Source organism: Pinus tabuliformis, chromosome 4_1 (assembly GCF_031772625.1).
Source record: "Pinus tabuliformis cultivar Carrire ecotype Pingquan chromosome 4_1, CPIR1, whole genome shotgun sequence".
In the NCBI taxonomy this organism is placed as follows: Eukaryota; Viridiplantae; Streptophyta; class Pinopsida; order Pinales; family Pinaceae; genus Pinus; species Pinus tabuliformis.
The window spans coordinates 473,695,412-473,767,500 of NC_142303.1; positions in this window are offsets into that span (position 1 = coordinate 473,695,412).

Consider the following 72,089-nt stretch of genomic DNA (forward strand, 5'->3'; position numbering starts at 1 on the left):
TGAACCAGGTGCATGCATGGCTGCACATCCCCATGCATGGATGGCTAAAGAACTATTTTTAAGTTGGATTTTTCACTTTGTTGCATTGATACCAGGTGGTGTCTCACCTAATAACAGACACCTATTGATATTAGATGGCCATGTGAGCCACATGGTTGTAAAAACAATTAAGGAAGCAAACAATTTAGGCATCGACGTGTTGAAATTGCCCACTCATACCACTCACAGACTGCAACCCCTTGATGTTAGTGTGTTTTGCCCTTTCAAGACATATTTCAGGTCAGAGGGCGCTGCATGGATGGCAAAGAATCCAGGGGTTGAGGTTAAAAGGTTCGAGCTAGCAAAGCTTGCAAGTAAAGCTTTTAAAAGGGCTTTGACACCATCAAATATCAAGGCTAGCTTTTGGAGGACAGGAATCTGGTCACTGAACTATGATGCTCTTATGCATGATACTGGTTGTAGCCAAGCATTTCATGCGGATGGCCAGGAAGAAGGGAATGCCCAAACAGGTGTTGAAGTGCAAGAAGTAGATGACCAAGATGATGTTGTTGCAGCTGATAATATGATTTCCCTATCTCAAGGACACTTATATGCTGAAGATGATGAAGCTGTATGTGAAACACAATATAACCATGAACAAATTCGCAGTAACATGGAGATCGTTCCACCAACTCAAGAACATGAAACTCCTGTTACTGATATTGTTAATGACATTGTTGAACATGCAGTTAACAATAACCAATTGACATTGCCAAGCCAGGTAACCCCACCTTCATGGCTAGCAGAAGCAATGATTAATATGAATGCACATAGTGTCTCAGCAACCAATGAAGAAAGCATGAACATTCCCTCACAATCAGCAGAATTGAACGGTGAAATTGTTCATTTTTTTGTGGACAATAGATCAATGGAAGAAGATGAAGCACATAATGAGGCATCAAATGAAGATAATGATATAGTTCAATCAGTTCCATCAGATACTGAAAGGGAAGTACCAAGCAATGACATGCAGGTGGGAGGCGTGGAGAAGACACTTGTCCGGTTCCTAAAGCTACTAGTAGAGAGAGTATCAATGAAAAAAGCAAGGTGCACCAGGTAGTCTTTGTTTGGGCCAAAGCTCACAATTACTCACCTCAGAGGACTATATAAACCTATTAGTTGAGTCTGAAAAAAGAAATTTGAAATGCAAGAATTAAAACAGAAAAAGAAGGATCTAGTCAAGGAGAAGAAGGCTGCAAGGATTGGTGTAGTGCAATGTCGCGCAGATGAAAGGATTGAAAGAGATAAATCAAGGCAAGTTAAGGACCAACAAAAACAAGTGGCAAGATAGGAAAAGGAAAAAACAAAGGCACAACAAATGCTTGAAAAGGAATAAGGTATGATCAATATGGTTGACAATGATACAAGAATAGCTGATGAAACTAGGATTATTTCAAACTCATTGGACTCCATTGCAGATAATACACCATTATTCCAAGATCTCATAAACATTCAAGTGCCTCACTATCAAACTGAGGGTTTACCCGCTTGCCTTATTCCTACCAGAGTTGGTGTCAATTCTATGTATGCTCATTACACACCTCCACTTAATGCAGGGGTTAGTAGTGCAAATGTGAGGTATGGGTACTCAATACATCCATGGTTGGAAGCTGCAAATTGGAGTCAATCATATGGCAACAATCAACCATTTCCTAATCAACCCTTGACAAGTAGGACAACCTACTTGGCTCAAGAAGGTAACTCGGGGAGTTTTGGCACTCAAGATTCTCAAGGCCATAAAGAATAGGGGTGTCATATGTTTTTTGTTGTAACCACATTATGGTGTGGATTTTGGATGGATTGTATCTTTTTCTTGTCACAAAAACATTTTGGCTTACAACCTAGGTTGTTTTATTTCATAATGTGTGCGACATTGTAGCCAAAATCCATTTTAGAAGGAACATCTATAGTCTATTATAATGTAGAAATCTTACAAGATTCTTAGTGTCATAAAGAATAGGGGTGTCATATGTTTTTGGTTTTAACCACATTATGATGTGGATTTTGGATGGATTGTGTCTTTTTCTTGTCACAGAAACATTTTGGCTTACAACCTAGGTTGTTTTTTTGCTTTGAAACGCTAACAACATTATGGTTCTATGCATTCACTACATTGTAAATCCAACAACAACTTGGTTGGTTGTAAAGAACTTTTATTTGCGAGCTAAGCACAAATGTTTATAAAAAATTAATTATTAACATTGAAAGACTATTTATTACAGTGGAAGAAATGCTTTAACCTAGGTTGTTTTATTTCTTTGAGGAAGGACATGGCATAATGAATTCACCATCTAGAGCTAAGAGAATGATAGGGAGGATATGTGGATGTGGTCCTTCATACACATGGATAGTGTGATGGTCCATTGCAACGACATCAAGGGAAACTGAAAGGGAAGCTAGGGGTGACAATGCCTGAGAGTAGGACGGTGCCTGAAATGCTTCGGATCTAGCAATTCTTTTAGATGATGGGGAAGTAATCATCAACAAGAAGAAACCATCCAGTTAGGTTCCATGTCTCATATCTTGCTAGGTCCCTTACTATAATTTGACCTCTGCCCTGACAAAAGACAGATTAAAGAGGACCTACTGAACTTCTTGGGATCTATCAATTTTTTCAAATGATGAGGAAAGATGAAACAATCATCCACATCCACACAATCTGAAAATCACTAATCGACATATTTACTAAGTTCATTCACATCCAAAAGCCTATCTCCAAGTCGATGGTGTGGAAGAAAAGTAAATGTTAGCAACCCTCAATTGAAAGTAGCTAATTTAGAAACTAAAAGCCATGCACAAAAGTCACCTTTATGTTAATTTTAGATTTGACATCTATAAGATTCCTTCTATACTTTAATAATGCAACAATTTTGTAAGGAACGATGATAAGTATAGGAAGGATATATTATGAAAGAGTTAATATTCCCGAAGAGTAGCTAGAACATGTTGTGTTATATGAAAAATACAAATCAGAATGTCAATGTAATGTTTTGCAGTGAGATGAGATGCAAACATGCAATGCTCAAATAAGAAAGAAAAAAAGAGAAACCAATGAAGTTTGCCATGCAATGGATGCAAACATAATAGTTAGACCTGAAACCAATGGCTCAAAAAACAAACCAACCTATGAAATATTTAAGAGAGATGATATTAGCCCACAAAAGATGCTACAATGATAACTTAGATACTTATTCCCCTTTTGGAATTGTTATGTCAATTCATATTATGTCTTGGGGCTACTTTTTCCACTGCAAAGATGAACAATATTTCACAAAATAAATCACTTAATACTTCACCATTAGCTTCAAAATGATGCTCCCAAGACTGATAAGTGAATTCTTATGGCTATTAAACCTTATCAAATTGATTTCTTCCTACTGAAACAAGTACACCAGATCTCGAAAAGCATATTTCAGATATTAGAAAACATATACCAGACCTTAGAAAAAGACTTGTAAAGTCACCAACATAAAAACATATGACTTTATTAGCCTCTTATGGTCAATGTGCAATGGTCTTAGGCTTATTATTATTGTCTTATGGTATTTATTAAGTCACAGTAGCAATATGCTTCAGATCTAATTATTCATTGCAGTCAAGAAGGATGATAGAAAGCAGGCCACTGTAAGCAGTATTTCAACTTTGAAAGAATAACCTAGATCTAAGTAAGCTTACCTACAACATCTAGAGCTAAGAGAATGAGAGGGAGGATATGTGGATGTGATCCTTCATACACATGGATAGTGCCATGGTCCATTGCAACAACATCAAGGGAAACTGAAAAGGAAGCTAGGGGTGACGATGCCTGAGAATAGGGTGATGCCTGAAATGCTTCAGATCTAGCAGTTCTTTTAGATGATGAGGAAGTAACCATCAACAAGAAGAAACCATCCAGTTAGGTTCCATGTGTCATATCCTGCTAGGCCCCTTACTATAATTTGACCTCTGCCCCGACAAAAGACATATTAAGGAGGACAAATACCTACTAAACTGCTTGGGATCTATCAATTTTTTCAAATGATGAGGAAAGCTAAAGCAATCATCCACATCCACACAATCTCAAAATCATTAATCGACATGCTTACTAAGTTCATTCACATCCACAAGGCTCAAGCTTATCTCCAAGACGATGGTGTGGAAGGAAAAGTAAATGTTAGCAACCCTCAACTGAAAGTAGCTAATTTAGAAACTAAAAGCCATGCACAAAAGTCACCTTTATGTTAATTTTTGATATGACTTTTATAAGATTCCTTCTCTACTTTAATAATGCAACAATTTTGTAAGGAATGATGATAAGTATAGGAAGGATATATTATGCAAGAGTTAATATTCCTGAAGAGTAACTAGAACATGTTGTGTTATATGAAAAATACAAATCAGAATGTCAATGTAATGTTTTACAATGAGATGAGATGCAAACATGCAATGCTCGAATAAGAAAGACAAAAAGAGAAACCAATGAAGTCTAACACCCAATGGATGAAAACATAATAGTTAGACCTGAAACCGATGGCTCAAAAAATACACCAACCTCTGAAATATTTAAGAGAGATGATATCAGTCCACAAAAGATGCTACAATGATAACTTAGATACTTATTCCCCTTTTGATATTTGTTATGTACATTCATATTATGTCTTGGGGTTTCTTTTTCCACTGCAAAAATGAACAATATTTCACAAAATAAATCACTTAATACTTCACCATTAGCTTCAAAATGATGCTCACAAGACTGATAAGTGATTTCTTATGGATATTAAACCTTAGAAAATTGATTTCTTCCTACTGAAACAAGTACACCAGATCTCGAAAAGCATATTTCAGATATCAGAAAACATATACCAGACCTTAGAAAAACACTTGGAAAGTCACCAACAGAAAAACATATGACTTTATTAGCCTCTTATGGTCAATGTGCAATGGTCTTAGGCTTATTATTATTGTCTTATGGTATTTATTAAGTCATAGTAGCAATATGCTTCAGATCTAATTATTCATTGCAGTCAAGAAGGATGATAGAAAGCAGGCCACTGTAAGCAGTTTTTCAACTTTGAAAGAATAACCTAGATCTAAGTAAGCTTACCTACAAGCACATACTTCTGTAAAATATCTTAACTATCAAACACATCCATAAGGTGATAACCCTGACTCCATAAGGTGATAAGGTTGTAAGGTTGTATATAACTATAGATATAATTTAATCCTACACCATCTAGAAGTGTTATTAACCTATTTGTGACTAGAAGTGCAAGAATTCACATATCTGTATTCAAAAGAACCTGTAAATAGAAAAAGAGAATGAACAAAAACCTGAATGCTAACTGAGATATGTGAATTCACAATAAAGTGTTATCCACTCCATTGGATTTCAATCACTTAATTTCAAATCCTGAGAAAGAACGTCTTTCACCCTCATGATAAAAACTCCTTTATATCATAACAACATTCATTAAAAAACCAGTAGAAAATTAAGAATAACAACATTCATATAAAACCGGTAGAAAATTAACAATAACCATAGTAAACTTTCATTACGCTGATATTCATAAACGACATCTCCACGTAAGAACCCTAACTCCTTTATATTATAACAACATTCATATAAAAACCGGTAGAAAATTAAGAATAACAACATTCATATAAAAACTGGTAGAAAATTAACAATAACCACAGTAAACTTTCATTACATTGATATTAAAAAATGACAGCTCCACGTAAGAACCCTCCCAACTAGGGATGCTTTTTCGAAAAAAAAAATCCATCTTAAAGCACTGTAAGATGGAGGGTCTTTGCTTTAAATAGTATAAGAGAATGAACAAAAACCTGAATGCTAACCGAGATCAAAAATGGAAAAGAAACCCGCCTTGCTAAATGAACCATTATCGAGAGAACACTTCGAAAGATAAAGATTCGAACCTAAAGACCCCCAAAATAGAGATTGTTAAAATAAAACTCATTGGAGAGGTTTTGAGGTGAACAAAATAAAATTGAGGTAAACTTTATCTGTGTAAAATACTTGGAAACCATCATAACTCTAAAAGACTACTCAAATAGAGACCAATGCTCAGAGCATGAAATGTGGAAGGCAAATCAGGAAACAAATTAGTAAATTAGGAAACCTGCAAAACCCTAAACCCTCAAAACAAAACCCCTAACCTACAAAACCCAAAACCTGCCATCAAATCCAAGTGCAAAGCTAACAAAAATTCCAATAAGGTGTTTTCTGTTAAAAAACACATAAGAAATGGCTGGTAGGATTAAAATCCTACCGGAGAGAAGCCATGTCCAAGTCCAGAGCTCGCCACACCTTCACTTGACTTTCTTCGGAGCTCGCCACACCTGCAACAAGTTGGAAATTAGCAAATGGAGAACAAAAAACCAAAGAAAAACCACAAGAACCTGCAATTACCTGTAAATGCAACCTTCGACCTCGAATTGGCTGAAATTGGTAATGGCTCCTCCACAAACAACAAATAGCGCAAATTAAACAACCACCAAGGAAACCCTAAACCACTGGCAGTCCAGAATGACCAACAATTGCAGGCGGAAAACCACAAGAACAACAAAACCCTGTTCCAACCATGGATGCGTATCGGAAAAAAATGGCGAACATCAGCTCAACCATGGTGGAAAAAGTACGCAGGTACTGGAGCCGTCCTGTGCCATCGTCGGCAGAGGGCTTCGCCCAACAACCAGACCCGAATAGAAAAACAAGAGGCAAACCACACATCGTGGAAATGAGGCGGAAACAACACTGCGGAAGGTGCCCAAATGAGTTTTGAAACCTTGACATGCTGCCCAACACGTGGCAGTCCACGTCAGGCACATGTCGTACAATCCTACCTGCGGTTCACGCGGGTGTAGGCGAGGTGGAGGGGAGGGCACACAGGTAATGGCATCCCTCCCCTATTGCATGTTCATTTTCTTATTATAAGTTTATTAACATAATTGAAATTGAAATCGTGTGAGATTTTATTTATATATATTTTTTCTAGATTAAATAATTAAATACATATTCTATTTGGTGAACTAAAATGTGGAATAGCATTAATATAATTATGTTTTTAATTTTACTTTTAATTTTATTAAATTAAAATTTGTGGTTGTTAACTCTCATTTTAGAGTTAGAAATCATAAAATTCAATGTGCATAGAGCTTAAAAATGCAAGGTTATGATTATTATAATACTAACCATGGTATTAGTAATGATTACTATTTTTGAAAATGTGTTTCAAAATTGTATCTCTAAATAAATAATTAAGAAAAAATAAGTGAAAAATAAATAAATATATATTATCTTGTAAAAAAAGAAAAGTAAAGTAGATATTTTAAAGAAATAATAATAAAGAAAATACATATATAAGAATATAGAAAGTCTTAAGTTCAAATTTCACAATTCATGTGGTTCCTAATGTTTAAATTCATAGAGAGTGATATATATAATATTAATGATATTCTATAATTGTATATAAATATATAATATTAATGATATTGTGTAATTGTATAAATACGTGTAAAGTAGACAACACTAGACATAAATATATAATAGAAAATTTATTAAATGCAGTTGATAAATTATAGCTCAGTGAGACCAATATAGTCATGGGTCAGCTACTGAAAAGGATGCATATGCATTTTTCATGACTTTTCTTATTTATTTGATTAAATTGTGTGGTGAACTAGATAGGATTGCATAACTTAGCTTAGAGAAATACTTTTGTGGAGCATATAAATCATGCCTTGTTTAAATTCTATTGATACATATAAATCATACACTATGATTTTAGTTATGGTTTCTGTTAACTGTTATGATTATTGACTATAATGTCGATTCATGATATGATAGTACATGGTAAATGGACATAGTTATGATGAGGGGATAATGATGCACATGTGAATCTTATTTATATAGTTGTTACGATAATGATGATGTGTGTTTATGATGATTATGATAAGCATAGGGATTATGATATCATGTTGAAACGTGGTTAATTTATTATGTGATGATATGTCTTTGATTTTGAATGTTGATGTTATAACTTAGGAAGACATTATGATGTGAAGCATGTGGTAATTGTATGTAGATTTATGACATGCAAAATTTTGTCATAACAATGATGTTATGTTCTCAAGACTTGGCATGTGTATTATTTTATTATAACTAATGCATCGAATGTATGTTGAGATGTGGTGATTGATAGGAAATCCACAAATGGGCTGAAAGGGCCAGTTTATTTGATGATCTCGTAGGAGCCCAAACCTACGAGGGAGAATATGTAACACCATATGGGTTGGGGAAAAACTTGATCAACAATACATATGCCAGTGGTTGCTTTGTTTTGTATAGCTCTTGAGGGGTTGTGGGACCATCTTAAGGAGGCCAAGTGCCTGATATTGGATTGGGATGTCGAAGTCTGGTGGGGGTGTAAGGACTTCGATGCCTGGTGTTGTGCACCTTAGTAGGGGTGGAGGGAGTGGGCCAACCTTGCAAGATGCCTGAAGTGATTGAGTACTGGGACCATATGCCTGCCTTGGGCCATATGAGGTCTGAGCGAAGCACGAGCCTTGGGGCCAACCTTAGGCTAGGATACAGACTGATGAGGCTTATGCATGGTTCCGAAAGTGGGAAAAATGACAAAGATTCTTTGAGATTTCTTGGGTGTTGTGGAAACTTTCAATGTTTGCTGGTTATACTAATTCAACAAAGGGTATAGAGAAAACATGAAGTGATAAATAACTAAATAAATACAATGTTAAATGATTCAACTTAACTTCGGGACGAAGTTCCTTAAAGAGGGGGAGTATGTAATGTCTCATAATAATAATAATAAATAACAAATAATATAATATAATATTAAAATATAAGAAAATAAACTATAAATAATAAATAAAAGATAATAATAGTAAATAAATAATAAATAATGAAGAAAATATAATAATAATAAATAAATAAAATAGTAAATAACAATATTAGAGTTCTAAATAAATATAGATAAAAGTAAACTATAAAATAGTAAAAATAATTAAAGTTATCAAAAAAGTAAAAATGAATAAAATAAGAAAGAATTATATTAAGATAAATATTAAATTAATTAAAACTTAAAATAAAGAAATAAAAGTTACATGTTGACACATGGAATGTGTGCATGCGGTCCCCTTTCTATTATCTGGTCTATTTAATAGACGAAGAGGAAGATGAGATTCATCATTCCTTCCCCCATTCTCTGGGGAAAAAAGTGTGGCGAGACAAAGGATTCCCTGACAGTAGTACGTTGATTGAGGGCTCGGGGATGGCCAAATGTAGAAAGATTATGTGTAGTCGAGCCTACGGTTGGGTGGAGAGTCGTCCCTAAAACTTTGTTGCGATTAGCGAGATTCAAATAACATTCAACTCCAAAATTACAAGTAAGGAATATCATCGCTACAGGTAAGTTTTCTTTGCTCCTATTTCTGGAAAATTCTATGCCGATTAGTTGAATAGAGGTGTGTTGATTGTAAATCGCATAATTGATCTAATTAATTGCATGTTTTAATTTTGGGGTTGTCACAATTAGTTTATGATACATGATTGGATTAATTAATTCATTTATCTCGTGTATGTTTCTGTCTATGGAGATTTTCGTTAGGACAACATGGAGAAGCTGTGGGGAGCAATGGGAATGTCTCTAAAGCATCGAGGAGGAGTGGATGATCGAAAGCTATAAGGGGGACTTCATCAATCATTTCGATTAAGTAGCCTCTATCATAGTATTTGTTTCAATCAATCAAAGTTTAGAGAAAGGTAGCAATACCTGGTTGTTTGTTACTAGATTTCTCTAGAGTCTAGGGAGATCGCTCTTGTCCACAAGAGGGATAAGTCCACATAACAATATCTTACCTAGTCACCATGCTCGAGCTGTATCTTTCTTGAACAACTCTACTAAACACTTTTTTTGTTAGTGGCATGTCTTCCTCCAACAACATTTACCAACACTTTTGTTCTTGGAGCTATTCTCACCATAGGTTCTTCCCACTTTGATATGTACACGATTTTTTGCATATCTATCCCAAGCTGCAACATCGAAGAGCCTTTTCCATCTAGCTTGGCTTATTTCTGTAGCTCTGCATGTATGCCAAATTTTAACATAGTTACCGATCAAATAAGAAAATTACCTAGTACCCGTTTTTTTGAGGTAGCAAAAAATCACTCGATTTTGAAAAATGGTGATTTAGAATACACCCTCTTTTTGGAGCATATTTTTGGCACTTTAAATTTTTTTATGTATCAAGTATGGAACTTTTAAATGTTAGTGATTTTCATGTTGATTTTGAAAAGTGTTGATGCAACATCAACATATTTTTTAGAGGGCTTGTTTTTGACACTTTAAATTTTTTGATGTATCAAGTGTGAACATTTTTTTTATTGTTAGTGATTTTCATCTTGATTTTGAAAAGTGCTGATGAGCATCGACCCTTTTTGTTTAGAGGGATTATTTTTTACACTTTAAATTTTCTAATGTATTAAGTGTGGATATTTTTTTTTAAATGTCGGTGAATTTCATGTTGGTTATAAAACATAAAAAAACATGACAAAAAAAATATATATATATATATATATATATATATATATCATAAAAAAAAATGTAAAAAGAAAACCAAAATTAACTTGTAAAAATAAAAAAATTTGAATAAAAAATTAACGGAAAAAATATCAAAAAATAAATAAAAGAATGATTTTTTTTCATAAAGAAAAAAAATAATAATTTAAGGAAAAACAAATTAAACCAAAAAATAAAATCTAAAACCATTTTTTTTAAGTTAAAAATAAAAACATCATTAAAAAAAATTAATTACAAAAAGAATTAAAATAAAATAAAAGTTAAGAAAAATAAATAATATTTAAAACAAATAATTTAAATAAAAAAATTAAATTAAATTAAAATTTAGATATTTAAAAAAAATTAAAATCATAAAAATCTATTAAAAAAATCATTAAAAAATATTAAAAATTAAAAAAAAATTAAAGAAAATCCCGCCACCCCTCTCCACCACACCCCACTACCACCATCCCTCTCTCCACCTCCTCCTTGCCCCCCACGTCACCCTCCTCACTCCCTTTCCCCTCCTCCCTCTTCGGCTCACCCCTCCCCCCCTCCTTCGCTCCTCGCTCACCCCCTCCTTCCCCCGCCTCCTCGCCCATCCCCTCTCCTCCCCAGCCCACACCCCCTCCCTCACTCCGTGTCTAACCCTTCGCTCCCCTCCTTACCCTCCTCGTCTGTCTGAGCCCCCTGCCTGTGCCAATGGGCTGCAAGCCGGGGGCCCAGATGGGCGGGGGCTGGCTGCATGGAGTGGGGGGGGGAGGAAGGAGGTGGGCGGCAAGCCAGGGAGTGAAGGGTGTGGGGTGGATAGAGGGAGAGGGGGGATGGAGGGTGTGCGTGTGCCTTGAGGGAGGGTTGTGGGCAAAGCAAGGGGGGGTTGGGTAGGGTAGAAGAAGAAGGGGGAGGGAAGAGAGAGAGGGCAGCGGTCGAGCAGGGTGGAGGGAGGTGTGGTGGGTGGCAGGATTATTTTTTTATTTTTTATTTTTTTCTTAATTTTTTATTTTTTATTTTTAATTTTAATTTTTAAATTTTTATAAAGTTTACGATAGATTTTTTGATGTAAATCACATGGAATTTCATTTCTCAATGCGTTTCGAACCAACCAGTGTGGTTCATCGTCAGGACAAGTTGAATGAACAGATCTCGCTTTGCGTATTAAATAGATAAAGCAGAACATCCAACGGGTAAATCTCATGACCAGGTAACGGCTAAATTGACAACGGCTAGATTTGCCTGGTAAACGGTTAGTTTGGACAGGATTAGGGGTAAAATTTAATTAAATAAGTTAATTCTGCTAGTTATATTCTTATTAAAATCAAAGTAAATGGACCAATTTTATAAGCTTATAATTATAAATTTTAAAATAAATAAATTATAAAATTAATTAATTTAAAATTAATAGTTAGTTATCAAAGTTATTAAATATAAATATTAGAGTAATTAATAGTTAGTTGCAAAAATTATTAAATATGTAAATGTTAGATTAATAAATAAACAATTAGTTAAATTTTTATATATTTATAAATAAAAATAAATTGATTATAAATTAATAGTTATTTATAAAAGATATTAAACATATAATTATTAGAGTAATATAAGGGTTGGAAGGAATATTTTAATATTTAAAATTAATTAATAGTTTATTTAAGGGTTAAAAATAGTATATTATCATAGATTAATTACCTTCTGATACTAGAATAAAACTAATAGCATAAAATAGCCATACCACCAATTATATCAACACCACCTTAAAGAACAAAGGCCACAAGAAACAAGAAACAAGGGGAAATTACTTACAAGACAACAAGAAAAAGCTATACCAAGGGAGGGGAAGAAAGGAAGAAAACGACTAGGAGGAGAGGGCTGGGACCCAGCAACTACTAATCTTCCAGCCATCCTCTCTATTGAGATTGTTCGGCCTTTTTTCAATCTCAAGGGCTTCCCTAAATTTCCGGTGATGGAATTGAGACACTCTAGCAATAACACCAGCCTCCTCGATGCAGACATGATGATTGGTTTTCTCCACATGTTCTGCTAAAGCAGAAGACTTGGTTCTCATATGCTTAAGGTCAGCTGCGTGCTCACTAATCCTTTGATTAATGGAGCGACCAGTTTCACCAATATATGGGGTCCCACATGAACAAAGAATAATGTATACCCCTTTCATGTCCTTAGGGTCGATAGGATCCTTCACTGATCTGAGGGACCTACGAATGGTATTAAGAGGTCTGAAGGTCGAGGGGACATTATGCTTCTTAAGGATCCTCGCAATCCTATCCGTGGTCCCCTGAACAAATGGAAGATGGACACCAGGAATATGTTCCTTCTTATCTCTTTTAGTTAACGAATTCCTAGCTGCTTTGAGGAAAGCCCTCTGTCCCATATGTCTACTATAACAGTTCTCAACAAAAACATTAAGGAGATGGGATTTCTCCTCCTCAAAGCTCTTTTCATCAGAGATCCTTAAGGCATGAGTAACAAGGGTGTTGAGAACCCCCAACTTCTGAACCGAGAAATGGTGGGAATTAGCATGAAGACACTGCTCCGTATGAGTTTTCTTACGAAACACATGGTGGGAGAGGGAACCATCACTATTCTTAGAGATAATAATATCAAGGAAAGGGAGGCAACCATCAACTTCTTGTTCCTTAGTGAACTTAATGGCCGAGGATTGACTATTGAGATGCTCAAAGAAGAGATCTAACTCTTCTTGGCCCTGAGTCCAGATGACATTAGTGTCATCTACATATCTTTTTCAAAGCTTAGGAAGGAGGCAGGCGGAGTTTAGAGCCTTGGATTCAAAATCTTCCGTAAAAAGATTTGCAACAACAAGGGATAAGGGTGAGCCCATGGCAACCCCACAAGTTTGCTCAAAGAACTCACCATCAAAACTGAAAAGGGTGGAAGTTAGGCAGACCTCAACCAGCCGAGCGGTGTCAGGATCGGTTAGGCGGTTGATTACCTCCATAACCTCATTTATCGGAATGCAAGTGTACAAGGAAACAACATCAAAACTAACAAGAATGTCCCTAGAGTCAAGCTTAATGCCCTTGAGTTCGTTAATAAAGGAAGCAAAGTCTTTAATGAAGGACTCCGTATGGCCAACCGAGGGCCTAAGCCTTAACGCAAGGAACTTAGCAAGAAGGTAGGTAGGATCTCCAATGGTGTTGACAATGGGCCTTAAGGGAACTCCTTCCTTGTGAATTTTTGATATGGATCACAGAAGCCTCAATTCAAAACTTTTTATAATTTAAATATTATATATATATTTTTATAATTTTTTAATTTTAATTGTTTTGAAATTTATTTTATTTATTTATTTTTATATTTTAATTTTAATTTAATTTAATTTTTATATTTTAATTTAATTTTTTTAACCTTTTTTATTTTAATTTATTTTTTGGTAATTATTTAATTATTTTTTTTTTTAAATAATAATTAATTAATTATTTATTTTACTTTAAAAAATGTTATTATATATATATTATTCATTTTTACAAGTCAATTTTGATTTTTTCTATTGACATTTTTATGGTTTTTTGTTTTTTGTTTTTTGTTTTGTTTTTTTTTTTTTTTAAGGTGTTATTTTTTTTTTTTTTTAAAGAAAATTGTTTTTGATTTTTTCCGTTAATATTTAACTTTTTTTCTTAAATTATATCTATTTTTGAAATACTTTTCTTTTTTTTTTAATTATTTATATTTATATTTTATTTTTGTTTGTTTGTTTGTTTTTGGTTTAAATTTTTAAATTTTACAAGTTAATTTTGATTTTTCTTACATTCTATAGTTTTTTTTGTCCTTTTTATATATTTTATATATTTGATTTTTTTTGTCAAGTTTTTTATGTTTTATTACTGTTATTATTTTTTAATTTTTTTTGTGTTTTCTTTTTATTGTTTTTATTTTCAATATTTGAATTTTTGTTTTGTGTTTTATTGTTTTTATTCTTTTCAATATTTGAATTTTTGTTTTCTTATTTATCTTTTATTTTTTATTTTTTATTATATTTATTTATTTATCTTTTTTTTGTAGGGTATGTGTTGATGTTTGTCTAACAACCCGATCTTATTATGTGCAATTTGATAGTTGATTTTAAATTTTTCGTTATAATGAATCGAGTTTGCCCCCACAATGTGTCAATTACATGGCTAGTCTTTAAGTTTTCATTACAATGAGTTGAGTTCACCTACATTGCGTGTCAATTTGATAGTTTGATTTTTAAATTTTTTTGCAATGTATCAAGTTGTATTAGACTAAGATTTTAAAATCATTATACATTTAGCTTTTAAAAAAAAATTACTCTTGGTATAATAACTATTTCATTCAAGTGTTCATTTTTAAAGTTTTTTTAGTCATAAAATTTTTCCATAATGTCATGCGTGAAATAGTTTGAAAACTTAAGAATGTTTTGTAGTCATAATCTTTGGTTTTAATTCCATGGTTGAAAAATTGTCAATATTTTAATGTTTTTCTAAGTCATGACATTTTATCTTTAATGCTATGGTTGAAAACAATTATAAGCATTTTTCCTTAGCACTGTGCGTGAAAATTGTTGGAATTTTAAGGTTTTCAAAGAAGTGATATTTTACGTTTAATGTCATGCTTAAAAGTCATTGGAATTTTAAGGTTTTTCAAAGACATGATATTTTATCTTTAATGTCATGCTTGAAAATTGTTGGAAATTTAAAGTTTTTCAAAGTAATGATATTTTATTTTTAATGTCATTATTAAACAATGTTAAAGATATACCCTTAAAAAAAGACGTTATTCTGACATCAACACTTTTTGATTTCAAGGTGTTTTTTGCACCAAACAAAATGGTTTTTATTGTTATCTTAAAAAAATATTGAAAATTTACTCTAAAAAAATGGTGATGCAAGTTCAACGCTTTTTATTTTCAGGTTGTTTTTTCATGTTTTTTGGGGGTTTTTGGGGCTCAAGTACCCATGTTGAGGCAATAGTTCTCGTTTGATCGGTAATTATGTTTTTTTATCAAAATGGTGACATTAGAACTTTTTTCTACAATGTTAGTGCCATTTGAATTCTCATTTACATAAGATATATTGTCTTATCTATAATGGGAAATATCGCTCAATTCAATTTCAAACAAATGATATGGTAAGCCTCGGTCACTTGTCATGTTGGGTTCATCTTCAAAAAAGGTTAGTTTGGTTGATATGCTAATGTTGTACTTTTTTATGCACTACTACTTCTATCATGCTATATTTTCACTTTGTGCTTATGTTCTCTTTAAATTCTCCTCAAGTTAGACTCTAGGGAGTGAGAATCCTTGCACATTATAGCTTTATTTATGTTTTTATTGGAATTATTTTGTCAAAGCCTATGTTTCTTCATAATGTTGTTGAACTACTCTTTCAACTATTATTCAAAGAAACCTAAATTATTTTGGTGACTATGGAGTCAGTTATAGCTTCTCAAAATTGAGATACTTATGTGATTGTTGTAACATGTTTACTTGGACAATAGCAACCCCAAAGCAAATCAAAGAACTGATGAAGGTGGATGGGCTTACCAATGATGAAGTCAAAAGTCATTTGCACGTTTTTGCTCTAGAATTTAATTCTATCTACAGTTGAGTTCAGCCTTTGAATAGAAATTTGATCTGTGTATATGGCTTACTTGACACCAATATTGTCTACACACTAGAAGGCATGGTCCTTCTCCACCAATAACAACTTCTCAAGCACCTCGATTGGTGGTTCTTGGAGGAATTTGGGTCCCTCCTTAGTATTCAACACATGTTGTTGTGGCATCCCACCAAGCTCTAGGACTTGATATCACAATGTCAAACACTGCCAATTCTCATTCACAATCCCAATATTCCCAATCATTAATGCTTCAGGAGTATTATTCTCATATGAATATGTCTTCCCAACTGCAACTCCCACAACCTGGTTACTGTGAACAACATCAGACTCCTTCACAATCTCTAAGCTTTCCCCAAGTCCCTTTACAATTAACTAGACAGTCACGTGTTCTCTTTGTTTGCTATATTTTTCTCACTTTCCCGTGGTTTTCTTTGCAAATCCAAACAGATCTTACCTAGTCACCATGCTAGAGTTGTCACTTTCTTGAACAACTCTACTGAACAATTTTTCTGTTAGTGGCATGTCTTCCTCCAACAACATTTCCCAACATTGTCCTTCTTGGATCTATTCTCACCATAGGTTCTGCCCACTTTGATATGTACACGATTGTTTGCATATCCATCCCAAGTTGCAACGTTGAAAAGCCTGGTGCATCTAACTTGGCTTATTGCAGTAGCTATGCTTGTATGCCAACTTTTATCAACATGGTGTCATTAGCACTTGTTTATACAATGTTAGTGCCATTTCACTTCTCATTTACATAAGATATATTGTCTTATCTCTAATGGAAAATTTCACTCAATTCAATTTCAAACAAATGATATGGTAAGCCTTAGTCATTTGCCATGTTGGGTTCATCTTCAAAAAAGGTTAGTTTGGTTCATCTGCTAATGTTGTACTTTTTGATGCATTACTGCTTCTATCTTGCTAGCTTCTCATACTGTGCTTATGTTCTCTTTAAATTCTTCTCAGGTTAGACTCCACGGAGTGATAATCCTTGCATATTGTAGATTTATTTATGTTTTTATCAGAGTTATTTTATCAAAACCTATGTTCCTTCATAGCGTTGTTGAAATACTCTTTCAACTATTATTCAAAGAATCCTAAGCTATGTTGGTGACTGTGGAGTCAATTATAACTTCTCAAAATTGATATATTAATGTGATTGTTATATCTTATTTACTTGGACAGTAGAAACCCCAAAGAAAATAAAAGAACTCGTGAAGGTGGATGGGCTTACCAATGACAAAGTCAAAAGTCATTTGCAGGTTTGTGCTCGGGACTTTAATTCTATCTACAATTAAGTTCAATATTTGAATGGAAATATGATCCTATGGATATGGCTTACTTGACAGAAATATTGTCTACACACTAAAAGGCGTAGTCCTTCTCCACCAATGGAAACTTCTCAATCACCTCAGTTGGTGGTTCTTGGAGGAATTTGGGTCCCTCCTGAGTATTCAACACATGCTGTTGTGGCATCCCACCAAGCTCTAGGACTTTATAACACAGTGTCAAACACTGCCAGTTCTCACTCACAATCTAACTATTCCCAATCACTAATGCCTGAGGAGTATTATTCTCATATGAATATGTCTTCCCAACTACAACTCCCGCAACCTGGTCACTGTGAACAACATCAGAATCCTTCACAGTCTCTAAGCTTTCCCCAAGGCCCTTTACAATTAACTGGACAATCATGTGTTCTCTTTCTTTTCTATATTTTTCTCACTTTCCTGCAATTTTATTTACAAATTCAAATACATCTTACCTAGTCACCATGCTAGAGTTGTCTCTTTCTTGAACAACTCTACTGAACACTTTTTTTGTTAGTGGCATGTCTTCCTCCAACAACATTTCCCAACATTGTCCTTCTTGGACCTATTCTCACTATAGGTTCTTCCCACTTTGATATGTACATGATTCTTTGCATATCCATCCCAAGTTGCAACATAAAAAATCCCAGTGCATCTAGCTTTTCTTATTACTGTAGCTCTACTTGTATGCCAACTTTGATCAAAATGGTGACATTAACACTTTTTTCTACAACATTAGTGCCATTTGACTTCTCATTTACATAAGATATATTGTATTATCTATAATGGGAAATGTCGCTCAATTCAATTTCAAAAAAATGAGATGGTAAGCCTTGGTCACTTGTCATGTTGGGTTCATCTTCAAAAAATGTTAGTTTGGTTCATCTGCTAATGTTGTACTTTTTGATGCACTACTATTTCTATCTTGCAATATTTTCACATTGTGCTTATGTTCTCTTTAAATTCTCCTTAGGTTAGACTCTAGGGAGTGAGAATCCTTGCATATTATAGCTTTATTTATGCTTTTATTAGAGTTATTTTTTCAAAACCTATGTTTCTTCGTAACGTTGTTGAACTACTCTTCCAACTATTATTCAAAGAAACCTAAACTATTTTTGTGATTGTGGAGTTAGTTATAACTTCTCAAAATTGAGATATTGATGTGATTGTTGTATCCTATTTACTTGGACAATAGCAACCCCAAATAAAATTAGAGAACTCATGAAGGTGGATGGGCTTACCAATGATGAAGTCAAAAGTCATTTGCAGGTTTGTGCTCTGGACTTTAATTCTATCTATAGTTAATTTGTGCCTTTTAATGGAAAATTGATCTGTGTATATGGCTTACTTTATAGAAATATCATCTACACACTAGAAGGTCTAGTTCTTCTCCACCAATTCCAGCTTCTTAAGAACCTCAGTTGGTGGTTCTTGGAGGCATTTGGATCCCTCCTAAATATGTAGTACATGTTGTTGTGGTATCTCACCAAGGCCTGGGACTTTATAGCACAGTGTTAAACACTACCAATTCTCATTCACAATCTCACTATTGACCATCACCAATGTCTTAGGAGCATCATTATCAGATGAATATGTATTCCCAACTGCAACTCCCACAACCTGGCTATTGTGAACGACATCAGACTCCTTCACAGTCTCTAAGTGCACCCCAAGGCCCTTTATAATTAACTGGGAAATCCTCTAGTGTTAGGGGAACCTCTATGGATAGTGGCAGAGAGGAAAGTGTAGGAGAAGATGGCAAATCTGAGAGTTCTAGTTGGAAAGGAGAAGAAAATTCCAAAAATGTGGAGGTAGGAAATATGGGAAGGAGTCTGTCTCTCAGAAAATAACCATTGCTGTCTATTGATGGAGATCAAGAGGAAAACAGAGGTAGTGAAACTACTCACAAATTCTAGGTTATTTATTTACATAATTTTATCCAACAAAAGGTTAACTTCAAATGGAATTAGGCTTTGGTGTTTAGCACTAATTCATTTTGCAGGTTCTTCCCACTTTGATATGTACACCATTCTTTTCATATCCTTCCCAACTTGCAAGGTCGAAGAGCCTGGTGCAACTAGCTTGGCTTATTTCAGTACCTCTGCTTGTTTGACAACTTTTATCAAAATGGTGTCATTAGCACTTATTTATACAATGTTAGTGGCATTTTACTTCTCATTTACATAAAATATACTATCTTATCTCTAATGGGAAATGTCGCTCAGTTCAATTTCAAATAAATGATATGCTAAGCCTCGACCATTTTTCATGTTTGGTTCATGTTCAAAAAAGGTTAGTTTGGTTCATCGCTAATGTTGTACTGTTTGATGCACTACTGCTTCTATCTTGCTAGCTTTTCACATTTTTCTTATGTTCTCTTTAAATTCTTATCAAGTTATACTTTAGGGAGTGAGAATCCTTGCATATGGTAGCTTGATTTATGTTTTTATTGGAGTTATTTTTCAAAACCTATGTTTCTTCATAGCTCTGCCAGACTACTCTTTCAACTATTATTTAAAGAAACCTAATCTATTTTGGTGATTTTGGAGTTAGTTATAAGTTCTCAAAAATGAGATACTACTGTAATTGTTGTATCCTATTTACTTGGAGAGTAGCAGCCCCAAAGAAAATAAGATAACTCATGAAGGTGGATGGGCTTACCAATGACCAAGTCAAAAGTCATTTGCAGGTTTGTGCTTTGGACTGTACTTCTATCTACAATTAAGTTCAACGTTTGAATGGAAATTTGATCTATGTATATGGCTTACTTGACAAAAATATTGTCTACACACTAGAAGGCATAATCCTTCTCCACCAACGAAAACCTCTCAAGCACCTCATTTTCTAGTTCTTAGAGGCATTCGGGTCCCTCTTGAGCATGCAACACGTTATATTGTGGAAACCCACCAAGGCCTACGATTTTATAGCATAGTGTTAAATGCTACCAGTTCTTATTCAGAAGCTTACTATTTCCAATCACCAATGCCTTAGGAGAATTATTCTCAGATGAATATGCCTTGCCAACTGCAACTCCCACATCCTAGTTATTGTGAACAACATTAGACTCCTTCAGTCTCTAAGCTCACCCCAAGGCCCTTTACAATTAATTAGACATTCATCTAGTGCTAGGGGAACCTCTGTGGATGGTGGTAGAGAGGAAAGTGTAGGAGAAGATGGAAAATATAAGAGTTCTAGTTGGAAAGGATAAGAAAATGTCAAAAATTTGGAGGCAAGAAATACGGGAAGGGGTCTATCTCTTAGAAAACAACCACTGTAGTTTGTAGATGAAGATGAAGAGGAAAATAGAGGTAGAGAAACTACTCTCAAATTCTAGGTTATTGATTTACATATTTTAATCTAGGGAAAACTTGACTTCAGATGGAATTGGGCTTCACTGCACAACACAGTTCCATAACTTTTCAATCAGTTTAGAGCTTCCATAAAATTTCAATCAATGTAGAGAATAAAATTTTTATAGGATTTTGATTTTTTTGTTTGGAATCTCTAACGGGTTCTCTTTTTCTCTTGAGGTGATTCATATTCATATTTTTCCATTGGTAATTGTATCTAGCGGTTTGTTCCATTTTTGGTTTAAGAAGGGTTTTTTTTATAGTCATGGGCAATGTTCATGAACTTTACCTTAAATGAAAGTATATAACATACTTTGTTCTTGACTTCAAATGCAAGCCTGTTTTATTGGATTGATGAATTTAGCTGTACACAGTGTTAATATTTACTTCTAAAGAAATATTAGTTTAAAAAATTGCCTTGCCTTTTCCATGTGCGTACCCAGCATGAAACTTACAGTGTAAACGACTGCAATGAAGCTTTTCAATTCAGAATATTGAAATGGATGACATTATTAAACAAAAGGATGGAAAGTGTTTAGAAGGTTCTAATATTCAAAATTGTCAATGTTGCATTGTTGCATTTGATTGAGAAGTTAAATTTGTCTCAGTTGTTTCTTTTGATATCCATCACTGTTAACAGATAATCGAGCTCAGCAAACCCCTATTATGACATGTTCAGGTATAATAACACTTATATTTAACAACGGACTTAAAGACCTTATTCAATAATATTAATATTTCTCTCGCTCAAATTGTAACATATCACATATGTCTTCACTCTATGCTCTTTCTCCGTATGTTATCCTTTGCAACATTTGGTGCAATTGTTAGTATTTATTTTTAATATATAGTTTTACTAATATAACTGTACAAGACAATAAATATAGTAATTCATATATTATGTTATATTATTTTTAATTTGGCAATTTTAAAATTTTTAATTAATAGTTGCATAATGAATTAAATATAAAATAAATGACAACATACTTTTTAGTTACAATATTCATTTAAATTAATTTATTTGCATAAATAATTTATATTTTTTTTTAAATATAATATATTTATAATTATTTTATTTAAACACATTTAATTAATTTTTTTTTTTTATGTTTTTTTATATGAAAAATATTGATTTTGCATTTTAAAATTTATATATTTTTAATTTATAATACAATTTTTTACATAATAATAATAATAATAGTAATTTAATTTTAAAAGATATAAATATAATATTATATGAATAATATGTAAGGCTATTTTAAATTGAAGTTTATGATTACTATGTAGCATACTATATATATACATGGTTTTGGAGGTTTTTAACTTTATAAACATTTAAATTAATCTAAAATAACTATCAATTACATAGTTTTGGAGGTTTTTAACTCTAAACATTTAAATTAATCCAAATTAGCTATAAATTACTTTTTACATAAAAAGCAAGTACTAAGAAGCAATGTTTCATATTACTCTTATTTAAATTGTTTCATTTCTTAAAATTGCTTTTGCTTCGTTAAAAGTTAGTCCTAAAACTAATTAAATTAGCAACTTTGCATATTACACTTATTTAAATTGTTTCATCATCTTTTAAAATTGCTTTTGCTTCGTTAAAAGTTAGTCCTAAAACTCATTAAATTAACAACATTGCATATTACACTTATTTAAATTGTTTCATCATATTTTAAAATTGCTTTTGCTTCGTTAAAAGTTAGTCATAAAACTAATTAAATTATAATATTTTTTCCATACAACCACATTAAAAATATTAATGTAATGTTGTTGATATAGCCAAAGACTTCATAAATATAACCAAAAAAAAACTATTGCAACATCAAGAATGCCTTACCCATCCACACATCTTATTGTAAAATAAAACGTTTTGCTTATATATTAATTTCCCCATCTAATTAGAATATGAACTTATTAGAATTGGAATAATCTCAGATCCCTACGAAATTAGTGGGGAGCCACGTGACACTAATATAATTTTTTTAATTTATTAGAAATCAATGAACCCTAACAAACTTTGTAACGCATTATTCAAACAAAGCATATAATGAGCATATTCCCTTGAAAATCAATCTACCTGTCAATTAAAACAATAAAAATAAAAAATCGACAAATGCATGTGATGATTACACTGCTAGAAAGATTATTCCTTAAATATGTCAATCTACTTAAAAGACACAAACATGTGATAATTAGAGTGCTCCTAAAAGCTATTGCTTAAAAATGGAATTGGAATTTCAAAATAGACCTACCCATCAAATTTAACAGTTTATACACCTCCCTAATTAGTTTTCACAATTTTAATTTTTTTTGACATTTTGTAAATTTTTAAATCGTATTTATAAACAAATCACCCCTAGAAGATAATCTACCCCTCAAATTCCATCTGCTTAAAAGTTTCAAGAGATTTCTTAGTTTTGTGCAAATCGTCAGAAGACTGACGCACGCACAGGGGGTTTAGTTAATTATATCTTCATGGGAGGAATTGATGACATTGTCGCCACGCCTCAGCCGCCCTCAACCTCTCTTCGTATAAAATAATTTTACATGGATTTATAAGCAAAATAATTTTACATAAATTATAAGCCCTTGGAAACCAGTGCTACGTGCCTTTTTACTAAAATACAAATGCATCTTAACCAGTGCTACGTGAGTTTTTTTTAAGTGGTTACGCGCAAGTTTGTTTTGTTATTTGTTTGGATTGAATTCTAAGGGATATGTTTAATTGGTTGTGATAAAATTTAAAGAGCAGATGATTTTTGGGATAAAATTTTGATATTGCAGTGTGTAAATGAATGAGAAAAATGTGAGTGTAAATATTTAATTATTGATTTATATAAATATTTAAATATTGGTTTAGTATGGGAGATGTTGGTAAAATATCAAAAAGATGTTGGAGCCAATAAAATAGAGCATTAAATTACAAATAATAGTAATAAAATATAATGTTGGATCAATTAAATAATAATAATAATAATAAATAGATTCTATTCCGTTTGTTGTATCTTAATTTTATTTTTATTAATAAAATCATAAACAAAAAGAAATGTGGTAGCATCATAATAACAATAATAATAATGAATAAAAAACAATAAAAACAATAAATCAATTTAATTTTTTTTTAATACCATTACAAATAATTAAAAAAAATCATAATACACATATCTCATTAAAATAACTTTTAAATAATAATGATTCAAAATATATAGTTAATAAATATATAAAAACTTAGTAAATTTAATTAATAAATATATAAAAAATCATTCATAATTTACAATATATATTTTTTAAATTATCTATCTATCTATATCATTAACGTTATGCATAACATATTAAAAAATAAATTAAATTAATTACAAAACACATCCCTATATGTATTATTAGGGTTTTATTAAAATTAAAATTAAAAATATTATTTTAATAAAATAAAAAATAAGAATGTTTTTATACAGAGAGAAATAGTGAAATTTATAAAAATATAAATAATATTATTAAAAATAAGTATAGATCTATCTTAATTCTTGATCTACTAAACTCCCCAAAAAATCAATTTTTCCAGATGCAAACATTTCTTTAAGTTTTGCATTCAAAATAAAGTTTTCATTTTGAGATATTTGATCCCTCTAGATACTTGGTAGATCTAATAATGATAATCTAATTTTAAGATCATAACTAAATCAAACACAAAATTAATGTAAGTCAACTATTAAATTGATGTATGAAATCTAATTTATAAAATAAAAGAAAAAAGTCTTGACACAACTATTTAACTACTAAAATCTAATCTATTTATTTTTAAAAAACACACACACATACTACAAACTATATTTCAAATAATATTCCCAAAAACTGATAATCAAAGAGGCTAGGATCATTGCGAGGATTGACGATTTTCATCATTGTAAATTGAGGGAGGCCATAGAAATTGAAAAGCATCATGTTAATCTAAATAGAGATGATGGCTAGAACATCGGCAGATGTTGGGTTCATGCCCTTTCTTCCTAAATTAACTATTTATTTATTTTCAATTATATATATATATATATATATATATATATATAAATTTTTAATCAACTTGTCACCCTTTAGACTTACTAATGTTTCTTTTTAATCTTATTTATTTTGACCTTATTATTAAACCCCTTTTATTATTAGTAACTTCTTACTTTTAATTAATATTTAGAAATTGAAATAGGATATTAATATTATAGTACTCATTAGGGTTATAAAGGATTAAAATATAATAATTAGTTATTTTATTATAACCTCTTACTTTATATATTTTTAACTTATTACTAAACCTCTTTTATATTATTGGTACCTTCTTTTTATTTTATTTTTTTAATTAATATTTGGAAATTAAAATAAGATATTAATATTATAATACTTATTAAAGTTATAAAGATTAAATATAACAATTAATTATTTTATTATAACTTTTTATAATATTTCTTTTTAATCTCATGTATCATTTTAATGACCTTTTTAATTTAACTTTAATTTGAAATAAGATTTTTAGAGTTATATAGGGTTAAATAAACTTATTATTTTATTATAACTTCTTATAATATTTTTATAAAAATAATGAAAAAAAATTATTTAATTAATTTAACTTAATTTTTTTTAATTCAAATTTTTTCTCTGTTTTTAGTTAAATTTGTCGTTATTTACTAATAGTTAGTTAGCCACTCTCTACATCTATTTATTTTATTGCTCGAATTTGATACTTCATCTTATCCTAAAAATGAACAACACTAAATAGTTTTTTTTTTTAATTAAATAAACCCCTAAAAATTTTATATCCATGCTAATAATCTATTTTACTGCAGGAACTAGCTTAGCAATTGCTTCTTAAGTTATTTCTATACAAATTCTGTCTTGTTTGCGGCCAAATCTGTGTTATAAAATACGAAATAATTATATAATATTTATCTGTCCATGTCAAAAATTCACTCACTTGTAATTTCCTAAGTCATTACTAAATTATTTCTATAATATTTATCAGTCCATGGCAACAAATTAACACACTTTTATTTTATTTTTAAGTCCTTCTGAGTATTATTTTAAAAACTCTACCATAGTCAATCAAACATACCCCGTCTAAATATTCTGGTGGTGCCGTTTTCTGTCTAATATATTAAAATAATTATTTTATTAGTGTTATCCGAAGTTCAGGAATATAGTAATGGATTCATGGTCAATTTTTGATTAATTTTGTATCAATTTTGTTTTTATGTGTTGTTTAGTAATTTTTATTTTTATTAGTTATTAAATTTTGTTTATAGTTTTATTTTTATTTTTTATTTTTTGTTTTTTGTTTTTTTTCATAATTTCAATTTAAGAAGACAAAGTTTAAATAATTAAATAATAATTTGCTTTTAGTTTTTTACTTTTTAATTTGACTCATTTTTTTTTTTGTCTTTTTTTATCTATTTTTTTTTTCTCTATTTTCAATTCCAATTACATTAATTATAATTTTTTTTGTCTTGTTTACACATAATTTTTATAATTAATAACTATTATGATTATTAGTTATTAGTTTTAGAATCTTGTGAGTATTTCTTTCCTAATTTTATTAAGAAAGTTTTATTGATGTATAGTTACTAATTTTTAGGATCTGGTGAGTATTTTTTCCTAACTTTGTTGGATTTGTTTTATTTAAGCATAGTTTTTATAATTTCTGCCTCCAAGTATATTAAAAATTCAAGAAGTTGAATTTAAAAATTAGAGAAATTAATCTTTTGAATTCAATAAGTTCTTTACCTAACTTTGTTGGCTTTGTTTTATTTAAGCATAGTTTTTATAATTTCTGCCTCCAAGAATTAATCTTTTGAATTCAATAAGTTCTTTACCTAACTTTGTTGGCTTGTTTTATTTAAGCATAGTTTTTATAATTTCTGTATACCAAAAATTCAAGAAGTTGAATTCAAGGATTCAATAAATTAATCTTTTCAATTTAAGAAGTTTTTTTTTTTAATTACTTGTGTGTGTCTGTGATTAATGTCTAATGTCTATTATTCTCGCCCGTCAAAGGATTTGAAACTAGCGCTGGGATATTATCAAGATCCCACTTTGAAGTTCCATATTCTGTTTCAAGTGGTTGGAGATTGTTTCACATATTTTCACTTTGAAGTTTATCAAGTGGTTGGAGATTGTTTCACATTTATTGGGAGGCGAGGGTTCAATTTTTCATATGTTTCAATTGGTTTGTTAAAGTTATTTTATTTTCTTTCCTCGAATCAAACACAAAATATTGGTCTCAGTTACCATGCAAAAAGTTAATGTGTGAAATTTGTTAAAGCGGTTTAATTTACTACAATTTTATTTATGGTTTTATTCAAAGTGACTATCAAATTCAATCAACTTAATACTAAACCACAAATCATAGACAAACGTATAATATTTAGAAAAAATTGAAAAATGATATATTTTATTTATTTTAATATTTAAATTTGTTAAATGATTGTTTTTGTTTTCACGAAATGTTTTAGGAACTAAGTATTTTGATTAGAAACTAAGTATTTTGATATCCATTTATAATTACTAGTGATTTAATTTATGTAACTATGCTAGTTATAATTTAGTTGTTAAATTAATAGTAAAACAATTGTTACTACAAATTATTCATAAATATTGATTAACATGTCTTTACAATTTAATTTTAAAATTAATTTAATACTAAATCATAAATTACAGATCATTTCAACTCAATTTTTCTCTGCAAAAGAAAGATAAGTCATTTGAGTGATAACAATAATTTTTTTGTTGCATACTCATGACTTCACTACCACAAGCACAATTGTATTCAACTTTATATCAATCATGTTCAACTGCCATGAACTTTGTAGGAGACAATTGGTTGTGCAAAACAAGTTTCTTGGAATTGACACCGCATTTGAGTTGCAACTAAATTTATCCATATCAATTTGAACAAAACACTGCCAAAAAATAAGGTTATAAAGCTTCATTACAACCAATGAGGTAGAGCGCTCATCAAAAAGCAACATTTTCACTTTCATTTTATAAAGCCTTTAATTGATCATCTCACACCTTGTTAGCAATTCATACTCCAATTAGCTATATTTAAACTAAGCGACAAGTACTAGCTACTATGTAGCACTTGTTATATATTGTTTTTAATAATTTCTTTATTAATTTTAATTGAAAATAATAGATTTTTGATTAATTTTGATTTGACTATATATTTTTTTAACATGTAAAGTTGATTTTTTTGTTTTCTATATTTTATTAAAATTTATGTTCTTGTTATAAGTTTCACTTCTTTCCATATATTATTTGCATTGAAAATTTTAAGTTATCCCAACTTTTTTGATGTTTTTCATGCACATTTTTTAACATGAAAATTTTAGGTCAAGATAAGTTTTTTTAATGCATATCAATTTTATAATTTTTTTAATGTATATTTTTACCTCAGAAATTTAATTAATTTTTTCAATGTATTTTAATTTTAATACTTTATAGGTCTTTACAATCTCTTCTCATTAATCAACATTGTTGGAGTGTCACCTGATTGTAAGTTGTAAATGTTGTCCTTCATCTTATATGTGTCACTATCTCACTACTTCATTTTGTTACCATCTCACTACCTCATTCCATTTCCTCATTATGTCACCATCTCACCACATCATTCGACTACCCCACTCTCTCACATCTCATTGCATCATTCCATTGCCTCATTTTGTCATCGTTTCACTGCATAAATCCAATATCTCGTTCTGTCACCGTCTCACTGCATCATTCCACTGCTTCTCTCCACCCCTTGTTTGGGGATTTCTATCACTATAATATCAGTCACATTATACATGAACAATTTGCAAAAATTTCAAAATAATCTACGAATGTGTTCGGTGCTGGGATGAGGAAGAGGAATGTCTTTGGTGCTAGGACAAGGAAGAGGAACATGAGTTGTGATTGACAATCAGATTTCATTATTTATTTCAGACAATAATTATGATGACTAGACTAGTAAACTCTATCTATATACTTGATGTGTGTTCTCAGTTTCCTTCATAACCCTTTAGAAACATATCTACAAAATAAAAATTTGAAATGGTGAGACAAAACAAAGATGGAACATATTTAAAAGTTTTTTTTGGTATTTTCTCTTAATAATATTTTCATTAAAATCATATACCTTAGGTAGATAATAAAGCCAATAAAAAATTAATTTTGGTTGAAACCATTATTCCTAGACAATTTGTTAATAAAGTATTTTGATTCAGATTGGATCAATATATTCTTTGTCATTAATTTCGATGCTTTTAGAGTGGAAAATTTGGAGGATCAATGTGCATGGTCATTTTTACCCATGATCCTAGTTTGGAAAATCTGAAGTGAAAAACTTAGGCACCATTTTGAGGCCCTAAATGACCAACTTTGTGGCCCCAAACTTACTATGGACCTAGATTCCATAATATACACATGGAAAGCTTTCCAATAACACAAAAATTGCCTCAATTAGAGCTCGTATGTGAAAGTTATGCCACTTTGAAGTTGGCCTTCTGGTTTTGACCACCATGAATTGAGGGGATGTCACATCAATCCCCATTTTTCATGGAAAATGGGTTAGCTATGTGATCATGATGAAGGAGACTCTAAAATAGTAAATATTGTAACTCTAATTAAGAGTTGAAAGAGTCAAACTTAAGCACTAGTAGGTTATCGAATTGTGTTATAATCATGCCACTAGGAGGAAAAAAAGCCCCATTCTATTCGAGTGAACTTTCCTCCCTAGATGAGAAAGTAGCTAAGAGTGGAGAGAGAGAGAGGACAAAGAGGGTTTGTGTTCTATAGCATCCCATGGGACACAAGTCTCATTCCTTTATACTTGCATCTCTTTTGAATTAGAGAAAGAGAACACATAGCAACCTCACCTTCTAACTAGGTTTTCTTTCGGAAAGGTTTTCCTGTATCATATCTTCTGTTATTATGGTTTTGTGAATGAATGTTCTATTTTTTCTCTATCTTTTACATATTTATATTTTGTGTACATACATAGTAAACAATAACTTACTAATTATATAAATATAAGAAAAAATTAAGCTTCATAGTATAGATTTCATAGTTCAATAATTTTTCTTTATAAGATCTATTATGATAAACTTTCTAGAGGAATATCCATAGAAGTTTATAGATCATATTAATATTAGAGCAGGATCTTTAGCATATTATGGGAAGTTTTAGGGGATTTGAATCAATTAAGTTGAAAATCATAAAACCCCAATGATGGTCGATGAATCTATCAATAACCCTAAAGATATATGAGAGGATAGACTCATAAGGATGGAAGAATAGGTTGTAGATATCAACCGTAGTATGAATCTTCTCATGGTGGCTCTGGAAAATAAGCTTGGAATCAGAGAAGATGAAAGTTCCAACTCAGAGGTCATATTAGAGGTAAAATTTGCGGATCAAGAAGAACCACTAAAGGAGACTAATAGAACTTTAAAAATAACAACCTAGTTTGAGTTCCATCAACCACTTAAATTTCCTATTCAAGATGGAAGTAAATGTTGAAATCAAACCATATGAAGGTGTGATTGACACTTTGAAATTAAATCATTGGTTGCAATAATTAGAGGTTTATTTTAGCATTCATCACATAAAGGAAGAGCATACAAATTCTTTTGTTTGTTTGAAAGTAGAGAGTTGTGCCATGGTGGAAAATCCATATAGAAAAAGCGAGGTTAGAGGGGGATCCGCTAGTGGCTAAGTGGGGGGGATTTCAAAAATCTCATAAAGTCTTAGTTATACCTTATTAGGTATGTAGAGGACCAGTGGATCTACTGGTGTTACTTTATTCAGAGACAAGAAATAATTTTGGGTATCTCTCCCAAGAACCCAGACATAATCCTCAAGTATTTTGGGGGTCTACATGGCCATATGTGGAAGGAAGAAATGTTGTTCAAACTTGAAATGGTGGATGAGGCTTGTATACAAGCATAATAATAGGAAAACATAAGACATAAGAAAGGGAAATACAATGTGTCAAAGAAAAAGGAAGATCAATAAGCTTCCAAAGAAGGGAAGATGAAATGGAAGGGGGGGAGCAAAAACAAAAACAAGTAACCATAATGCACCAGTGAAAAGATCCCTATTACCTCAAAATATAGCGGGCCTCGCAAGAGGCCTCATAAGGAAAAGGTTAAGCCTTTTTTCAAAAATGAGGGACATTTCCATTATTACCTTAGAAAATGCCCTCCTACTCTTTAGTGGAATTTCACCCCAAGGGAGACTTCCTAGTGATCAACTAAAGGTTATTCTAAATCATATGGCTCAAGGTGATATGGATATAGGCTAATTCAAGACACTTTTTAATGTAAAAAGGCACAATTCTTCTTGTAAAGGAGAAGCGTATCATACGCCAAGTCTAGGGATGACATCTATGAGCTAGGGTTTCAGTATATGTAGCACCAAAGGGGTTTCTAGGATTTCTTGCATCAAAGAAATGGTTTATTAAATATTAAATCAACACAGAAGTAAGGAAAACCCTCAAATTAAGCATTAAGTTGAATCCCTAACTAGGGTCAGGTTTTTATAGGCACAAAATGCTTTGAAAATGATGACATCAGCTATTTTAGGGTGATTTTTACAATGGAAAAGGCTATATTTTGAGTTAAAATGACCAACAAGGTTAAATTAAAGTTTATTACCTCCAACATTCACCATAAAAATCCCTAATTGAATTTGACCCTACAAAATTTCCCTAGAGTTTTGCATTTAAAAGCTTACAAAATAAGAGGAAGGGAAAATATTAAAGCTTTTGATCAACACCAAAATTTGCAATGCCTATTTGTTTCGGGAAAATTTAGTGTTTTAACAAATGCCTAACCCTCTATACTTAGTAGCTAGTCTAGAAACAACAGACAAATTAATTCGCTACCTTTTCTTTAATCAACAGATAAGAGAGGTAAGAAAAGAAACCAACATGTAGCTTTCGCTTTCTCCCTCTCTGTCTTGATCGATCTTGTTGCTCCTTTCCATACTTAACCCGCTTAGAAAGTACCTGCACACAAGCCAAGATAGAAACCCATCAAATCATACAATAAAGATTTGTTAATTAAACATATCATAGAATCCAGAATACGATATACATCATATAATAACATGAATGGAAAAAGCTTTGAATTCTTTATTGATAAAAGGAAAGATTACAACCCATGAATTTTCATGCTTGATTCAGTGTCTTCCTTCCAGTTCAATCACTTCTCTCCTCATGAAGCAACAATTCAACATTGTTACAATACTCTTACTAATCTCATTCAAACAACATCTCCTTAGCTTAAGAAATTCCAACCTAGACTAGCCTCTGAATGCTTGATCAATTTATAGTTGAATGGAGGAGGTTAAGCCATTAATGGCCTTCATGAATGCTCTACAAAATTTGGGAGGTGGTTCCATGGAGGAAGGGATAATGGATTTAGGCTCATTAATCCACTTCCTCATCCAAATGTGAGCTCAACCAACTTGGAAACTTCTAGAAGTATCCATTGGATGAGGAATCCAATGGATTCAGTTAAAAAATTAGTTGAAACTCGCTCAGCGCAGGTGAAACAAAGGCTAAGTGCACTGCACCACACCCAGTCAGTGCAGTTCCTACATTGCAATGTAGCCTGATAGAAGGCTACCTGCGTTGATCTCCTTAGAGACACTTTTTGGATGAATGGTGTCATGGAAATTCTTGGGATGAAAGCCTTATGTAGGTTGACCTCATTAGGGAATGAAAACAACTGAATTAGGGATTGATGGACCCTAATAATACTAATCTGGAAGTCAGGGTTGAAGTGACCAAATTAACTTGTAACAATTGGCCCCTAAAGCATGAAGTCAAAAATAAATATGTCGAGTGAGATGCTTTACCATTTGGAGAGAAGGTTTCGAAGTGGAAGGTGACCTGCATCAATTACAATACAAATATCATGATAATTTGATTTTTTCTCACGAACTAGCTGAGGGAAGGCATACCCATGCTCAGCTTATAAACTTTCATTACATGTACAAATATAGTTGTCTACAAATATAGACCCATGAATGGATGACCATGAATGTAAGGCCATTTGTACATTTGATATAGTACTCCTGAAAATATATCGCAGCCCGAATGGATGAAACTAGATCCAGGGTCTTCAATCTCGTTCAATCTTCACTCAATGTACAAGTCTAACCATGTGAATAGATGATCTGAGGTTGAACATGGAGAGACATCATCTGATTACCAACCAATGATGTAAGCCATTAACAGACGCGAGAGGAATCACAAATAATGATAATGACACTCAAGGTACTGCAATACAATTCGCAAGGTGTGAATAAATTATTTGATGTCGAACACCATACGATGTCTTTCAGTCAAAGGCCAATGATGTCAACCTATCGCTGGAAGCGAGACACCTGCCATTGATGTATGCAAGCCTCAAGGTACTAAAGGGGTGTTTCTAAGTCAACTTCTTGGATGATGTGTTGATGTCGACAAGAGGCAACTCATCGCAGGGGGGCCTTGATGTATCCCACATCAACGACACAAAATGAGGTCAATGATTTTGGAGATGAAACATTGACTGACGATACAAGGTTCAGGAATGGCGGGCATGAAAATGAAGGTTTACTGTATTTTAAAGGATGAAGTTTTGAACTGAATGACTTCTCTTGAACATATCGGCGACACTGAAAGTGAATTAGTAGCATTGACCCAAAACAAAGTGATGGATGGTATGATAGACCAATGGTGTGATAACCATCAAGCTGAATGACCCAACCCACATAGTCACGGTGATGAGATGAAATGTCATGTTCAAGAGTGACCTACTACCGTAAAGTGTTCTCAGCTTTTTCCCATTTTCCCCAGTCATTTCTGACCAGTACCTCTTTATTTTTAATCAAGCTTGAGGAGGATAACATATGCTTGTTGTATAATTCCACCCTTCGAGTGAATCCATCACTATTTGATGTTTTAACGAGTCTAGCGAAGGTGAAACTCGGTCTTGTCTAGATGGACAAGTTTGCCGCTATTTTATGTTTTTAACAAGTTTAACGACAAAGATAACTCGATCCTTTTCACATTTAGAGAGTCTAGAAAGGGACTAAAAGGAAACTGCACAAGTTCTTTTTCATAAAGTAATCTCTCAAGTCCAAAAAAGCGTAAAATAATATAGGAGAGATATTGTTTCCTATCCTTTAACGAGCTGGGAAGGATAAGCGCTTAGCAATCTTTTCATGTTTAAAGAGTCTGAAAAGAGATTAAAGAGGACTCCATTTTGAGGAACGAGTGGTGTCTAGGGTAGAAACTGGTTCTAATGATGTTGGAACTTCTCAAAACATGTTGATTTATGTGAAGAGGCTGGCTAATAAGACCACTCATTGCAACTGTTCCTCAAAAAATGGAAAACAACCAAGTGAAATCGTATAATCGGCCAAAGAGATGGTGGTGATGGAATGAAACAACCAAGGCTCATATGATAGAAAAGGCTGATAGAATGGCAATCACAAGGGTTAAAATGGAAATAGGTTCATTTTTACACAAGCTTGAACCATAGGGAACTATGCTTGGATTCGGTTTCATGTTTACACAAGCTTGAAACAAACAAACTATGCTTGGATTTAGTTTCATTTTTACATAAGCTTGAAACAAAAAACTATGCTTGAGATTGGTTTGCATGCCCCCAGCATGATGAAAGGGAGAGTCTCATGTAACTAGATGGAAGCCGCTGTAGTGAAGCAGGACGGTTATCCAACACTTTTTGGCTTCGTCTGATAGGGACAAAGGTGAATGGGGTGATTCCCTTCACATAACCTACAGGGAAACTTAACTTTACCACTAGGTGCATGCCCCCCAAGCTTCATTACATTCACCTAAGTAGACTACTCATGGCTATCAGGTGGATGGAATGAAGGTTCTTTTACGAGATCAAGTAAAAGACTCGACTAGGATTTTACGAGATTTAATCAAAGACTCGACTTAGAACATGGGACCTTGTTGCATTTTTAAATGAGCTTGACACAAGACAAGAAACTCTGCTCAGATTCCTTGTTTCATTTTTAACGAGCTTGACACAAGACAAGGAACTGTGCTCATACTCCTTGTTTCATTTTTTATTGAGGTTGACACAAGACCAGGAACTATCCTCATGGGAGTTGTTTCATTTTTTTAACGAGGTTGACACAGTAAAAGAACTATCCTCATATCCTCAGTTTCATTTTTTAACAAGGTTGACACAAGACCAGTAACTATCCTCATGGACCCTTGTTTCATTTTTTAACGAGGTTAACACAAGACCAAGAACTATCCTCATGGACCCAATCACAACTCATAAGAGGTCATGAAGGAGAGATCTGGTTCCAATGCCCCCAGTACATGATGTAAAACATCACTTAATTGATCATTAGTTGATGTAGGTATGGAACAGGTTGCCACATAATTAACCCATGGCGGGGATGATACCATTGGTACAAAAGGACTAATTAGGGATGATGGTTGACTTGGAGCTATATTTGGACAAGGAAATGAAAACTGGCCAACGGTGACAATTCTACCTTCATGCGAGAAACACATCACTCGAAGGAGTGTGGAAACAATAGCTCCCATGCCATAAACATAGTCGCGCTAAAGTAGTAAGTTATAATTTGAAGGGCCTGGGACTACCATCATGTTTAGATAAACGATTTTTCCTCCCAAAGTAATAGGAAACTGAGGGAGGATCCCTAATGGTTGACTGGTTCCTCAGTTAAAACCCAACAGATTCTGGGTAACAGGCACAAGCAGTGGCGAACCAAGCGCTTGCTAAGTAGTTGAGGAAAGGATACTCACCGATGCACCTTCATCTATAATAGTGCCTGATACAATCATATTACAAACTTGTACTATGATTTGGAAAGGCACATAATAAGGAAGGCGGAAGCCTGCCAGTCGATTCCAATCAAAGGAAGTGACTAGGCTACTTGGAGGGGGTACCGTAGAAATGGGAGAATTAACCCCTTAAGTTACAAGAGTGGGATGATTTTCCTCCTGTCTTGATGGAATAGGAGGATTGCCCCCAAGCTGATTTGAATCTGAAGAAACAAAAAGAACTTGAGTGGTATCATATTCACTCTCTTCGGGAAAGGTATGATTAGCTGAAGGTGAAATCGGGTCAACTGTTACCTCAACCTATTGATTTGGGTTGGGTATAGACTCATAGGATTCACTTTTAGAGAGAGTGGGTTCGACCGACGGTTGATTTTGGTCAGTCAATTCATCAACTAGTGAGGGATTTAGGGAGAGTTTCTTGTAACCAGATGTAAGTTGCCGCGTTGAAGCAGGACGGTTATCCAACACTTTTGGTTTCATCCAGATAGGGACAAAGGTGAATGGGGTTATTCCTTTCACATAACCTACATGGAAACTTAACTTTTCCCTTCTTTCCTTGAACTTTACTACCACTAGTTGATGGTGTGTCACCAACATGATCTCCAGAAGTTGATGACACAGGATGGTGTGAACGAGAAGACCATTTTTCTAAGATCTGAGGAATATCAGGACAATTTTAAAGAAGATGGTCTCCCGCACAAAGTTTTCATGGATATCGAACTTTGTGAGGCGTGATGGACGGTTTCTCATCAGATGTTGCATTCAAAGCAATGGTTGCTTGGTTTTCCCTCTGTTGAATTTGCTTCTTCTTCTTCTTCTTCTTCCCTTTCTTCTTCTTCTTAGCCACCTGGTTACTAGTACCAATACTTTCACCAGGCAAAGGGGAAGAAGGGGAGGAAGAAACAACCGAGGAAGAAGGCAAAGGGTCAAATTTAGGATCAACTAAAGGTTGATTTTGTCCAGTTGGAGGTGTACTCGATTGCAGAGAAATCACGACATTTTGAACCAAGGAGGTTGAAAAAAACCATATTGGTAAGCCAATGGTAAATCCCGGAAGGGACAATGTAGCCATATATGGAGCACCAATATTTCCAAATGGAGGAAAAGGACTAGGATTCCCATCAAAAGGAATTCCTTGATCGGTGGACTCTGGATTTGTCGCCATATGTTTCAACCTAAGATCAACTAAGGAGCAAGCATGGAGGATGTTATCCGTGGTCAATTAATTTTTACGACACTGGAACACAACTTTGCTTTTTCTTTTTTAAAGAGCCGAGAAAAAACCAAAGATGACTCTAGTCACTTTCGATGTTTAATGAGCCTAAAAGGACAAGTGCATATATGATTCTTTTCTTTTAAAGAGTCAAAAAGGAACGAAAGTGACTGCTCTCGAGATTCTAGACAAGAGGGTTTACAAGACTAATCACAAAACTGCAATATACACGTTGGTGATAAATGAAAGAGAAATGACCAAGGAATTTACGTACGATAGTCAATCCTCGAATGCTATGTTCGGTGCATTGCGATCGGTAAGGTGGCAGACTCGGCTTCCTATGGATAAAGGATTCCAACCTATTATGGTCTCCCACCATATACTTGACGGTACAGGGAGCAAAAGTCCATACTAGCACTTATCGAATCAGAGAGGAGGAATCATCGAAACTCAGTGAAAACGACATCCACTAGGTTTAAAGATGTCGGAACACATCTCTAGCCTAGACCTCTAGATGTTTTCATTAAGTTCTAATGCGTTATTAGATTAATTGATGTAAATTTTAGGTTGATATTGCTTAAAATTTTCCTTTGAGGGTTAACCACAAGATGTTTTTTGAAATTCCTAAGAATGCAACTAGAATGAAAAGCACGTTTTCCATTTATTTTCAGCGATGAAAATCCAAGTTATGAGGGATAGAGCATACAAGTACTTTTTGAACAAGCAACAAAGATCACAAACTAATGCAATTCCCTAAACCATTCGTTTTGAACACACAAACTCAAACTCTAAAATGCAAATTGCATGTATTTCTTTTCAGTTTCTCTTAATGTGAATGATTCAATAAGAAAAACTAAAGGACAAATGATTGGACTAACGACGCTTTCGATTTTAAAGAAATGAAGATTTTCAACGCTTTAGATGAAAATACAAATCAAATGCACAAATAGATCAATCGAGTATTTATGAAGGAATACTTTACGACACTTCATTTTCGACAAAACAATCAATCAAAAATATCTTTCGACAGTGGATTGCAAATGATAAACAAATACATAAAAAACATCCAACAATCTAGACTAAATCAGGTCGAATAAGGAGATAGAAACTATTTTCAGAGACAAGACATCATTGACATTCAGTAACTCATTCAAACAAGAGAAAATTGGCAGAAAACTTTCAGTTCCTAGATGTGAAACTGACCCTCAAGGGATCAACGCAAGCAGCAGTTAGGGACAGTGCGCTGAAGCACACTAGACCTATGTGGGAAATGCGCTACAGCGCACTGTGTCCTTCATTGGACTGCATTGGTGATAGTAAGCCATTCTAAAGGCAATTTTGACACGGTTTCATCTCAATTTTCAATGAAAGAACACTGAAATTCAATCAACGACCACAAGTATAGTATGTAGAAATGTCTTAGGAGGCTGATGAGCTACTAAAAGGGTTAAAACGATCCCCAACTAAGTCACCAATTTGTTTTGGGGAAATTTAGTGTTTTAACAAACACCTAATCCTCTAGACTTAGTAGCTAGTCTAGAAACAACAGACAAAGTAATTCGCTACCTTTTCTTTAATCAACAGATAAGAGAGGTAAGAAAAGAAAACAACCTGTAGCTTTCACTTGCTCCCTCTCTCTATTGATCGATCCTATCGCTCCTTTCCATACTTAACTCGCTTAGAAAGTACCTACACACAAGCTGAGACAGAAACCCATCAAAGCATACAATAAAGATTTGTTAATTAAACATATCATAGAATCCAGAATACGATATACATCATATAAGAACATGAATGGAAAAGGCTTTGAATTCTTTATTGATAAAAGGAAAGATTACAACCCATGAATGTTCATGCTTGATTCAGTGTCTTCCTTCCAGTTCAATCCCTCCTTAGCTCAAGAAATTCCAACCTAGACTAGCCTTTGAATGCTTGATCAATTTATAGCCGAATGGAGGAGGTTAAGCCATTAATGGCCTTCATGAATGCTCTACCAAATTTGGGAGGTGGTTCCATGGAGGAAGGGATAATGGATTGAGGTTCATTAATCCTCTTCCTCATCCAAATGCGAGCTCAACCAACTTAGAAACTTCTAGAAGTATCCATTGGATGAGGAATCCAATGGATTCATTTAAAAAATTAGTTGAAACCCACTCAGCGTAGGTGAAACAAAGGCTAAGTGCGCTACAACACACCTAGTCAGTGCAGTTCTCGCATTGCAATGCAGCCTGATAGAAGGCTACCTGTGCTGATCTCCTTAGGGACACTTTTTGGATGAATGGTGTCATGAAAACTCTTGGTTGACCTCATTAGGGAATGAAAACAACTGAATTAGGGATTGATGGACCCTAATAGTACTAATTTGGAAGTCGGGGTTGATGTGCCCAAATTGACTTGTAACAATATTCCCACTTGGGTGATGGATTCCTTAGGTATAATTCAACAAATAATGGATAGAAGCTTGAAGTAAGTGGGGAAACCTCTTGTTTTCACTTGTACAAACCCTAACTATCTTTTTGCAAGGAGAGGAATTAAATAGGGTAAGCTCCCTAGGAGGTCCCCTATGGATTTCAAGGAAGAAATATTTAGCATGAAGCAATCATCCAATATTTTCAATTAATAATATGCATTTGAACATGGAATAGAGAAAAAACCCTAGCGATAATTTAATTACATGAAAAACAATAAAAGGATCTATGCATGATGAAAGCCACTTTAAGCACTAGATCGAGCGATCTGTAAGCCCTCGATAAATTTGTTTCAGGGCTTAAAGGTGGCTTGATCGATTGTTAAAATCAACCCTCGATTGAGCTCCTGTGTAACCGAAGGTTACACATGAGCTCAATCGATGCATTATTTCTCATTAAAAACCCTGTCTACAGTCTGTGCAATCCATTTTGCATAGAATGCGAGGCGAAGAGGAGATTGACCAAGAGTTTGGGAGCTTGATCAAGATGGAGGAGATCCATCCATCCACCTAGTGACCCCACCAACATCCTAGAAGCTCAAACCAACCACCATCTAGAGGCCAAGGTAGGCTTCCTATCACTTTTTCCTTATTTAAATTATTTTTTCTTGTAAAAAAAATAAAATAATTTGAAATGAAAACTATCCATACACCACCATACAAAAACCAGAAAACAACCTAGAAAATCGCATAAAACAACCTAGAAAACCACAAAAAAACTATGAAAACCACTAAGAAAACACTTGAAACCACAAAAAAAACTATAATTTAGGTTTTTTTTTTTTTTTCAAGTATAAGTTTTTAATAATTGCAATAATAACATTTTTATTATGAATTTTTGTAATTTTGAATGGTAAGAACTTTATTTTCTAATTATTTTAGGTTTTGAAGGTTTTTCTTAAGAATTTAGTGAAATAAAATTTCAAAAGATTTTGATTTTTTTGTAGGAATTTACAAAAATGCATTTTTTAAATTTAAAATGCATTTTAAATAACTTTGACCTAAAATATGCCTAAAAAAATTCCATAAAACAACCAAACTATAACCAATAAATAAATAAATTAGGAGCTTAAGATTGACATAATTAATATGATTGCTCATGGTGAACTTTTATTTATCAAATAAGATTATTTTTGTAATTGCTTATTTATTTTAAATTTAAATTAATTTAGATTTTAAATATTTTTTAATAATAAATATAATAATTTGTTTAAAAAAATCAATTACTTAAATAAAATATTAACCAAGTTGAAAGTCCAAAATGAGAAACTTTAGTTATTTAATATTAATATATATATATATATATATATATATATATATATATATATATATATATATATATATATATATATATATATATATATATATACATATATAACTATATATAACTATAACATAGCATAACTATAATATAACCTAGCTATAACTATAACATAACTATATATCAGTTCAAGTTTCAACAATCTTCATTGATACATACATTAAAACCACGGTGAAAATGCATTTAAAGTGAATAAAGACATTGTCTCCTTTCTAATTTTTACCATATTGTTTCATTATGTAATGCGTTGTACTAGAAACATTGTCTTCACGTGCTTGCACCATTACATGTAATGTGTCAAAGTCAAACATGATAAGAATTTGTCTTATGGAGTATTTGGTTGGCATGAAATTTAGTTAGTTTTGCAAATAGGTTTATTTCAATTTTTTACATATATATACATATTTATGCTCTATGAATAAAATGCACTATTTAGAAATGGGAAAAAGTGTTAAGTTAGATTTGATCACTTCTTTGGATTATGTTTACATGGAACTCAATACTTTGATTGATAAATTATATTAAAAAAAAAAAAAACTGTAAAATTTAAGAAGGCTAGATTATTCTACTTGAGTTTAGAAATAGTTTTCTTGTCAACATTCTTTCTATGTCAACTTGAGTTTAGTTTATATATATTATATATAGTTTAGTGGAATTGAAAAATTTAATAATGAATGCATAGATGGTGAAGAAGCCCCTGTAATTGACAAAAGGATATGGCATTGTAGATAAATATAGTAAAAAAGGAAGAAAAATGCACTGTAGTGTCTGATCTGAGTGATGTATTGATACGGATCCCCAATCCATTTTGTTATTTCTTGTTTGTTTCCCTTGAGGCATCTAGCATGATTTGATCCATATTACTCATCCTGACAACACCCTTGACCTGCGTTTTATACCATTTTGTCTCTGTCGCCTCTTCCCTGAATCTCATCATTTATATATCCATGTCCGAGCTCAAGGTCTCTGAGATCAAAGGCATGGTGCGGGTCATTCTTCCGAGATTCCTTCTGGGAGATTTGAACCCTGAGGCCTAGAATGTAGTATTAGTCTTTTGGGGAAAAATTTATAGTGACCACACTGTCGTGCGTGTTTGTAGAGGCATTTGTTGTGGAACACATGGGTGTGGATATAGTCATTGGGATGGTAATTGAAGTGGACATCGACGAGAGAGCTACCGGGTTTGTTGGAAAATCTTGAGTTCCCGCAGGGCTGAAAAAGAAGCTTGCTAGAGATTTCATGGCGGGCGTGGGAAAATACAAATCCACTGGGCATTTTCTATCCCTCTGCAAGGTATGAAATTTGTGTACTAGTTTTTCATATTCAATTGCTAAAGTTACATAGTATTTCTTCTATGATCTGATCGACTTGGAGAACATACATTCAATGAAATATAGTTTCAAAGAAATGTTATTTTGAAAAAATCAAGTTAATTTCATTTATCTCTCCTTAAAAATGTCTTGAAGTACTAGGATAACATGAACGTTACAGTTATTTTATCATTTGTTGATATGGATTTAGCTATTCCACTCTCTTGGCTCAAAATTATTTTAAAATCCAATGAATTTGCAGAGTGACTTGCACAAATTTTGAAAAAAAAACACTTACACAGTATATTTGAATAAAATTTTGAGTGTTTTTTAATTATGTACATCTTTTGATCCAGGCGGCCTAAAAAATGCTCTGAATTCAGAAACAACTCAACAATAAAAGTCACTGGATTGAAGTGGAACTAGGAATAGATCTTAATGCTCATCATCATGATTCCAATGGCATGAACAACACTCAAATCTGAGTTCGTACGCTCAAGATATTGGTGCTTAAAGTTATGGTTAAACTAGAGCAAGTGGCAGGTACTAACGAATCAACAATTTGGAAAAGTATCAGCGTACGAAATTCGACCACTAGAAAGGATGAATTTGTCACCTCTTTAATTTGTCCAATGACCCCAATTTTGGCCGACGGATTTTTTAACCTCCTTGTTCCAAATATAAAAAAAACATTAAAATTTAAGGTGGCGAGCCACCAACCCCTCCAACCTCCAACTATATATATATATATATATATATATATATATATATATATATATATATAACAAAATTAGGGTGGTGGGCCATCAACCCCACCACCCTCCAACTATACATATATTTGCAACCATATGTATTGGGCTCAGATAGGTCTCAACCATAAGAAGAGGCCAATGAAGTTTGAACCTTCTCGGCCTAGTGGGCTAGCCCGTTGACCAGACAGCCCAGTTACCAACCAAAAAAATGACGCCGAAAATATAACACGAAGGAACCATAATGAGGGGTCCCGCGGGTTGGATCATGGGGCCTCACCAACCACATGCCTTAATATGACTCCGCCAACAAACGGGCTAATGACCTATCCTTTGTATACTCCACCGCTACCACTACATAGGAGCCATTACAATGGCTGGTAGGGGAGGAGGAGTGAAGTTCAAAACCAGGGCAGAACCATGACAAACAGAACCCTGACATCGGGTTCCAAGAGCGAAACCTTTGACATAGGGGTATCATTTGATCCCGAGAAAGATTCCTTGGGGGTCCAGAAGTGCCGGTGTCAGAATATGGTTAAGTTTATAGCCATTTGACATGATTTCACGCCACGAATCCAATGTTGATGTCTGTTTTTGCAGATGAGTTTGTCATTTTCATTACATGCCAGAAAATGGAGGTATAAGGGTCATTTATGTAATTTGATTGTAATTTAACTTCTGCTTCCATTTAGTGAAATATTCCTCCCCACATTGAGTAGGGCCCGGAGACATAGCCCACACTAGGTGAGCTCCGTAATCAAATCATCTTGTGCCTTTAATATCATGGTTGCTTTTGATTTCCGCTTATTTTCATGTGTTTAAGTTACTTGGTTACATGCTCTTAGATATGAAATTTTGTATACATCCATGAAGTAAAAGATCTAGACCATGTTTGATATCAAAATGGGTCTTCTTGATGCGAGTAGCATGAGTTAATACTAACCAGGAACAAGAATCAAAGAGAAGAAGGAAAACAAAAATATTTTGATCCCTAAGTGGGGCGTGTAACACGAAGATAGAACATGGCAGATGAGGAAGCTCAAATGGAGGAAGATCATAACATTTTCAAGATCTTCCTCACCATGGAAGAGAAAGGTGACAAGTTGTTTGCAGAATACGAGAAGACAATCAATCCTGAGAAGAAAGAATCAGATGACCATGCCTTGGTAAATCATGATGATGGAAGAGGATAGCATCTTGAATCACCCTCTCCATCTTCTAGTGACAATTCTTCTTCTTCTCCTTCTCATCATTCTAACAAGAATCATAGGAATACATCTAAGAAGCCATTTTCAAGCTAGATGTAAAGTTTGACTTGCCCACATATAATGGAGAATGTAGTGTAGATAAATTAAACAATTGGATTAGACAAATTGAGGTTTATTTCTAGATTCAACATATCGAGGAGGATGAGGCCAAGATCCAATTATCATCTCTTCGACTAAGTGGCCCTTCTCTAGTTTGGTGGGAGAGCAAGTTGGAGAAACGTAACAAAAACTTAGGTAATCTCCTTTCTTCTTGGTCCAATTTTGTTTTTTCATTAAAAGATCATTTTTATCCTTTGGGTTATCAACAAAAGGCTTTAATGCAATGGAAATATTTGAGACAACGAAAGAGTCAAAATGTACAAATATTCACATAAGAGTTCAGAAAAAAAGCTTTGAATTTGGGCATTTCACTTGATTCACCATAAACTTTAACAAAGTATATTGGTGATTTACATAGTTACATTAGGCATTCTTTGTTTTTATTTGAGCCTACTACTATTAATGCGGCCAATGTGAAGGCCATTCACCTTGAAAGTAAGGAAAAGAAGGAAAAATAAGAGCAAACGAAGGAATCATCTTTAAACCTCACAATGGCAAGTTCAAAGGAAAAGGCAAGGGAAAGGACAATAAGACAACTACAACCAAGAAGGAGGAAGGAGCAAAGTCATCTTGCACACATTGCAAGAAGGAAGGCCATAATAATTAACACTAATGGAAATTGCGTTCGGGGTTGAAACCAAAGAGATTTGGTGGGAAGAACAAGCAAAAGACGATGGAGACCGTACAACAGGACCTTGGATCCCGTTCTAGTGACGAGACACAAATCACAGAAATGGGCATACAAGGTAACCTTTCTCCATATGCTAATGAATAATTCTTAATTGCATGCAAGTCAAGTTCTTCAAATGAGTCTCTTTTTAATGAACTAAAGAGGGTTTAATTGTCCCACATTAGAGTCGTAATGAAACATACTAAAGTGGAAACCTTGTTTGATCTGGGCTCACAAGAAAATCTGATTTCAAAATCCTTGGTTAAAAAGTTAGGTTTAGAGATAAAGCCTCATCCAAAACCCCACCCTCTTGGTTGGGTGTGTGATAAAGCCAAATTACATGTAACCAAGAAGTGCAGAGAGTTGTGATTGCATCCAAAATAGTAGATGAGGTTGATCTTGATGTTGTACCCTTGGATATCTGTGCCATTGTATTGGGGAGTGCTTATTTGTATGACAAGAACACAAACTTCTTTCGCCATGAAAACAAGTATCATCTCACAAAAGATGAGGTGGAATACATTGTTAGAGCTCATCGTGCCAAATTCAATGTTAGTCCTATAAGTGCAGGTTAGGTGAAGAGATTGATCAATTCCAGCAAGGGGAACATTCTCATGTTTATGAGAGCAAAGATACAGAGACATCTGAAGCTTTCTGAGGTTTTGATCCCACTCATAAAAAAAATTGTATCAAAATTGCTTCTAAATGTAATGGGCTTTTTCAGGAACCAAGTGGGTTTCCTCCAAAGTGTGAGATCCAACATGAGATTCACTTGTAGTAGGATGCTACTTTACCCAACTTTGGTATGTACAGGGTGTCAACCATTGAGATGAAAAATATAAAGAAGCAGGTGCAAGATATGTTGAACCAAGGGGTCATAAGGCCAAGTTCTTCTCCATGCGGTTCACCTATTTTGTTGGTGCCAAAGAAGGATGGCACATGGAGGATGTGCGTGGAATACAGAGCACTCAAAAATATAACGATGAAGAATTGGTACCCTCTGGCTCGTATTGATGATTTATTAGATCAATTGAAATTTTTTGTCTATTTCACAAAACTGGACATGCGCAGTGGCTATCATCAGGTCAGGATTGTAGAACATGATGTATGAAATATTGCATTCAAGATAACGCAGGGTTTTTTTGAATGGCTGGTGATGTCATTCAGAGTATGCAATGCTCCGACCACATTCATGAGGGTGATGAATGATATTTTTATACCTTTATTTGATGATTTTGTACTTTTGTATCTTGATGACATTCTTGTTTTCAGTAGAACATGGGAATATCATGTGAGTCATGTTAAAAAGGTGTTGGATGTTTTGCAGAAAGAAAAATTGTATGGAAAAATTTCTAAGTGTGAATTTGGTAAGACCTCTTTGTTTACTCGGGTCACATTTTCAGAGCTAGACAATTAAAAATATATCCTTCTAAAATTTATGTGATTGTAAAGTGGCCTAAACCCACCAATGTTACAAAGATTCATAGATTTTTGGGTATAGTATAATATTGGAGAAGGTTCATTACCAACTTCTCCATCATTGCATCCCCCTTACATGCATTGACAAGTGTGAAGCAAACCTTTTAGTGGGGAGGAAAGTGACAAAAAATCTTTAATACATTAAAAGAGAAGATTAGTACCACACCAATTTTGGCCTTACCTGACCTCCAATAACATTTTCAAATCGGTACAGATGCTAGTGGGTATGCCATGGGAGCAGTGTTGATCCAACAAAGGAAACCTGTATGTTACCATTCAGAGACATTCTCCCACGTTGTTGTGAACTATCCCACATATGACAAGAAGTTGTATGCCTTCATTCAAAGCATGAAGAAGTGGAAGCATTATTTGATTTGAAAGGAGACGATCATTCACATAGATCACCAACCCTTATAATACCTCCAGTCGCATGCCAAGCTTCAAAAAGCACGTCATTTCATATGGATGGGATTCCTCCAACAGTTTCACTTGGTCATAAAATACAAGAAGGGCACCAACAACAAAGTGGCAGATATGCTTTCTCGCCCTCCTATTTCTGCACCTATAGTTTTGCAGAATGTTTATTTATCTTCTGAAAGTTATGTTGAACAATATGTTGATGACGATGATTTTAAGGAGAATTATGCAAAGCTGAATCATGGATCACAGGTGAATAATTACCATTGTAGGGTAAATTATTATACCATCTTGGCAAACTTTGTATCCCCACCAATGAGAGAATACATGTAATCAAGGAGACACATACCTCTCTTGTGTCAGGTCATTTTGGTGTAGGGAAAACTTTGTGTCATTTGCAGAGGTTGTGTTATTGGCTTCACATGAAAAATATTGTGAATCAATATGTAAAGGGATGTGTGTTGTGTTTAGTTAGCAAGCCCATTAATAGAAAATTGGGGCTCTACACACCACTCCTTGTTTCGAGTCATCCATGGGAAATTGTGTCAATGGAATTTATTGGTGTTTTGCCTTTATCTAGGAGAGGTCATGACTATTTGTATGTCGCTGTGGATCGATTTAGAAAAATATGTGTCTTAATGTCTTGTAAAAAGAAGATCACTGCAGAGAATATTGCTCATCTCTTCTTCCAATTTGTATGGTTCCATTTTGGGTTTCCCACATCCATTGTGTCTGATCGAGACTCTCATTTTCTTGGAGAGTTTTGGACGAGCTTGTTAAGAATGATGGACACCAATCTGAAGAAAAGCACGAAATTTCATCTGCAGGCCGACAAATAAATAGAGGTTGTCAACTATTAAGTGATAAATTTACTCTAAGGCTATTGTGGCAAGCATATCAAGTTGTGGGACAAGAAAATTTCTTATGTGAAACATGCATATAACTGGGTGCATTCATCTTCTCAAAACTCACTATTCGAGACATGCTTTGGGTATTTTCCAAAGGATACCCTAGGCATGGTCTTTGGGAGAGATGAAGATTCCAATGGGCCTGATGACAGGGACAAATCACATATGTTCATTTAGCGAATTCAGATGATTCACCAAGTAGTGCAGGAGAAGTTGGAGAAAATTCAAGCTCAATACAAATCTCGACATGACAAGCAACGGTTCAATCACCAATTCTAGGTTGGAGATAGAGTGTGGCTCCACATCAACAAAGACAAGATGAAAGGGGAAGGAAAGAAGTTGAGACCAATCCGATATGGCCCATTCACCATATTAGAAAATATTGGAGACAATGATTTCGTCTCGATTTTCCAGCATACATGTAGATGTACTCAGTGGTGAACGTTGAAAACTTGAAGCTTTATGAGCCTCCTTTGATTATGGACACCGAAGAGGCTGGACAGGTTCCGATAGTAGATGAATTTCCACCTAAATACTTGGACACGCTACCTGAGGATATCATTCTTGACAAGAAGACTAGGACTTCACAACGGGGAGATGTGGAGGACCTTCGTATTGGTTTCAAGGGAATGCATCCATGTAAGGCCTGATGAATTGAAAAGGAGAAAGTGAGGGAGAAATTCCATCACTTTCCAATTGACTAATAAAGCTTTTGGCGGCCCAAAATCTCATTAGTGGGGAGGAATGATCTAGGTGGCTCCAGAAATGCTCATAATCCAAAAATAACTAAAAAAAAGTCACTAGATTGAAATGGAACCGAGACTAGATTGTAATGCTCTTCGTCCTGATTCCAAAAAATGTTAACGACACTCAAATCCGATTTTGTATGCTCAAGGTATTCACAGTTAATGTTATCATAAAACTAGGCCCAATGGCAATGAATAACAAGGAAACAATTTAGAAAAGTATCAATGCACAGAATTTGGTCACTGGAATAACCGAATTTGTCACCTCTTTAATTTGTCCGGCCCAATTTTGGCAGATGGATTTTTTAACCTCCTTGTTCCAAAAAAAAAATTAAAATTAAAAAATAGGGTGGCAGGCCACCAACCCCACCACCCTCCAACTATATAACAAAACATATATCAAAATTAGGGTGGCAGGCCATCAACCCCTCTGCCCTCCAACTATACATATATTTGGTACCATATGGATCAAGCCCGGTTAGGTGTCAACCATAAGGAGGCGCCGGTGGGGTTTTAACCTACCCAACCCGATGGGTCGTCTCGCCGACCAAGCAGCCTCATTACTAACCAGCAAAAATATGCCAAAAATATAACATGGAGGACCATAATGGGGGGTTTCGTGGGTTGGACCCTGAGACCTCCCCAAACGCATGCCTTAATACCACTCCACCGACCAACAATCTAATGACCTGTCCTTTGTAAACTCCACCGCTACAACTACATAAGAACCATTACAATGCGCCAACAAGGGAGGAGGAGTGGAGTTCCAACGAGGATGAAACCATGACCAGTGGAACCCTGACATTAGGTTCTAGGAGCGGAACCTTGATGCAAGGGTATCATTTGAAGCCGAAAAACATTCCTTGGGGATCCAGAAGTGTCGGTGTTGGAATATGGTCAAGTTTATAGTCATTTGACATGATTTCGTGTCATGAATCCAATGTCGATGTTTGTTTCTGTAGCTGAGTTTTGCAATTTCATTCCATACCATAAAATGGAGGTATAAGGTCATTTATGTAATTTGATTTCTTCTCCCATTTAATTAAAGAGGCCTCCCCACATTGAGCAGGGCCCAGAGACATAGCCCACACTGGGTGAAAGCCGTAATCAAATCATCTTGTGCCTTTGATCTCATGGTTGCTTTTGATTTCCACTTCTTTTCATGTGTTTAAGTTACTTGGTTACTTGCTATTTTACATGCAATTATATATGCATCCTTGAAGTAAAATATCTAGATCATCTTTGGTTGCCAAAAAAAGCCCTACTTAAATAATTCCATTTAAATCTCGAGTGTAGCATCACATTTTTTGTTGCTAAAAAATCCTACTGTATTTAGATTATTTAGATAGCACCATTACATTAGTAAATACCGATGGTATAAGTTTATAGGTAGTATGCGTATAAAATGTGGAAACTAATATTAATTGGCATATGATAATTAATATGATTGTGTTACTTGACAATTTATTTCAATAAAAAATATTATTAATTATATTAAATTTTGTTTAAATTATAGTTAAAATATTTGTATTATAATTAACATAAAATTAATAATAACAAATTATAATTAATTACAATTAATTATAATGTATTATAATTAACTAAACATTTTAATTAAAATTTTGGACATAGTGATTTAAAAATATCCTCATTGAAATTAGATTAATTATGCACATATTTAGTAATATTTATTTTATTTTATTTATTATTATTATTATTTTAAATTTAAAATATGCGGCTTAAGTTCTTTTAATAATTGCAATCTTATTTCACTTCAATAGATTAAAAAAAAATTGCAATCTTTGGTTTATGTAAACCTTTAGTTTCTTTTAAAAAAAATTATTGCATCAAATTTCAAACTAAAATTCAAGATTTAAAAAGTCATTTGTGTTTTATGGTCACTTTTTTTTTCCTTATGATAAATATGTGATTTTTTTAACATAACTATGTTATTGAAGGATAATTTTTTAATCAAGCCTTTATTGGTGAATGGTTAATTTATTATGATCACATCACTCTTGAAGGAAAAAATTTTAAACATAATATCTTTTGATGGGAAGCATAAGAACCCAAAATGTAAAAAAAAAATTGTATGATGGGTAAAATGAAATCCAAATTCCAACCATAGTGAGTGGATCTTCTATACATGGTCGAGCTTGTGATAGATCACATAGCCCAACTAGAATGTGTGTTTCGCTCGTATATCCTGGCTTTGAAGCCAGTTAGAGTGTCAGAGGCAGTTTTTTTGTCTCTATTGATGTTAATGTTACAAATAGTGGACCATCCTCACCCGTTGGAGGTACACTTTCTACATTTCTAATTCCTCTTTAAACTTTATGTGTTTTATGTTTTGAAATTGTCTTTAATTTTTAAATCGTCTTCAATTGATGTGTTCGAATTTAATGCATATGTTATTATGCTTAGTTTTTTATATATGTTAAATTATGTTTATGATGTTCAGACTCTTAGCAGGGCGAAGCTGAGGATGACAGTGCAACGTCGATCCATCCAAGGAATGACGCTATAACCACTATCACACTGGAGGATGTTAGGGGCCAACATGCATGGATCACATGAGAGCTAGATAAACTCCCTACTAGGACATTGGTGTTTATAGGGAATTGTTTGACATCCCTTCAGATTGTTATGCTAGACATGTTGGTCCGATTCCAGTCAAATAATTTACAAATGTTGATGCAATCCCTTTTGTTTATGATCTATTCATTGGATCTTGGGGCCAGTTTCCCCACCATGAGCAACTCCCCATTTACTTTACAAATCATCTATATGCGAAGGTTATGCTACATATGAGGCTGGATTAGACCAACACTAGATCTTAGTTTTATGGACCTTATAAGGAACATACCTATGATCGTGCTAGGGCTCATAAGGACCTTGTGCATGTACCGCCACCTCCACGATTTTTTTCACTACTGTCTCGAAGCACTGTATTTCCAACGGAGCTAGAGGAGTCATTACAGCTTGACACTGAGACCAGGTGCACCATTGTAGATAGAATGCATACGGAATTGGTTAGTGCATAGGTCACATTGTGTGGAGAGATGAGCATACCACCACCATTGCATCATTACCCACCAATTCCATTATATGATAATTCATATCTCAAGAGTCTACCCGCTAACCATGTTTTTTCATATGCATGTATGTGTCGTGATGCCATTAGTGACGCTTGGAGGGTGCATGGCCCGTATGACACAAGTTGAGTACATATATATAGAAATTTTAACTCTTTTCATCAAATTATATATTATTTATATTAATAAGTTCGTATTAGATTTTATTTATATTAATAAGTTCATGAAAACATATGTAGACACAACTCGGCTACACGAATGAGCTTCTAAGGTCATCCGAGGGGGAATTTGATCAATAAGAGTAGTCTCCACTAGTGCATGTTTACATGGATTCTCCTCCACATCCACCTCCCCCTGATCACACTCATGTCGAGGAGAGTCACTATGTATAACCACATAGACCAACAACTGAGGTAAGCTATTTTATTCCTAATATTTCAACATTTTATTTTTTGAATTTACACGCATGCTAATTAGACTAAAGAATGAGTACAATTTTACTATGATGCAAGTCACTTTGATACTTAAAATGAACCAAAATATATCATGTACATCAATTTAATATTGAAGTTATAGAAAGTGTCTTTTAATGCAGTCAATGTATGTTAATTTAAACAATTAATGATATGTTTCTATAATTTTATGCACTTTCATAAATTTAATTGCTTATCCAAGTATTTAAAGCAATTCCTTATCTTACACTACAAGGAAAATACCTTCTAGGGGAGGTTATAACCGAGATTTTAAGTATTATAAAATTGACAAAAATTGTAAAAAAAAGCAGTTGCTAAAACATCTGTTTGAGATAACAAATTTTTTAGTGGGGATTATTATGGAACTTCATCAAAATTGCAAAAATCTAGGTGGTTGGAGGTTTTAGTGGATTTTTGTTTTGCGATGCGCTTCATGAAACAAGAGCACTGGTGTGCTACATATATAAAAGCATTAGGCTGCATATATAACTAGAAGCGCCAAGGCGGTGAATGCAAAGAGCACCAGAGCCTAAAATGTATACTGCCTCAATGCTTATCTATCAAAAAATGCCCCGAGGCATTCTTTTAAGGAATGACACTGGGGCACAAAATAAATAATTTCAGTCCCAGTGCTTTTGTTTAAACTTGGACTGTTGATGCGTATTATTTGTATAAACGGGCTGCTGCATTAGGGATATAAAAGGACTAGTGCTATTAATTTTATAATGCATAGGAGCTGGAAGTAATATTTTGTAGGACCAGGGTGTTTATTCTATGAAAGCACTAGTGCATTAAGAATTACAATACACTGGGGCGTTAATTGCAAATAATACAATTTCTTGAAGGAATAAACACCCCAGTGCTATTGTTTTATGAAAAGGCACCATTCATGAAAAAATAGGTCGTCACAGTGTTTTTATATACATAATGCACTCGTGCCTTTTTATGTTATGGATGCACAACTATTTTGTATGAGAATTATATTTTTTTTGAAACATCATCTTGTGACAGTGTAATGATTATAATTTTTTTAAATCTGTTATTCATTTAAAAATCGACATATATCTTATAACAATATTCACATAAATTGAAATTTGATTAGTGCATTTGTATATGATGTTTGGGTTAATTTGTTATATTATTAGATTTTACATCTCTTCATTATAATATTTAATAATCCATATATTTAATTAGTGGTGTAACATTTCACAACGACATTGGATAACACAATAGAATAAATTAAAATGTATTTTATTGTATATCAATAAGAGGCTCTTTATTATACAAAATGGGATTGTTATTGGTAACCCCTTGTCTTTCAATTGGGATACTACGTCCATTACATTAAACAAAATGCCTGATTTTCACATACAATTATTTCAAAAAACACAACAGGTTGCATTGATATCCAAATATATCATTATTCTTCATTGAAATTTTTGTCTGTGCTCGAGCTACTTCCATGACTTGGGTTATTTGGAGGAATTTTGTTGTAGATTGCATCGATTATCTTTGTCTTCTTGATTTTATTCCATTTGCAAACATAAAAAGAAATTGTAATGAGTGTATCTACATTAGTGAGAATAATGAAAATTGAAATAAATAATATGCATCAATTTAAATCAAACAGTAATGTACCATAGCAAGAAGTGACTCATAAACTATGCACATGGTTTCAAAGCCAAGTAAATTCCTTGTTGCAACAAGTCTTTTGTTGGCGTAGTTCCGTACTTTGTTTCCTGCATCTTTTAAACCCCATTATACATGATAGATTTAATATAAAGGATTTTTTTGTTCTATTAGTTATAAACTCAGAGAAGTAAAATAATATAGATACTTACAAATTTCACAATTGATTTTTGATATGCCAACATATACACACAACCCATATTTAACCGAATCCCAATCAATTCTTCCGATGGCTCTTCTTTGTATGTTAGCACCTATTTGAAAACATTCAAGGATGGTTGTTGTAAAAAAACTTAAAATACACAAAAATGAAACCTTGAGTTGTTATAAGGAAATATTAAGAATTAATCACAAACTTTGAAATCAACGATCTTCTTCCTTGTCGTCTTGTTTTATGTCACATTGAATGAGTTCCATTTTGTTTTATTTTTTGGAAGAAAATACTTGAAAATTAATATTTAATGATAATTTATTTTTTATAGGTACAAATTCAATTATGATTACATACATTTGAAGCATGTTGTTGTTGAGATGACTCCTCCATGATGAAATTATATCCATTTGTTTGGCCATCTCCTTGTACACTTTTTTGAACATTCCTAATGGCATGTTTATATCAACTCATTGATCATTTGGAATTTTCATAATATTCTTAAAGAAAAAAAAAATAATAAAATATTTCTATATTGATATATGAAAACTAAATATAAAAAAGTTGATATTAATAAATGAATGGTTTGTAGTAATATATACATATAATTTTAGAAAATCATTTTAATTAGGAATATTACCTTTTGAACGATTTTTTTTGTTGTTGTATGTTTTTGCTATTGCAAGTATGACATGTCTCATTGACCATTGCTTTGAAAACGCTTCCTCTAGTTTAGATATAATTGGTTCTTAGAAACACTAGATTGATTTTGTATTGTAAGTGGAAAGTATGTCTATATGTTCATTCCACTAGATCTCTCATAGTTTTGCAAAAAATTTCCCGCATTTGATTAACCTCTAGCACCACTACAAGTGAGGTAAATCATCAGTTACATGTTCTATATTTTTCTTCTCTTAGAATGACATTGATATTTTCCTTCGTTGTTTCTCCCTGTATAACATTAAATATATATGAGTTAATAGATTGTTTGAAACATGTTATCTAATATTCTTAATTATATTATTAAAAAAAAACCCATATTAAATAGTACTTTTTCATTCACTTGATTAATCCTTCTGCAATTTTTCTATTAGGCTTTTATGCTCTTCTGCGCTTAGATTAGAAATAATCTTATCGACCTTCTTCATTTTGTGGCTCTACATGACACACATTGAAAAGTATATATTAGTTAAATTTACATATATTTCAAACATATTAATTTTGTAAAGAACTTACAAAGAACTTCTCTTCTCTACATTTTTCGTGTGTTATCATTGTGTCAATCAATATTTTTGTTACTTGACACCTTATCAGACATCTTTTATCAATATACAAAATGTACCACTCAATACACAAAAAATCAAATATATTTTATAAATAAATCAAATAATTTTCAGCCAAAAAGAGCTCTGGTAACCGGTGTGTTTATCCCATTAATTACACCAGATGTTTAATTGTTTGACATCGCGAGGGAAAATTAATTTCTTTAAAATAATTTTAAATTATTATCGTGTGATTTGTAATGGTAAACGCACCGAAATGATTTAATGATGCTATTTGGAAGAGGCGCATCAGTGCGTTATATTACACAGGGCGTACCACAGAACATATATCCAATTTTGTTTGAAACGATAGGGTTTCGATCTAATTCAATAAGTGATTCCCCTAGTTTACATGCCAAACGCCCTAGTAAGTACACAAACCCATTAAATCTAAAATTCCTGTAATGAAAAACCCTAATTGTGAAATGGTAGAAGAAGTTAAATCCTAAGGTGAAATTTTGCAGGAAGAAGCAAGGGTTTAAGGTAAATATTGAATTTTTTTGCTATTTTTATGAATTTTAATTAAATTTAAATAGGAACAGAGATGGTAAATAATTTTACTAGTAAAAACAATAGTAACTTTTTTATTGTACAAAGCGCATATATATATATATATATATATATATATATATATATATATATATATATATATATATATATATATATATATAGATTGTGAATAAAGCTAACAGAAATTGTAAAACAATTTATTAGTAAAATTTAATTTTTTTTCTATTTTGATCTTTTTGGAATTCCAAAATATTTTGCTGCTCCACAGTGCTCCCATTATGTTTCTCTTGTGAATGATCTCTTTTTTAATTAAACCCTAGCATATATTGTAAAAAAATTTATTAGTAAAATAAACAATATTTTTTTAATTTTTAATATGTAGGGTATTGAGTGAATCACCATACCTTTTAGCTTCTTATCTTTTGAATAGTTCTACTGCTCCAAAGGATTTTGTTGCTGCACAATGCTCCTGGTATGTCTCTTGCAAATCACTCCCTTGAAATTTTGGGACAAACAATGAAATAATGAACAATTGTTTACTATTTAAAAGGCTTTATGAAATTAGATTTTGAAAAATCAATTGTCACTCATTTTTTTATTTTAAAAAATCATTTTTTTTCTTTGTTTCAATTTATCTAAACATTGGTGCATTCGATAGTCAAGAACAACGATGTGTTTATAGGAAAAATGCACCAACATTGCGGGGTGCCAAATTTTTTCAATGCACCGACATAATACAATTCTTTTTTATTTTGTGATTAATTTTTTTAACACAATGGTGTAGTTTTCATTTAAAAGCATCAATGTGTTAATTGGTATAAGAGCACTGAGATGGTTGAATTCATTTTTATTTTCTAAAATCCAGAAATAGGTGTGTATCGATGCATTTTTATTTGAAAAACATAGGTGTGTTTGTATGCAAGATCATTGAGATGATAATTTTTTTTTTTTTTTCAGAATGTAGAAAATTGATGCGGGTATTATTTGAACACATCGGTGCTTGTATTATTTAAACGCATCGGTGTGCTTTGTTCTGATAAGTGCACCAGTCATGTTTAAAAGCTATATGAATTTTATTATCACATAAAATGGCATATTCATCTCAAATTGTCCTTTTAGGACGCATCCACACGAACTACAATAGTTCATAGTGTACATTTTCCACTTAAAGTCGCCTTATTCTTGAAACATGGTTTGAAAACTATTTTGAAATTCAGATTGTGGTTATATGGTTCTCGAGATTAATTTAGATATGTGTACAATTTTATTTCTGATTTTTCTCAAATACAGAGACAAAATCTCAATAATATCAAATGGTCAATTCTTCAGATTCTTGTCGTTCCATATTGCTGATCAAAGTCCTTCACAAAGTTCTCCCTTTCCATCTCTAGTAAGTTCAGATTTTATTTATATTTCGATTATCTAATTGAATTTGTTTTTTAATCCATGTTAATTTGAATAAAATTGTATCCAAATTTGCAAGATCCTAATTCAAAATTGAGTTCATATGTAGAAAATATTCCTCCATTTCAAGAATGTCAGAAGCTCTTATCAAGAGCAACATATATCTGACAATGTGGAAATCTACGTTTATCTATTGCTTTGCCTTTCCACGGTGAAATTTATTTTAATTACACTAAAATATTATATTACATCAATCTATGAGATCATTGTGTTTTAATTTGATTGCATTCGATCATCTTTTGGAGAATAGAACTGTGTATCTAGACAACTTCACTTTTTGATATTTTTGTTTTTGGAAAACATAAATTAGGATAAATTATAATTTTGATAATTTATTTATAGTATATAAATATATTTAACAACATTTAAAATATTGAAATCATACAAATTACACATTTCAAAGTTATAATTATAACAATTTCCTATGACTTTTAAAACAAAATTCATTAAAAATAAATGAAAATCACAGACTGGCGCAGCCCTGGAGTGATCGAGCGTTTGAACCACTGGTGAGTTTCCCGCCATTGCCCCTGCAGTGATCCCTCGGCAGACTTCTTCTGCTGAGGCCTCCTTGCCTGCCAGACTCCTCTGTGCGGCCTGTCCTATCTTGCTGACTACAGCCATCATGGAAGCTGGGGAGTGTCCCCCTCCACTCCCCCCTGAGATTGAAGCCTTTAAAAGACTGGTAGCCTCCAGTGGAAAAAGGAAATTGAACACGAATCAACAGAATTTCGTCAAGAAATTAGACTCCATCCCCACTATGGAATTGCCAACAGACCAACCGTGCAAGACCGCATTGAATCTAGCAGAAAGAGGACTCATCGACCAATTTACGGGTCTTTAGCCCTCTCTGAAAGCTATTGAAGGATGGGTCCAGCAAAGCTGGAGGCCTCTTGTCTCCAAAGGTATTCGAAATCATCTAGTAGGTAGAGGTTATTATGTCTTTGTTTTCGAATTGGCAGAAGATTGAGACCTCATCTTCAGAAAGAGTCCTTATTTCATGGGCCCCCAAGGGCTTTACCTAAATAAGTGGACTCCAGACTTTGATCCCTCTCAGGACACCCCTTCTGCCATTCCAGTCTGGGTAAGGCTTCCCCATCTTCCCCTTCACTATTGAAACCTGGAATCAATGGAAACAATCGGGAATAAATTAGGTAAATACATAGTCAGGGCTGAAAGGAGAGATCAATACTCGTGTGCCAGAATATGTGTTGAAGTGGACCTGGAGATAGGACTACCACAGGCGATCAAGCTATCCATATTTAGATGGTCTCATATTCAGGAACTGGACTATGAAAAACTTCCTTTCAAGTGCCGGCTCTACCACAACTATGGTCACTTTGCTTGAAACTGTAAGAAGAAAACCGAGGAAGACTCTGAAAAGGAAAAGGGAGATCAGTGGACACAAGTCAAAAAAACTGGAACAACAAAACAGAACTATAGAATAAAAAAGAAATGAGGGAATCCAGAGAACAGAGGCCCCTCGGCTGTGATACGTTTATCAGAAGGCCAAGTGGCAGCAAATGCGAAAACGTCCTCAAATCCCTTCGCTACTCTTCATACCCCAGAAGATCAGCCAAAGTGAGAAGAAGGAGAGGTGCAACAGCAAATGGAGCATGTAATAGACGATGGAATAAATGAAGGACCTCAGGAACAATTTGCAGAAGCCATCCTAACCTCGTGTGTAGATGCATTCCCTCAAGAAATCTAAGGGGCTCCAGTAGTTACAAGTTCCCCTCCCTCCTACGCAGAGATGACCAAAAAGAAAAATCTGATAGAAAGCCCATTTTCTTCCGACGATGAACCTCTTGAATAATCCAATAAAAGGTAGGAAGGAAGTCCCGCAAGGAGATCAGAGAGGAAGAAGCAGAGTGATTAAAGATGTAGGGCTCTTAGTCCACAATTGAAATGTCATTAGGCAGAAATACAAGGACCCGTCTCCCAAAGGGAGGGTCTGCTCTTCCTCTCTCCAATCAATAATGCAGATCGTCTCTTGGAATTGTAGGGATTTGGGAAACCCAATGAAAGTTGAAGCAGTCAAAGATATAACTAGAATGGAATCCTCAGTGTTATAGACATTTTTATGCACTGCAACCCCAATCATATATGTCCATAAAACAAGGGCTTATGAGTCCCTAAAAGTGTTGTTTCATGCCCTAAAGAAACAAGGTCAGCTGATTACATCATCTCCCAGAAGTTCTCCACAGGAAACTACTCAAAACTGGTCAAAAATGGACCATATAGGTTGCTTAGTGCTAAGGGTGTGATGCATCTCACCTGCCCAGTGTAAAAGGTGCGATGCATACTGGAAAGCCCTTCTGTAGGGTGCGATGGGCGAGAATGGACAAATGGCAGAGACAGTTTGCGAGGTGGATGATCATAGAATCTTACAGAAACTTCTCCTGTGACACTTGCCTCTCTGAATTCGCCCAGGGATGAGTAAGAGATCATCAATCTCCAAGTGGAATCAAGAACTATTAGAGAGAAGACACTAATCAAAATCCCAGAAGCTAACTCACCTTCCTACAATCATCTATATATGGATCGCTCATCCCAGAGATCCAGAGGCTGGAATTTTGTATCTTGTAAGGAAGTGTTGTTGGTTTCCTGGTGGAATATCATAGAGTTGGGTGATCTAAGCTTTTCATGAGGCGAAGAAGGGCTTTCATTCTAGGAGGATGATGCTAGGTCAGATCAATGGGTTGTAATTCTCTCTTCTAATCTTTATATCATTGAAGCTATTCAAGTTTTCCTCATTCTTGTATGTCTGACAATATATGCATTTGTGTGGTCAATATATATCTAGTCCTATATTGTTTATGATTGTAGATCTCTTCACTTTGAAGGTATTATGTTGTTTTGACTTTACAGGTACTCTTTGAAGTGGAGTGGTCAAGGGAGAAGCGGCAAAGACCTGTCGGTGAGGAGAGGGAACAAGCAAAGAACCAAGTGCAAGATCGAGGTTGGTATTCTTTGATCCTTTGTTATCTACTTCTCATAAAGGAAAACGAAAGTAACTTTAATCTGTTTGTTTCTAAGATAGCTACCCGTCTTAGTGGGACTAGCAGCTCTCCATAGACACTAGATTTCCTGATAACAAAATGGAAACTCCACTGGGGAGCGAATAGATTGTTTGCTTGTCTATACTTGTTTGCTTTATAAAATTACAGACAGAGCCTGAAGTTAAGCCAGCTAGCCTTCGAATTGCATTTGCTATGCAAGTGAAAAGTAGATCAATGCTGCTTCAGTCTATCTCTGGGTTTTGTTTATAAACTGAACAATTGATTTGCAAACATCCTAAGTGCCCTAGTGGTGGCTCTAGTAACCTCATTAGATCAGCCCCTGTGATTTCTATTTACTAACTATCATTAGCTCTGCCTAAATCCCTGAACTAAGCTGCAAACTATAACCAAGAACCAAGTTGAAGTCTCGTCCTTGGACCATCACACTTTCTCCTCTTGGGAATTTGGATGCATCGCACCTCCTGTGTGTAGTAGGTGCGCTGCATCGCACTTTCCCTGTGTTGCAGGTGTGCTGATCAGATAAGACCTCTTCTGCTTCCAGATTTTGGTTTCTTTGTTCACTCTCTTCAACTTTATTCAGGAGTTTTGTTATCTGTGATCAGTATACCACTGTGGAAACTCCTTTCCTTTACATAATTCCGCCTCCATAGTACAAAGAATTGTGAATGTTTTTATGTATTGTGCACCATTTACAATTCTCTTCTACAAAAAGTAGCGTAATCAAGCTGTCGTCTTTTGATTTGGAAGTGTCGCAAGTGTTGTTTTCAGTCAAAGAAAATAATTCTATTGTTCTTGATAGTCGATTATACGGTTACTCTTGTATTTGATTTGAATTAGTAGTTTTTCAAGTGTCGAAAGTAGTTTTCTATTCAAATTCGCAAAGTGTCGTCATTATCTTCCTTTCGTTTTTGAAGAGAAATTTGTTAGTACTGTCACTTTGAAAAGATAATTCAGATTTGTACTCAGCATTCTTTATGTCATTCACACATTAAGAAAGTGGAAAACAAATACATGCATGTGCATTTGCATTTAGACTGCTTGTTGGTTTGATTTAGGACAACACATCTAGTGTGTGCTCTCTGCTCTATGTTGAAAGAATATCATCTCTCTTTCCTTAGTAGCTAGGATTTTCATTGCAAAAAGAAGATTAAACGATTTTTTATCATCTTAGATTGAATTTTAGGAATTATATATCTACATCACGCGGTGAACTTGAAAGGAAAATTTCTTAATAAAGATCAACTGTAAAATAAATTCAATGAACATAAAAATGCTTTGGAACCTAACGCACAACATTTAGAAGTCTAGGCTAGAGACGTATTCTGGCGTCATAAAGCCTGGGAACCATCGCTTTCATTGTTGGTTGGGTGATTCCTCCTCTTTGAGACGACAAGTGCCAGTACGGACTTGTGCTCCCACGTACCGTCGAGTATATATTGGGAGACCACAATAGGCTATATCCTTATTTCATAGGAAGCCGTGTCTGTCACCCAATCAATCTTAATGCACTGAACACAGCATTAAGGAAGATTGACTGTCGTACCGTAAAAAGTATTCTGCAGTTTTGTGATTGGTTTGGTAATCCCGCTATCTAGATTTCCAGAGTAGTCTCTTTCGTTCCTTTTCAGACTCCTTAAAGGAAAAGGTCCATATGAGCACTTGTCACTTCAGGCTCATTTTAAAAATTGAAGGTGACTAGAGTCATCTTTTGTTTTTTATCGACTCTTAAAAATTGAAAAAACAAGTTGTGTCAAAGCGTCTAAATTTTATTTTAATCGGAATAACGTCACTATTTCTGCGTTGGTCTTAGGTTGAGGAAAATGGAGTCCACCAACAAAGGATTTCCCCTTGGGGGAAATCCTGGTCCTTTCTCCTCTTGGGGAGATGTTGGTGCACCTCATATGGCCACGTTGTCACTTCCAGGATTGACGATTGGCTTGCCAATATGGTTCTTCTCGACCTCCGTCATTCAAAACACCGTGATTCCTGAACAATCAAATAAGCAACTAGATGATACTAAAGTTACCCCCCAACCTTCTACTTCGTCTGATTCTCCCTCTCATCCTTCCTCTTCACTTGATGAAGCTAGTAAAGCCAAAAATCAAGTAACTAAGAAGGAGAAGGGGAAGGAGAATAAGGAAAAGAAGAAGAAGGAGCCAAAGGCAAAAATGGGTAACCATAAGTCGTTTAGTGAAAATCCACACACTGCAATGTCCAAGCCTAAATCTCCATGTGTCATTTGCAAAGGAGACCACTATCATCGAGATTGTCCTTGTATCCCTCGTATCTTAAGGGATTGATCTCCTCGTTTGCACAATCTGGTGTCATCAACCTCTTAAAACCATGTTGAAAGTACACCATCAACTAGTGAAAGCGAAGCATTTGGACAGAAAGGAAATGTAAATTTCCTTGTAAACTGTGTGAAGGCAATCACGTCGTCCACCGTTGTCCCTTCCTAGATGAAGTAAAAATATTTTTGGATAACCGTCCCGCATCACCGCTGCGGCTTCCTCCTGGATACAAGAAACTCTTGCCGAGTCCATCGCTAGTTGAAAATCCGACCGACACAACTTTGTGGTCGATCGAAGCATCTATCATTGAAGATAAACCCGTTGAATCCATACCAGACGAAAGTCAAAAGGTTGAGGCGGTAGTTGACCCGGTATTGTCTTCAGAAGGTCCATCTTCAGATGATACAATCACCGAAGAGAATGAGAACGACACCGTTCAAATTCTTTTCGTAAACACAGACTCCGATGAAAATGGGGACAATCTACACATTCCTTTAGCACAAGAAGGAAGTTCACCAGAGTCATATCCAGCCGTCTTTTCGGTCCCACCTCCAAGAAACCTAGTGGTTTCCTTCGATTGGAATCTACTAGGCAGACCCTGTCTACCGTCTAATGTACCATTCCGAATCATTGTACAAGCTTTTAGAATGGTCATGGTCGGTACTATCATAGATGAAGGGGCTTCTGTGAGTATCCTTTCCTCAACTGCTTGGAAATTTCTTGGTTCGCCATCTCTTATGCCTGAGATGAGAAATATGACAGGCTTCAACAAAGGAACCAGTCGACCGTTAGGGATCCTTCCAAATGTGCCTATAACTTTGAGAAGGAAATTGTGTATATGAACGTAATGGTAGTCCAAGGGCCTTTAGATTACAATCTACTCCTTGGGCGTGACTATATTTATTGCATGGGAGCCATTGCTCCTCACTCTTTCGAGTAATGTTTTTTCTGCATGAATGTAGAGTGGTCCAGCTCATAGACCAGCTTTCGTTCCCCGGCTCACACATGGAAAATAGTCAAATACCATCCCTAAATGGTCTTTTCATGCAAGAAATGTCTCATCAATCTCCAGTTCGTCCTCCTGAAGAACGCGAGTAATTCGGGGGTCAGGATTGAAACCCGGGGGGCATGCACCCTGGTCTGCTTCGGCCGGAAAACTCTAGGTATAGGGTAGGTTTCTGCAAAGGATATATGACTAATCTGACACCCGTCCATATATGAAAATGGGATTAGACTGGATAAGATACCTCCGTTAGAAGGTATGCCTTTCCTGATAGAACAAATGTTTTGTTTGCAAATTGAGGGGTAACTTGTAAAAGGTAGGCCTTTCCTGACAAAGCAAATGTTTTGTTTGCAAATTGAGAGGTAACCTCGAAACTCTACTTCACTATACCTGGGGGCATGCAAACCTTTTTTCATGCAAGTGAAGAGCGACCATTTATTTTCTTAGTTTGTAAGTTCTCAAACCCTTTAAACTCGTAGGATTGGTCGTTCCTAGCTTACATAAAGGAAGGATACAGAGCAAAGCTTCTAAAGGTGCAAGCTCCATAAAAATGGAATCTATCGATGAGATGTCCTTATTATACGACTGACATGAGCAGTTTTTATGTGAAGTTCAAGCTTGTTAAAAATTAAACCTAAGAAATGAGCAAATGTTTCCCCCAGAGTTTAAGCTCATTAAAAAATGAACCAATCTCCAGTAAATAACCATTGTGAATGCATTATCATCAGCTCCTGAGCCTTGGTCGTGTTCTCATCATCACCTCCACTCTGTTTTAGCCGATCATTCACCTCCACTTGATTGTTTACCCCTTTTTGAGGAACAGCTGCAAAGAGTGATCCTATTAGCCATCCTTGTGACACTGTCGTGATTGGAAAATTCCAAACCTTACTTGGAATCAGCTGCTACCTGAAATTGTCACTCGTTCCCTAAAAACAAGTCTCCTTTAAGCTCTTTTCATCTGACTCGTAAAATATGAAAATATTTCCGAGCAATTGGCCTCTCCAACTCGTTAAAGCTACCAGGAGTGTTATCCCTCCTCTAGATTTTAATCTTTTTGGACCTGAGGGATTATTACACAAAAAGATCGAGCGCTTGTTTTGTTCAGCTTGTTAAAATTATCGAAAATTCATCCCTTTCGTATTATTTTATACTTTTTCGGACTTAAGGGATTATAAGATGAAAAAGGATTATTGGAGTTTCCTTTACATTACTTTTCAGACTCTCTAAAATTGAAAAGGACCGAGTTATCTTTGTTGTTAAACTCGTTAAAACCAATAGTGACAAACTTTTCCATATAGACAAGAACAAGTTTCATTGTCGCTAGGCTCGTTATAACATAGCGACGGGTTTGCCCGAAGGGAAAATCATAGAACAAGCATATGTTATCCTCCTCAAGCTTGATAAAAATAAAGAGGTACTGGTCAACAATCACTGGGGAAAAATTGGGAAGAAAACTTGAGGAAAATTTATTGGTAGCAAAGTCGCTCTTGAACATGACACTTTCACTCCATGTCTGAGTTGGGTTGGGTTATTCCGTTCACCGGTCATATTACCATTGGTCCACCGAACCATCCATCTTTGGGGTTAATGCTACCAATCCATTTCAAGTGTCGCAGATATGTTCAAGAGAAGTTGATCAGAGAATTCACCAACCCATCTTGTGTCTCATCCACTGCAATACCTTTACGCTTCATTCTTTCATGACCGTCACCTTTAACCCTGTATCATCAGATCGTTTTCACCTCCAAAAGTCATTTTCTGAGTTCCGTGTCATAGATGTGGGATTCATTAAGGCCCTCCTACGACGAGTCACTTCTTGTCGACATCAGGTCATTATCCAAGAAGTCGACCTAGGAACAACCCTTTCAGTACTTTGAAGCTTGCATGCCTCAATGACAAGTTTTTCACTTTCGGCGACAGGTTTACATCAACGGCCTTCGACCAAGAGATTTTGCGTGGTGGTCGACGCCAAGTCCAATTTTCATACCATGTGAATTGTAATGTCGTACCTTGAGGGTCATCATCATTATTGGTGATTCCTCTCGCGCGTGCTAACAACTTACATCATTAGCTGGTAATCAAGCGATGTCTTTCCATGTTCGACTCCATAACATTTTTCACATGGATCGACTTGTACTTCGAGCGAGGATTGGATGAGTTTGAAGACCCTGGATCTAGTCTCATCCATCCAAGCTGCGATATATTCAGGAAAATTAAGACATCAAATGTACATCAGTGCTACACAGATGATCATCCAAATCAAAGGATGATGGCTCTATCAGAATCATTAGTTTGCCACACAGACAGTTGTGTGTCCTATGTACATGAAAATGAATTTATAAAGTTGAGCATGGGAATGCCCACCTTAGCTAGATCATGAAAATTTTATGAAGATAATGTATTGTATTGTATCTTATTACAGTTCGCCTTCCAATTCGAAAAACCTCATATCCTCATGATAAAGCATTTCACCCGACATCAAAAGATTAACGACCTCATGCTTTAGGGGGCAATTGTTATAGACATTTTTGGGCACTACAACCCCAAGCATATATGTCCATAAACCAAGGGCTTATGAGTCCCTAAAAGTGTTTTTTCATGCCCTAAAGGAACAAGGTTAGTTGATTACATCATCTCCTAGAAGTTCTCCACAGGAAACTACTCATAACTAGTCAAAACTGGACCATACAGGTTGCTCAGTGCTAAGGGTGTGATGCATCTCACCTGGCCAGTGTAAAAGGTGCGATGCATACTGGAAAGCCCTTTTGTAGGGTGCGATGGGTGAGAATGGACAAAAGGCAGAGACAGTTTGCGAGGTGGATGATCATAGAATCTTCCAGAAACTTCTCCTGTGACACTTGCCTCTCTGAATTCGCCCAAGGATGAGTAAGAGATCATAAATCTCCAAGTGGAATCAAGAACTGTCAAAGAGAAGACACTAATCAAAATCCCAGAAGCTAACTCATCTCCCTACAATCATTTATATATGGATCCCTCATCCCAGAGATCCAGAGGCTGTAATTTTGTATCTTGTAAGGAAGTGTTGTTGGTTTCCTGGTGGAATATCATAGAGTTGGGTGATCTAAGCTTTTCGTGAGGTGAAGAAGGGCTTTCATGCTGGGAGGATGACGTTGGGTCAGATCAATGGGTTGTAATCCTCTCTTCTAATCTTTATATCAATAAAGCTATTCAAGTTTTCCTCCACATTCTTGTATGTCTGACAATATATGCATTTGTGTGGTCAATATATATTTGGTGCTATATTGTTTATGATTGTAGACCTATACACTTTGAAGGTATTATGATGTTTTGACTTTACAGGTACTCTTTGAAGTGGAGTGGTCAAGGGAGAAGCGGCAAAGACCTGTCGGTGAGGAGAGGGAACAAGCAAAGAACCAAGCACAAGATCGAGGTTAGTATTCTTTGATCCTCTCTTATCTACTTCTCATAAAGGAAAATGAAAGTAACTTTAATCTGTTTGTTTCTAAGATAGCTACCCGTCTTAGTGGGACTAGCAGCTCTGCATAGACACTAGATTTCCCGATAACACTCAGACATTCTCTTACTCCAAGAGACAAAGATGGAAGAGGATTCTCTTCTATCTACAAGCAAAACTAAATGGAAAAATAACACAGTAAAAGCAGTCAGTGCTCGTGGAACGTTAGGGGGCCTTGCTACCTTATGGTCGGAGGACAAGTTCCAGCTTAAAATCTCCTTCGCTACCCAACATTGGATTTACACAGACCTGCTTCATCTCCCAAGTAAGACCTCTCTAGGCCTCTTTAATTTGTATGTCCCTATTAACTTCATGGAAAATAAGGATTGTTGGAATACGCTAACAGATTTCCTAGAAATCTACTCCCCCTCAAATATCATTCTGGTAGGAGATCTCAACATTACTATGGCACCAAATGAGAAGAAAGGGAGAGTGTGGTGTAAATATCCCTATCTGGGCATGGTGGAGTCCCTGACGCTTGCCTGGGACCTCCTAGACCATAAACCCAAGAAAGGTCGATATACTTGGACCAATAACAGAGTTGGTGCAGCCAATGTAGCAGCCCGTCTAGATCGTTTCCTTGTCCAAAGCTCTTTCATGGACGGAAAGCTCATAATATCCTCTAAAATTTTGCCCAAACTAACTTCTGATCATAATCCCATCATTTTGTTGATAGAGAAAGAGGAGGACCTAGGCCCAATTCCCTTCATATTCAATCCTCTTTGGGTATCGAGAGACGGCTTCCTAGATAGATTGGTCCATGCTTGGTCGCAAACTGTTGAAGGATTCCCTAGCTTTGTGTGGGAGTAGAAACTTAAACAAACCAAGTTTGCATTAAAAGCATGGGAAAAAGAAAAACCTCCCTTCACCCCTACAAGAAATAGAAAAAATACCGTTCAAGCTCTTGCCGAGATTTAGCTAGGCATGGAAGGAACCGAAATTACCAAAGATCAACTGCTCACAGAACAAACTGCCCAGTTCAACTCTTTTCTCTCCTTTCTCTAGGAAGAGGAATATTGGCGTTTGAAGTCTTGCAGCCTCTGGCTCAAAGCTATAGATAGAAATACATCTTTCTTTCATACGCAATGTAGAGCTCGCCTTTCCCAAAATCATATTTCAAAAATATCAAACAGTGAGAGGGTTGTCATCAAAGAACAGGCCTTAATTCATCTGGCAACCACTTCCCATTTGAAGGATCTTTTTCAGGAGGAGGATTCTTCCGATGATGAGCTGGTTGTTGATGTTTTGTCTAAAATCCCCTATTATCACTGCAAAGGTAAATGTTGGTCTTATGAAACCCTTCACTGAAAAAGAGACAGAGGAAATTATATGGTCAATGCAGCTGGATAAAGCTCCGGGGCTGGATGGCTTCACCATCCATTTTTACAGGGTGTGTTGGAATGCTATAAAATCTGACCTCCTCATAATGATAAAAACCTTTCAAAAGAAAGCTAAAGTGGGAGGGAATACCAACTCCACCTTCCTTACCTTAGTCCCTAAAGAAACTAACCCAGAGTCCTTCGACAGGTTCCGGCCCATTTCCCTCTGCAACACCTCTTACAAGATTCTTGCCAAACTTCTAGCTAATCGACTCAAACCTTTGTTGGGGAATCTGATCTCCCCCTTGCAGGGTGGATTCTTCAAAGGAAGGCACCTCATAGACAACATGATCCAAGTGCAAGAAGCCCTTCATTCCAGCCATTCTCGGAAGGAAAAATGCATGCTCATTAAGCTGGATATGTCCAATGCATTCGACCGAGTCAAACTCTCTTTTCTCTATAAAATCCTTCTCTCCTTTGGATTCAATGTTGAATTCATCAATTTGATAAAAGCTTACACTCATAGACCTTAGATTGCGCCCTTAGTCAATGGCAGACCTTCTGATTTTTTCCAAGCTTCCAGAGGGCTCCGCCAAGGTTGCCCATTGTCTCCCTTTCTATATATTTTATTGGCAGAATCGCTAAGCAGAAAATTGACAGCGGAAATGGATTCAGGTGCTATCCCTGGGATCAAGGCAGTTAGAGGTGTTGATCCCATAAATCATGCCCTCTTTGCAAATGACTCTCTCCTATTGGGAGGGGCCTCGGTTAAGATTGTAAAGGCCTTCAAAGAAATTCTCCAACAGTTCTGCTTAATCACTGGATCCCTGATCAATAAAAGAAAGAGCGTTGTGTATGGTTGGAATGTTGATCACCCAACTATGCTCAGAATTTCTTGCATGTTGGGTTTCCCTGCGTTTGACAAATGGGAAAAGATCAAATACCTCAGTCTCCCATTAAACCTGGGTCCTAGCTCCTCCTCCTTATGGGTTGAAGTAATCAGCAAGATAAAAACTAAAATAGCCTATTGGGGAGGCCAATGGCTTACAAAGGTTGGGAAATTAGTCTTGACCAAGGTGGTCCTCTCCGCCCTTCCCATTTTTCAATCTTCCCTTCTTCTGGCTCCAAAGTCTATCATGAACCAGATTTCCAAAATCCTTCGAGATTTCCAAAATCCTTCGAGATTGTCTTTGGAATGGAGGCAAAGGCAACCATAGAAATTTTCATTTGGTTAGATGGGAGACTCTCAACAGACCTCTCCACCAAGGAGGGTTTCAGAGCTGGGATCCTAGCTTGGCAAACTTATCTCTTAGAGAAAAAATCATATGACAACTTTATGCAGATAAAAAGCACCCTGTCAGCAAAATCCTCTGGAAGAAATACTTAAAGGGAGGATCCCTTAGAAATCTTACCATTGCTTCTTCTCCTACAGGAACTGCAATTTGGAATCTAGCCAAAAGAAGCATTGATCATATTCAGAAGCAACTTTATAGAATCCCTGGTAATGGACAGAGAACTCTTCTGTGGGAGGATTCCATTTAGGGGAAAGCCCCACTGTCCACCCTTGACTCTTGCTCTGAGTTAAAGATGTGGCTGGTGAATAAAGGCTTCCTTCATCTTGTTGATATATGTGCTTGGGATAGCAAAGGGAATTGGAAAGGGTGGATCTTTCCTGGGATCCCTGACCCTCTGGAAGCACAAAAAAAATTATTGTGTTCGGCTCTCTCGGGCCTTTCCCTTGTCCATCTTTCGATCAAGGATAAATGGGGGTGGGGAAGAACAGGAAACTACACATCTGCCTAAGGCTTCTACGCTTTACAAGATACTCATGCTCCTCTGTTGAATCCGAAGCTCTGGAAATCTGTCTGGTCCTCCTTAAGCCTAAAAAAAGTGACTTCTTCACCTGTCTTCTCATGCATAATAAGGATCTAACTGAAGAAAATCTGAATAAAATAGCGTTTAATGGTCCATTTTGATGCTTCCTATGAAATTCGGCAACCGAAACTACTGATGATTTGATGGTGGACTGTGTTTTCACACAAGCTATTTGGAAGTTGGTTCTCCAAGGTCTCAGCATCTTAATCCTGTCTCAGATATCTGTTGTCTCTCTCTACATCTCTTGGGCAGATCGAAATCCTGAGCTGAAAATCAAAAATGCAGAGTGGAATAACATTTGGCAAGCAATTCCCAAATGTCTCACTACAACAAAACCATTTGATTAGCGTCCTTTTTTCTTCATTTTTTGCGTATGGAGCCCATTTTTGGTGCTATTTGTGTCCATTTATAAAATATGGTGCAAAAATTGATGCAAAGTTTGCACTGAGTTTTTCACCAAGTCGTACACCAAGTTTAGCACCAGGTATTGCAATAGGTTTTGCATCAGGTTTTACACCAGGTTTTATGCCAAGTTTTGTGCCATCCTTTGCACCATGTTTTGCATCAATTTTGGCACCTAATTTTGTTTCACCAACTTTTGTATCATTTATTGCATCCACCTTTTGCGCCTACACTTGCATCAACTTTTTCATCATCTCTTGCTTCCTGTTTTGCATCATTTTTTAAATTACTTTTTTCATCCATTTTTATATCATTTTTTGCATCCTCTTTACATCAAGATTTGCATTAGGTTTGTGTCTCATATTGCATCTAATTTTGTTGCATCAAATTTTGCATCATATTTTTCATCCATTGTTGCACCCATGTTTACGTCCACTTTTGTATCCCTTTTTGCATCTTATTTTTCATCTTCATTTGCTTCTTTTTTTACATCTATCATTACATCCACTTTTGTTGTGACACTATTTGTACCATGTTTTGTACTTATTGTTGTACCCACATTTGCTTCCAATTTTGCATCCATCTTCGCATCCACTTTTGCATCAAAATATTGCATCTATTTTTGCATCCACTTTTGTGTTGGGTCTTGCATCTCATTTTGTATCATCTTTTGCATCTACTTCCATTGCATCCACATTTTTCATCCAATTTTGTTTCTGTTGTTGCACCCATGTTTGCATCCACCTTTTCATCCCTTATTGCATCTTGTCTTGCATCCAAGTTTGCATATTTTTTTGTGTTTTTTATTACATCCACTTTCTTATCCACTTTTGTTGTGCCATATCTTGCGCCTATCATTGAAACCCACATTTTCTTCCAATTTTTCATCCACATTTGCATTCTCTTTTGTGTCCAAGTTTGCATCAAATAATTTTTCTATTTTTTGCATCCCATTTTGCATTTACTTTTACATCCACTTCTGATGTGTCCAATTTTGAATCTAATTTTGTGTCCACTATTGCACCCATGTTTGGTCCATGTTTATGTCCATTTTTTAATCCAATTTTGCCTCCTTTTTGCATCCAAGTTTGTGTCTTTTTTTTTTGTTTATTGTTGTATCCACATTTATTTCACAACAGTTCATGCTAAGTTTTATGCCTAGTATTACACCCATGTTTTCTTCCACTTTTTCATCCATGTTTGCACCCTATTTTGTGTCCAAGTTTGCATCAACTATTGCAGCTACTTTTTCATCCACTTTTGTGTCAATTGTTTTGTCTTGTTTTGCATCTACTTATTTTGTGTCCACTCTTCATCCAATTTTACATCTATTGTTGCCCCCATTTTTTTTGACTTTTGCATCCATTTTCCAACACTCATATAATTTTTGCATTGATGATATTTCTTAGACATTAACAATTATGAAAAACTGATGACAATGTCAATAATTATGATGATGATGATAATGACGATGATGACGATGACATGAATTGTGATTATTATGATAATCAAAATGATGATAAAGATGATGGGGGTTATAATGAAAATGAGGATGATGACAATGAT